Source organism: Parasteatoda tepidariorum, chromosome 9, assembly GCF_982258835.1.
Source record: "Parasteatoda tepidariorum strain Cologne lab strain chromosome 9, Ptep-v5.0, whole genome shotgun sequence".
NCBI classification, from domain to species: domain Eukaryota; kingdom Metazoa; phylum Arthropoda; class Arachnida; order Araneae; family Theridiidae; genus Parasteatoda; species Parasteatoda tepidariorum.
Window position 1 is genome coordinate 101,936,434 of NC_141763.1, and position 58,334 is coordinate 101,994,767.

At 30.9% G+C, this 58,334-nt stretch overlaps 1 protein-coding gene across 1 annotated transcript; it reads right to left on the minus strand.

Annotated features, from left to right (window-relative positions):
* Positions 1-8,432: 8,432 nt before the first annotated feature.
* Positions 8,433-50,067, minus strand: LOC107447165 (uncharacterized). The gene is made up of 6 exons (XM_087152517.1): positions 49,854-50,067; positions 24,281-24,468; positions 23,223-23,364; positions 16,275-16,408; positions 14,070-14,247; positions 8,433-9,128 (listed from the first exon to the last, which is right to left on the minus strand). The coding sequence occupies exons 1-6, from the start codon at positions 49,875-49,877 to the stop codon at positions 8,499-8,501; spliced, it is 1,296 nt and encodes a 431-aa protein (XP_087008643.1). The 5' UTR covers positions 49,878-50,067; the 3' UTR covers positions 8,433-8,498.
* Between the last annotated feature and the right edge of the window lie 8,267 nt (positions 50,068-58,334).

Here is a 58,334-nt window from a genome sequence, read left to right on the forward strand (position 1 = left end):
GCTCCATACTCTCTCTCTCTCTCTCTCTCTCTCTCGAGAGAGAGAGAGAGAGAGAAGATCGTTCGGGTTATGGCTTCCTGGTATATGATACCAATTCTCAGGTGATGTCAGTCTATTTATTTCAGATATTCTATTGTTCACGAACACTGACCACTGTTCTTTCCTCTTAATCCACGTTAACACAGTCGACGAATCTGTCCAAAAGTAGGTATCAATGTTTCCTTTTTAGAGTTTTAAAGCAGAGTCCATAGAATTAAACAGTCTAGCTCCAATCGTTGCTCCCCTCAATTCAAGACGAGGGATCGTTATTTTTTTCAGTGGAGTTATTCTTGACTTAGCTTGGAGTAGCTGGACATTTACAGAGCCATAAGGGGATTCATTTCTTAGGAATATACAGGCTGAATAAGCTGTTTTGCTTGCATCAACAAATGTATGGAAGCTGAGTTTAGATAAGTCAGTAACGCCCAACCATCTTGGGATCTTAATATCATTTATGTAATGTAAGTCTTTGAACCATGAATTGAATTTTTCCTTGATTTCTTCATTAACTTCCGAATCCCAATGATCTTTAGTCTTCCAGGTTGCTTGAAGTAAAAGCTTATTAAAACTGGAGCAAGAAATCCAATCGGATCAAATATTCGGCTTTTCAGTGAAAAAATTTTTCTCTTAGATAATTTTTCGGATTCTTCCAGTTTCAGTGAGTCAGAATCAATTTTTAATGAGTCTAAGTCTTTATCCCATACGTGGCCTAAGACTTGCGCTTCAGTAGCTGCAGACGGGCAATCTAATAGTTGGTTGTTTTCCCAAATTCTTAGGTCAAATTGGCCTTCTTTCATAATTTCTGTAGGTGACTTTATAAAAGTTTCTAATTCGGTTAAATCTTGTACACTCGTTACACAATTGTCTACATAAAAACTGTTTCGGTGTTTTTCTAACTGTTCTTCAGAATATTGTATTTTGAATGTCTCTTTGGACAGATGATGATGAATGACAGCCATCAATAAAAAAAAGGACTACTGGTTAGACCGAAAACAACTCGGCGATGTCTATAAGTCTTCAGTTCATTTTTTTTCCTTAATCAAAAGAAATTGTAAGTAATTCCTATCTCTTTCATTCAGAGAAATTTGCAGAAATGCTCTTCTAATCTCAGAAATCACACCAATTTCATGCAATCGAAATATCTAAAATGGATGGTATTATCTCAATAAAATTTACTCCAGTCTCTAAACAATCATTTAGTGATGGGAAGTTCGGATTCTTGGCTGAAGCGTCAAAGACGGGTCTGATTTTCAAAGAAGTTGTCATTGACTTTTCCTTAATAATTGGGCGATGTGGGAGGTAATGCGTATCTTTAATTGACAATTCTTGTGGAACTTTCTCAACCACTTCTTTCTTGTAAGTAGATTCTAATCTTTTGAGATACTAATCATAGTTATTCGGTAATAAAGCATGATCCCTTTTCCATGGTAAGCTTACTTCGTATCTTCCATTTGAAGTTTGATAAACTGCGTCTCGAAAATGAATCACAACTGCTTTTTGTGTATCTTCTCTAGCGATTTGTTCAATAGGGTCTCTAATACCAAGTAATTCTAAATCCCATAAAAATGAAACAGGTAATTCTTGAGAAGGCATATTTACAACTGTCATATTTAAATTATCATGGTTTTCTAAACTGAGGTACCTTCCCTATTAATGTCCATCCTAATTTAGTGTCCAAGGCGACAAATCCAGATTTTAATTGTTCTTGTTTACCCGTAAATAATTTACCAACAACATCAGCCCCTAAAAGAACTTCAATAGGGCCTGAATTCCCACAATCAGTTATAAATATTTTTTTGTCTCAATTCATGAATCCATGGCCCTTGTCTAATGCTAGAAATATTATTACAAGTTATTTCTTGATCCAATGCATCTAAATTACAACTATATTTACCATCAAGGCTATCGAGATATATTTTATAACATTTGTGCCGTTAAATTTCTATTTTCTTACCCCCAAATAATGAGGTCGAAAATCCTTCTTTCCTTAGAAAATCAAAACCTAACTCTTCCTCAGTAGATTTCATAATATGAGACTTGATCTAAAATAATTCTAGATTTACGCTGCGCTTTATTTCCCTTAATAATTACTATAAGAGTCTGTATAAGTACTTCTTTCGTTGCATGCACGTGCGAATGTAAGGTGCCAGTCTCTTTTTCTTTGCTTTCATTATTATCTTGTTTTATTTCAATCTGATCGATTACATTTTAAGTCAGGACACATAAATTTTAAATGTTTTCTTGAGCAAATGGGACATTTAATGCTTGATTTACAAGAAAAAGCCAGGTGCTCTTTCAATAAACAAATTTTACATAAACTCTTCCTTTTAATAACAGACTGTTTCTCTTCTAAAGGCATATAAAACGCTTTCTTTCAAAAACGAGTCTCGTGGTTTTTAAAGCAAAATAAACAAAGAATGTCATCATTTGAATTATGACTAATTAATTCAGCCGCAGACGATTTCCGATCTCTCAAATTTTGACTCGCCAGGGCCATCAAGTTCTTTCGTTTAAAGGGGGGATTAAATATTTTAATGGGATACCTGCAAGTGACGTAGTGTGGGTATCTGGATCCTGATTGGTTATTGAAACGTGGCTTTTGTTTACGCTAGCAGCTGTTCTTTTTATTCTACTTCGAGGAAGCAAAGCCTGTCAAGTACCAATTCTCTTAAGTAACGCAGCCTATAATCTTTCACAAATATTTCAATTCTACCACTTTATAATAACACAAAGACAGGCACGAAGCCATGTAGACAACAAACAAACTTATTATGCATCGAAGTTGCCAGGTACACAAAACAAAAATATATAACAGTTACAATTAAATACATGAACAAATAATAAATTAAAGTTAAGTAAAAGAAGTAGACTAGAAAGAATTATATTTCAACAAATTTGATTTGCTATCCGGCTCTCTATTTAATTATCTCAACGTTAATTACTATTTTAAGTTATGTAGAGAGACTTAGCTCAACTTTAATACTCCATATTGCTGATAAAGATTAGCTGGTGCTGACGTGATAGATCACATGCATGGGTATTGGTTGTCTTCTTCTTCTTGGAGTGCAAGTACCCAATTCTACTGAATTTTATTTTTTATTCCGCTTGTACTTCCACAATTTCCCTATCTTCCGATTTCAGCTTTTTCGACTGAATTAAATAGTGAAATTCATCAGCGTTCGTTAAATTAACATTTTCATGAATATTTCTAAATTGGTTCCAAAACGTTAACCAATCTTTAAAGTCTCCGCTGAATTTATATAATTCAACTTCGGGGAGCCGTTGACATAAAGCTTTCGGAGATTTATTGTTCGGTAATTCGCGGTTATTTTCGGAAGTAACAATTTCGTTTTCACACGAGTTCTTTTTGAAATTATCTACGAAACGTTTAGCTTTTAATTGAATTCTTAAAGCTTTTTCTCTGTATTCTTCAACGGAATTATATTCAGTTTCGAATTCTTTTTCCCCTCCAGGGGCACACTCTTGTGTGACGGGTACGGCGCACCCGGGGCCCCGAGCTGGACCTGAGCATTTTTCCATTTCTCTCTTGCGACGGTCCTGTTTTGAGTTTCTGACTTTCACTTTATAATTTCATTGACCTAGTGAGCGAATATTATTATATTTACTTTCAAATTCTGGATATCATTTGCAGAAAATTGGTTTCTAGACTTTTGATAAATATTTTTTTGTTACGTTGATGTAATTATTTATCTTGTTGCAGCACTGCCATTTTGTTGAGGTGTATATGGAGCTGATAATCTTTGAGTTATCCCATATTTCTTCAATATTTTCCTGACTGCTGCACTATCAAATCCCCCCCCCCCCCATTATCACTGATTATTTTTTTAATGTCATGGCCTAGATTTTTAGCATGTATTATAAAATCTTCAAGAACATCTTTTATTTCTGACTTTTGCTTCAAGAAAAAAGCATACCTAAATTTAGTGTAGTCATCCTTAAAGTCGCAAAGTATCTACATTTTCGGAATGATTCATCAAATGGATCACATATGTTTGTTGAGATAAATTCTCCTGTTTTTGTAGGTTTCTTCCTCGTGCCAAATTTTAAGCGATGAGCTTTTCCATAGACATAAGCTTCACATAGTTTTGTATCAGCCTTGACTTTGACATTTAATTCTCTTTCAATGATTGATTTTATATGTTGTTTATCGTGATGGCCAAATCTTTCATGATAAAGTTGAAGAATTAAATCATCACTTACAGTCATGTTCACATCAACTTGGGTTTTTGGAACTAAACTTTTCATAACTGCCTTGAAGAGACCTCCAACATTTCGTACACCATGTAGCACTACTTCACCATTAATCTTTAAATAACAATCTTTGAATGTAGATTCAAATACTCTGTTCTGGTTTCTATCTTGAGTTGCAAGAACAGAAAATAAGTTTTTGCTAATTTCTGGTACATACCAAACATTTTCTAAGTTTTTGATTTGATTCTTCACATTCACAGTTGTCATTATTTTAATGGTTCCTTTACCAGTGGCTGGTAAACTTTTTCCATTTGCTACTGTAATGCTATGAGGAATTTCAAAGTTTTGAAAAACAATAAAACAGCACTTGTTATTTGTTACATGTCTTGAAGCTCTATTATCAATGAACCAGTCTTCAGTACTTGTTTCAGCAGAAAATACTTCATCATCTACAGCCAAAAGTGTCATGTTTACAGCATTGTTATTATTACCTTTACTGATATTTGGATGTCTTGTTTTGGGAGGTCTTCCATCTGCTATCCATTTCTTGCATGATTTTACCCAATGCCTTCTTTGATGACAATAATTGCACTTACTTTTCTTGCTGGAAAATTACTTGTACTTTAGATCCGAGCTGGCTGCTAGAGCTTCTTGATCCTTAATCTCTGTAAATCTTGGATCTTTCTTTAATTCTCTTTCATGTGTGCATAGTTGTGTTGTTAATTCATTTAATGTTCGTTTTCCATCACTTAATAGTAACCAACTTGACTTGAAAGGGCGATAATTCAGAGGAAGTGTATCTAATATCTTACAAATTAACATTTCTGGAAGTCTATTTTCCTTTTTATTCTCAAGTCCACTATTTAAATCGTTCTACAAATTTTTTAATTTAGATAGATGATCTGACATGTCACCTTCACACCAGCTGAACTTGAAGAACTGTAAACATATATTGTGTAATTGATTGTCCGATGAATCTTCAAAAATCTGGTGCAATTCGAGCCAAACATCTCTTTTTGTAAAGTATCTTCAGTCATGGAGTTAGTTAGAACCATCATAGCACTGTTCTTTGCTTTCTTAAAATCTTTCAAGTCTTTCTTATATTTTCCCTTGATAGCTTCAGAATCACATTCGGTTCTTCAGGTTTCTCCAATCTTCCTTCTACGACATCCAAGGCATCTGTATAATGATTCAATACGAATTTTATTCTGTATTTCCACATGAGCCAGTCATTTTTGTCCGATAATGGCTTAACTGGGATCTTACCCTGTTCCATTTTTAGAATATAATACACAGTCCCGGAGTATCGAAAAAAAAAATGATTCACGTGTTCCGATCTAGTTAGGCCTATGGATTGCCGTTAGATTTTCATATCCACTTTGCACATTATCTTGGCGCATTGAACGCTCTGGTGCCCATAACCTGCTGTTATTTATGATTTAGTGGATAAATTAAGCTGCACAAATGATACATCTTGGTTAAATAATATATTAATCAAGGGAAAATAAAGGAATTACATACTACATACAGCGATACATTCGCTGATCTATCAAGCTAAACGACAACAAACCAATACTGTTGCCGAAGCACTCAGATAAACTATGTGTTGCCACTGAATATTAGTTACATTACAAAAATAATATATGCATGGGAAATATAATTATACACATAATAAATAATTCATGAAGTCGTTTCGGCTCATAAGAATCAGATAAATAATATTTTAGAATAATCATTTATCCAAAGATAATTTTTTTTGTGAAAAAAAAACCCTTAATATTTTGTTTTTATTTAAAAAGAGTTAAAATTTTTTGAATTGTGTGGTATACAAATTTTTACATCAATATAAAATTCGATTTTACTGAAACTATTCGACCAATTTGGTTCAAACTTTGCATTTTATTATATAAAATTACAAATTTTTAATATAAGAATTTTCATACCTTACAATTTAAAACATTTTATAACTGTGTGTAAAAATATTTAAATTCGCTTGAAAAATTCTCGGAATTTGGCGAGATATACAAAAAGTATAATTAACATTACGGTGTCTTAATTTTTGATAATTATCCTGACCAAACAATTGGGACCATATTTTCCAGATTGCTGCTACTCCTCATATTTTCGGGGTAAGGAACCTAAATCTACTAAAAAGAATGTATAATTTTTCAGAAAAAGTATGTTTTTGTGTCTGATTTCGTAATTTAAAATGTCGTCTGCACTAATTAATTAGTATATATGAAGTTACCTTACCCTGAAACATTAATGTTAACTCATGGCACCTGAAAAATCTGATCATTAGATCAAAAGTTGTTCAAGGTGTTTCGTTTTTCTTTTTCGCTCATTGTTAACCTATTTATTACAAAAGCCTTTATAATTTTTTCCCCATACGTCGCAGAACGATTTAGATTAACCTTTAATAATATTTTATTGTATCTATGGTGATATTATTTGTGATCTGGGTACCAATTTTATGAAGAAGGAATTATTTCCAATGTGGTTGGAGGGTGTAGGGTATTGACAAGTTGAAGAATTGATGTTGAAAACAGAAGGTGATGAATAGAATACTTGAGTTGGATCAGAATTAAATAAAAGGCTTTTATTTTATATATATATTTGCAGAGCTCGAGTTACAAAATATCATTCATAAGAATTTCAGCTTAATAAGTTTTGCATAGTAATATCTATTAAAATAGGTCAGGCCATGGGAGACAAATCCCCCACAACCTGCCTAATCAAAAGCCAAATTAAAAAAGTCCATGTAAATTGTTCCCAGCGGACACAGAAGCATTGGTAGGAGATCCAAAATTGGCGATTTATTAAAATATAGCATAGCCAAAACAAGGCCAACCAGCATATCAATATGGGTTTAAAATAACACCATGGCGATCTCAAGTCGCCAACAAATTTATGTGAATTATTATAACCATGCAACCGAAACATTTAGCCGTTGGAAAATTAGAATAAAAAGTTATAAATAGATTTTTGTTTTCGATTAAAGGCGACAGTGAATATATAAGTCTGCATTAGTAATGAAATAAAAAAAAGTATCCGTTACATTGATCTGGAAGAGAAGAAATAAATATTTTATGTTCATTTTAAAAGATTAAGTTTTTGATTTATTTTAAATATAATCCTTCTATTAATACAAATAAGCTTAAGTAATGAAAGATATTTTAAAAGATAGAAAATAAATATGTGTATGCCAATTGTGGCATCACAGTATCAGTGAAATTTTACACTTAACATAATGCAGTCCAACATTAACCTCGCTATAATAAACTCCGGATATAGTGAATACTCGGCTGTAGTGTACGTTTTTAGTGGTCTCATTCGAACTATTATTTAAGTAATATTATTTCAAACACTTAAGCTTAAGAAATAGGTAGTTTGTTTAATAGTGGGCTCAAATTTTATTTTTGCTGATATTTAAATAAATGTTACAAAATGTTTGGCCGGTGTGATATAAGTTCCAAAGTGTTATGAATTATAATTAAAAATGAAGAAACACTTCATAAAGAAGTGAGTTTAAAATAAGTCATTTCGCTGATAGCGAATGAATAATCCGAGTTGTTCTGATAACAAGCATATGGAAAAGCGAATCTGTTGCACTGAAATTTTTAACTGCAACTTTCTTAAAAAATGACGAAAATAAAAAAGATAAACATCTAAACAATTCCAAGAATGACGAAAATTGCTAAGATAAATGTCTAAAAAGAATAGATTATGAGGAGACAATCACTTCGTTATATGGAAAATATTTTAAGTGTTATTCAACATTACGATAAAAAATTTTGCTAAGATTTTCGAAACAAATTCGCTATAAGGAAACAATGTTGTGAAGGGACTATTTTAGTTATTTAACTTCTTATAAAGCAAATTATGTTCAATTGCAATTACTATTTCTAAAAACAGCACTGCAATAGGGTGAAAAATATTTTTTCATAGATCTTGGATACAGTGAACCACCGTTTAGAGTGGATTTATTGCCTGGTCCATATATAGCATGAAAATTTTCCGTTGCAAGTTTTTTTCGTCAAGTTATAAAAGGTTTAGAGCAACACCCAAATCAATCACACTATTGATTCCAGTTAATTCTAATTTACTTAAAATCTCGAGATGGTAGCCATAATCGAAGAGATCCATTCTTAAAAAAACTATAAATAAATAAGAGATGGAACTAAAATAAAAATACAATTTATATTCTGAGCTTTGTGTATTTATACAAAAGTCTATTTCGAAAAATTTCATTTTAGTTGAACGAATGTTTTGTCATCCAGCACTTGAAAGTTCGTATTTTTATAGTTTACCAAATCTTTATGTTTTAAATCTTGAACAACATAATTAAACAAGTTTCGTACAACATTCGATATAGGTTCTATTTGGCCAACCTTACAAATGACGTCATCAAAGTCCCACTGCCATTGTCCAGGTAGAATATGGGCATGCCTTGGTTTAAACCCGCTTTCCAATCTTTTTCTGTAGTCCTCCTGTTCCTCAGCCCTCATTATTTCTCGATTGGGAAGTTTGATTTCCCCTTTCAGAACTTTTAGAATAACTTTTACCTGATTGTCATAGATTGGAAAAGGCAGAATCATTTTTGTCACGGCCAGTATCGATAGAGAGGGAAAATCGATGTGAAATGTATGGAGGTAGAGAGGAGTAACTCTTTGATCATCGATGTGAACATTGCACGAAGGATCGAGGAATGGATATTGATATAAGTAACCAGTGCATAAGATGATAGCATCACATTTGTATCTTTTTCCACCAACGAAAGTGACGGATGTCTCATCAACAGATTCAATTCCTTTTTCTTGTTTCAGATTTTCAGGAAGGGGACTCGTCTTAAATGAATCATTGTGGCTCAGAATAACCTTAAAAATAGTAAGAATATGAACATTTTACAATCTATGATTGAACTATGTAACGAAAATGGTATATTTACATAATGTAATAAACAGTATTTTACACTCTTATATAATCGGTTTACCGTTTAACTGTAATATTGATAATCAAAAAGATAATATCGTGCAAATTTTTCTGCAATTTTAATAAAGTGTTAGATAGAATGTATTTTTGTTTTTGAAAAACTATAGTACTGTGTAATCAAGCTTTTAGCTTTCAAATGAAGAATAAGTTTCAACATAGCACACCAGTCTAAGTGTGTTAAAAAAACAAGAATTTAATTCGCTGGTTTGAGAGAACTGGTAATGTTTGTGATGACGTCGGTCGACAAACAAGTGTGAATACGCCTGAAAACACATGTTATGTTTCAAAGCAGCCCAAAGAAATCCATCATCGCAATAGGTGACAATTAACCGGGAGTCGCTATGACAAATTGTTGTTGAAGACCTGCATCTCTTCCAATATAAAATTGAAATCTAACAGCCATTAAACTCGATGGCTGTGGAACTGTGGTTGTGTTTCACCAACACTATTCTTGAGAGAATTGATTAACAGTAATTTGATGTGAATATGGTTTGGTTTAGCAACGAAGCCTTCTTTTATTTGGATGGCTTGTCAATAAGACAAATTGGCGCAGTTGGAGGACTAAGAATCCGCATTTCGCGATTGAGAGGTCTGACATTCAACGTGTAACTTAACTGAGTGATGTGCAGTGTCCAGTCACGGAATCATCGGTGTGATATTCGTAGAGAAGGCACGGCGACCACTGAAAGGTACCTGCAGGTTTTGGAAAATGATTTCATCCTCATTAATCAACGTGCCCCTGATTACGACAAGATGTGGTTCATGCAAGACGGAGCTCAACCCCATCGGACCTGGAGGAAGAGCACTTTAAAGACAGCACTCTGAGTTACTTACTAGGCTACCATATTCTCCGGATCTGATCACATGTGACTCATTTTCGTGAGGCTATATTTTAAAGACATTGTTTATAGAAATAACCCCAAAAACCATTGCTGACCTGAAAGTTGCCCTTCAGGAGGTTTTCGATGTTTCGACACCTCAGCGGGTTTGTAATTCGTTTGCGCCACATCCTAGCCAATGATGGCAGGCCATCGAATATGTCATAATCTAAATCCGAATATTTGTAGTGACGTTTGCTAGTTGAATGAAGTTTGTACACTCAGTAGCTTTCAATTAATTTATGTTTTATTTCATATAGTTCAATAATTATCACCCTGTATGAAGCAATTAAGAATACAAGATTAAAATTTCAAAGAAAAATTAATTTTATTTATAAAGTTTCATTATAAAGTTTTCTCAAGTAAAAGTCACAAGAAATTCAAGAAAAATACACGTAAATAGGAACATACTTACGAATATCTTGCAAAAATGAATAAAAATTTTCTCGTAAACAAAGGGTAGTAGAATATTTTTAAGGAGAATACGTTGTGCAAATCCAGTTTTCGGGCTATTCCCAGGTAACAGACAAATCAAATGCAAATCTTTACTTCAGTATGAACGCGCCTAAAAAATATATCCCCCTACTCTCTGTTAATGCTTTAATTTCGTATTGTGTAATCTGGCAGTGTACCAAAATATTTTAAAATCATTTTCGGAAGTTATTTTTTAAGTCCGTTCTCTTTTCTCGGAGCACCCAGAAAAATATAAACGAAATTTTCGTTTCAATTTTTTTGAGTGCTCTTCCCACTATTATATTTTGCTTTGACAATATTAGAAAGCACTCCTTTTTGCAGATATAATCGTGTGAGCTGATGAAGAGATTATATCTTTTGTTTTCTGCATTTTTCATAATTTTTTTCCTTCTCTTGTCATTAAACTTTATTATTTTCGACATTTTCTGAATATTTTAATTTATTTCATGAGTTCTGTATACTTGCAGCTTACGCGCAGTTAATAAGACCTATTAATTTCTTATCTTTTCTTTTCATCCTTTTCGTCTTTATTGTGCTATATATATATATATATATATATATATATATATATATATATATATATATATATATATATATATATATATATATATATATATATATATACATACAGTGGAACCCCTTTAAAAAGTTTTTCTGTTAGAGTTATCTTAGTGTCTGTTATTTTAGAAGTTATTTTCAAAAAACAAATTCCATAATGTTAAATTTACCTTTATATGAAGTTTTTTTTCCTGTTTAAGAAGTTTTCACTCCCTTCCAATTTTCATTATTGTTAAACTTTATATTTAAAATGTCTTATCTAGTTTTAACTGTCACAAAAAACAGGTATGTGAACTATGCAAAATTAACAAAGACCACTGACCTTACTCGCTCATCCATTACAAAAAAGGTGAAATATCAGGAACAGGTGTGAGCAAAGGAATGTGAACCCTTAGATAAAAAACTAAACTGATAAGAATGTGGGGAATAGCTTAGACATTGTGTCCACCTTAAATGAAAATCCAGAAGCCTGATGACTCAACTGCTGTCCCCACCCATTCAAAGACTGATGCGAAAGATACATCTAAACATTTAGCAGCATTTCGTGGAAATTTTTTTAGTTGAAGGTAAATTTTTATCTTATATATCATAGAAAAAAACATGATATTTGTTTAAAATGTGCTGTAAAGGCATTAAACGGAAAGCACTATCTATTGAAGATAAAGTAAGAATTTTAAAAGCTGTTGACAGCTATTCTCAATTAACAAGGGTTCAAATAGCGAAAAGTTTAAACCTTCCCCTTACAACGTTAAATGGCATTATTGCTAAGAAAGACATTATTTTAAACTCTTTTTGTTCCTGTTTTTCATTCCAGAAAACAAAAAAAGCGTAAAGAGGAAAATACGAAGATATTGAAGAAAAACTTATGAAATGGTTTAAACAAGCAAGATCCGCAAACATTCCTGTCAACGGGACTCTTCTTAGAGGAAAAGCATTAGAGATGGCTGAGAAATTGAACATTGATTTCACGCCTTCCAATGGATGGATTGACGAAAAAACGAGCTGAATTAGTTTATAAAACAATTAAAGGAGATTGTAAACAGCGTTGATTTACAAGAACTTATTTCAGGTTATCAACCAAAAGACATTTTTAACATGGATGAATGAGGACTGTTTTTCAATCTTTTACCCGATAAAACTTATGCCTTTAAAGGTGAACGCTGTCATGAAGGAAAAAATAGTAAAGAACCTTTGACAATTTAAGTTGGGGCCAGTCTGAATGGTATAGAAAAATTACCGATTTTAGTTATTGGTAAATCGAAAAGACCTCGATGCTTTCGAAATGATAATTTACTGCCTTGTGATTATGACAGTAATCAAAAATACTGGATGACAATTGAAATTTTTGAAGCTTTTTTTGAAAAAGTTAGTAAGATTCGGAATGAAAAACGAAACATCATAAATCTTCGTAGACAACTGCGCTGCTCATTCCAAAGAAAATAAGTACACTAACATCAGTTTTTACCACCAAACTCTATTTCTGTTTTACAACCGATGGAGTTATCAAGGTATTTAAGCAGCATTATAAAATGCGACTTGTGCTGGAAGGACTTGAAAATACAGGAGAGCTATGTTTTAGAAGCGATTGAGTTTATTGTATCAGCATTGGAATTAATAACACCATGTGTGATTGTTTTCAAAAAGCTGGATTCTCTGACGGACATACAACTGAAGAGTATGACTTTGAAGCTGAATGTCAGACGAAGAAACAAATGATTGGAAGTCGCTCCAAAATAATTTCGCTGCATCGTTTGAAGAATATGTATCGGTTGACGACGAAATTTTACCTTGTGATGTGCTTACATTTGAGGATATTTGTGACGTGACAAATGAAACTGAGGAAGATATTGCTTTTAGTTTTTCTGATACCAGAAAAGGTTTGGATACTTTCATTTACAGCGTTGAAAATGTGCCCCCAGAAATGTTACAATATTTACAACAGTTGGACAATTTTCATTTAAAGGTCGGGGAGAAAAAACAAAAACTACTTAACACGATATTTTCTCGCAAAAATCTCGTCATTGATAATAAAAATATTAATAACATTGTACAAAATAAAAAATAAGGTAGATAACTTTGATTTTATTTATTAGCAATTTTTTTCTAAATGAATAGTAAAATTAAATATTTATTTCATTATGCTGATTCTGCAATATAGGTTATACAATTTAAAAAATTTTCAGTTTTTAATTTGTGTTTTATAAACTTCACCGTTTAAGAAGTTATCCCGTTTAATTAAGTTATTTTTTTCCACTCCCTTGAAAATCTTTCTTAGCGGTTCCACTATATATATATGGTGAGCTATAGATCTAGCCTCACCTAACTTTATTTAAAGCTTTAAGTTTATTTAACACCGTTGGCAACGTTCGGTTGACAACTGCAGTTGTAATTTGGTTTTTCATTTTTTCAGCTTTACTTTTCATTCTCGGCCGTCAGATCAGATGGTTGTGTTCTTGTTTTAGTTAATAAATTTAGTTTATGTATGAATGATATTTATTTCTTTATGCATAACGCTCAATAGACCCTCGAAGACACGGGGGCCTAAATATATATTCTTTTTAGGTTTAGTTTTAAGCTCCCTTTAATTGTACTTTATCATTTTAGATGATACATATAAATTCTTTACTTGCCTTATAGATTTCATTTTGTGTCTTGTTTTTATTGTTTCTTTACATTTTATCTTCTGTATTTCATCACACTATTGTATTGATATATTTTGCTTTGGCTATATTAATACAATATTAGAAAGCACTCTTTTTTGCGGATATAATCGTGTGAGCTGATTAAGAGATGATATCTATTTCCCCCCAGATTTTTATTTGTATTTTTTTATAATGTTAATTTTTTTTTTATCTTTTCATTATTCTGTAATTTTTTCCATGTTTGGTATATATATTGCATATGCGAGAGCTATACCTCTTTTGCGTAACTTGAAGTTTCAATAGAAATGTCTATACCAGACGCTCCCGCTCCGAGTAGCACTACTTTCATGTCTTTGAAGTCAGATGGATTTCGATAGTCATGGCTGTGTGTCAGAACTCCTTTGAATTCCCTGAGTCCAGGAATCTCTGGGATATATGGAACAGAATAATGTCTGGAAGAAAAAAACTACGAGTCTAAAATATATCGAAACAAGTCTAAAGTTTTGGTTTTCAAAAACAGTTTCTTCTTTAAGCAACGATAAAGGTTTAAATTTATCCTACTTTAAGATATGGCTATTAATTTCCAGCATTGGTATTAGTAACTCCTGAAAAATATTTCGCGAATTTCATACTTATTTAATATGTTTCATGGTATTAAATGAATAATTCCAAGAAACTGAAGCGAGAAAGGCTTAATGATGAAGTAAGCGAAGATAGCTCCTTTGAGATACTAATATTTTATTAAACATATTTACATTTATATACAAGTTGGTTTGATTTACAAGAAGCATCATCACAGCAGGTGATGAGAGAAATACTGACAGGCTGTCATGTGCGAGCTGGTATTTATACAATTCTAAGAATATGACGTCAGAACTCTTATTTCAGTTCACTTCAAAAATAAGTAAAAACACAATTGATTAAAGACAAACAGATAACAATATGAAATAAACTTGATTTTACGATGAGCGGCGAACCTATCACCACAATGATTTAAAAACTTCACTTGCTTCAAAATTAAGAAAATAATAATAAAAGTAGACATGTTTAGAGAGGCAAATCTAACAAGATTCCTGGAAATCAAGATTTGTTTTATTCCAAGGGGTTGAAAGAATTCTGGTATTATCGAAATCGAATTTATGTATTTTTCATTGGCATCGTTACGATTTCTGTTACAAATTTCTTTTGTTTCCCTCATTCACATCAGACGAGTCTTGTAACTGGGTGCCTTTTTTCGAATGCGCCAAACAGGGTCTATTTTTATAACCATCTTCTTAATTTTGAAGCAAATGTGGATTTTCAATAATCTATTATATGTTTCAATATAACTTCTACTTGATGCAGTGTACTTCAATCGATCATCAGAATTTCAGAAACAATTTTTGAAATTTTATTTTGAAATGCTTTTTATTTTTGACATTCTCAAAGTTTTTGACATCTTTGATCCTTTATCAAATTTTTCAGTTTGAAAACAAAAATTCTGCAAGACATTTGCTCGAAAAGTATGGTGTGTGTATTGCCACAACCTCCGAAACAAAAAATATTTGCTGAACAAACAAGATGTCGACGTCATTCAGAAAAATTGTGATTTGCCAACTCTCCACACTTTCCCTCTCAATCTTGGAAAATCTTACCCCCCTCGACAGTTTTTTATCAACTGCTTCCTGAAACGTTGGGAGAAAGGCAAAATTTGCCGGAGAGGAGAAAAGTGTGTAGAGTGAGAATAATATATAACCTTGATACGCATGCATAATTCAGGATTGATTGATTGGATATAGGTTTTAACTACACAATAAAAAATGAAAACTAATGAATATTAATTAGGATGATGAATTGATGATCTTCCATAACCGAATGAATGATTACGTAGCTAAGCCTAACGTGACCCACGAAAGTCAACATATCTCAGTGGACATTAAAGGTCACATGAAACTCGCATTTATCAGAAGAAAAAATAACCCCATGAAGCGGATGTAAATACCGGTTTTTTTTTTTTAAAAAATGATAAATGGATTTTGAAAATGAATAAAGAAAGAACGGATCGCGATAAAAATGTATGGTTTGCGGCATTATGTTTAGGACATTTGGTTTATCATCCCACTAAAATGTAAATATTTTTTATTTACCCGTCATCAGGTGACGCTACATGGCAGAATTAACGAATTGATAACGAAATTTTTTTAAAAAAATAAGTGGAATAAAAACCAAAACAGCACCTGAATCGTATTTAATTGCACCATTTTTATACAGTTTTTTCTGTTCTGCAACGCCATCTAGTGACGGGAATTATAACTAGGTGTACCATTTTGTGGTAAGGAATCCCTTAATTTTCTCTGCATAATACCGCAAACCATACATTTTTAACAAGTTCCGTTCTTTCTTTTTTATTGATTTTCATAATACATCAGACATTTTTGGAACACCTGGTAAGTAATGTGATTAATCTGTTAAGTATAATAACAATAAGTGATTAACTTACCCATTGCAGACCATAACTGCATCATATACTTTTGTCTCCATTTCTTTGGTGACAGCATCTGAATAACTGACTGTCCATTCCACTCGCCCGTCTGAGTGCTTCAGCGGTTTTACATTTTCAACCATTTTATGAAACTATTTTTTTTTTTTAAAATAGAATTATGTTAACTTCAACTTCATATATTTATAGGATTTATTTTAAAAATGACTAGAATTTGTAAAATCTAAAGTTTGGTAATAAACATTATGTTAATGTCATTCAGGGTCATTCCATGTCAGTTCATCCAGCCATGGCACCCACCGTCTCAGATTTTGATGAAAATTTGTACACTTATAGAATTGTTTGTGCTGATTTCAAAAATATCAATTATATTTGAATCGGTTCTCTTTCAAAAGTTATAAGCATTTACATTTTTGCCAAAATGGCACATTTGCCGCGATTTTGATTCACACATCAAAGGCTATTATTGACTATAACTCACCTTATCTATGTCATAGAATAATAATTTTTTTTTATTTTGTTCAGAATTAAATAATCTGTCATTAAAACATATTTTTTTGCAAATAATTATCTTACGTGTTAAGTAAATGTGTCTGTTGTATTGTGCAGTATGTATTGCCAAATCTATTCTATCTGTTGAAACCCACTGTTTGTATGTTATTGGATCTTCCGGGTCAAAATCTGGAAATTTAGACGGAAGATAATCTTTAAGAACAGTAATATTGGGACATCTATGACATAAGCGTAGCATACATTTTATGTTATCTATACTACATACAAGTTTTTGCACAAGCTCTTGGTAGTGTTTTTCAATTTCAGCAGCTGCAATAAGTAGTTGCACATTTTGATGTATTGTGCACACACATACAGAGTGAGTTCCGGAACTACCAGCTAGGACACAATGTTTTAGACGTAGTTCTGCAAACTTCGAAAATCCAATTTTTTCATTGTGAGTTTGACACCAATGTACAATAGTTCTCGTAAATTACATAACATAAGCCTTTTTTGAACATGTATACTCCTTTTCATGCTTATTTTATCTTTTTGTCCTGGCATAAGGCGAAAATGTTCATCATCTTCATAGAAGTCTTGCACTGCCTGTATAGTCCCCTGAGGCGGCTTCTTTCCTGTTCTTATGTTTGGAACCGATAGTAGTCCTTTCTCTTTCAAAAGTTTTCTGGATTGTTGTACTTGATATTCTGTGACGTTAAAAAATTCTGCAACTCTCTTTCTTGGCCATGACAATGGAACAAGAGTCAACATTTGAATTTTTTCACTATGTGAAACAAGGGAAATTTTCTCTTTTATCAATTCCATCAATCTATCAAATTCTGCAGCCTTCTTTTTAAATATCTCATCTCCATCATCAGAATAGCTACTGTCGAGGATTTTCTCTTCTACTCATAGAGTAGTAGCAACTTTTTTTCTCAGAGCAACTTTAGCTTGACTTAATTTCTGCTTACCAGCTGAAACTTTCCGGTGAACAGAAACTGAGTGCAATTTCAATGGAGAAACTCCTACTGATGTTAAGCTCTCATTCAAACTTTCACGTTCTTCTTCTTTATCAACTACGACTGCTGAAAATTCTGTATCTTTTATCGAACAGCTAGGGTGGAGGTTTAATTCAGTTGTTTCTTTTTCAGCATCCAATGGTAGCTCTGCACCTTTTTTTCTGCAAGAAGAACACAATTTCTAGCCAGGAATTGCTGACATTCCCAATTTAGCTCTATATGTTTTGGCCTGATCTACACTTATGAGACGAAGGGAGACTTACTTGGTTTTATTGGGATGAGAATTAAATAAGTCACAACATTTTTTTTGGATATATTTCATACTGATACTCCTTATGTTAGAGGCATATAGTTGAACTTTCCTTAGAATCTAAGTTGCTTCTAAATGAAATAAGTTCTATATTCTCAGAAGAAAGTTCTAAAATCTTCTGTGAGTTTAAACTACACTTAAAATCTTTCAAAGTTAATCCAATACTACACAATACTTGGGTTTCCATAATAAAACTCTTTTTAATTTAAATACCAAATTGATACATTTAAAATTTTAGAAAACTTATGCTTAAAAGTTTCTGTTCTATTTTATTTCTATTCTGTTCTAAATGAATGGAAATACAATTCTATTGATTTGAAAGAAAATAAATTTTACATACACTCAATTCTGATTGGAACAAATGGAAATGTTCTGGCAGAAGATACATTCTGATTAGTCAAATTTTTTTTTGGTTTGTAGGGGTAAAGTGTGTCAATAGTTTTCAGTATTTTTTTTTTCTATTCAGAAGTTGTTGTTTTTTTTATAAAAGAAAATTGAATTTATATTATAATAAAAGTCTCACAGAATAAAAAAAGCCTGCAGATGTTAGTGATGAAATAAGAGCATACAAATTATCAGACAGTTGGTGATATAAAATCATTTCATTTCAATATAATTACAATAAATAAAGAAAAAAAATATTTTGAACTTTATCAGTGTTCCAAATGAAATCTTTTCAGAGTATATCATTATTACCATAACAATCATGCTGACAAGTAAAAGGATTAAATTAACTATAAATATTCATAATTTGGTCTTCAATTACATTTTAGAATCAAACAAAATGTTTGAATTAAATGACAATGACTTTCTCTTTGATATTATTCAACATCATAAATTGTGATTTTCACCTTCCATAAAGATCAAATTTAAGTTAATTTAAAAAAAATTTAAAGTCTCTTTATTATTTGATATTGCCCTCTACTCTTTCAGAAAAACTTTTATTTATATTTTTTTTAGACTCTGATCCTTCTCATTTACTATAGCTGTATGATTCTGAATATAATTTATTTATAAGAAAGGTGAAATTTTCAAATTTTTTCCTATCTTCTTTTTTTCTTTTCTTTTTTGAGGGGGGGGGGAGGGTTCAAAAAAAGGAAGAAAAAATTTATTTAATAAATAATTACTTTATTTTATATATTTTTCTACCATTCACATTCTTTTTATACTATTTTATTGTATTCCATTTACAATTAAGGACTATAAATCATCAAACTACCAGAACTTTTAATGCATAATAATTCATAAGAAAAATATTTTTTTTAAAAAAGTGTGTGAACGGCCTATCAAAATTTTTATATCAGATGTTAGTATGCACTTTCAACTATCTTTGTCTAAACTATTTTTGAAATTGAAGGGGGCGAGTTGCCAGATATAATCTCCTGAAGTTACTCAACTCCGCTGATCCAAAAACTGCATAACAGACACATTTACTTAACACGTAAGATAATTATTTGTAAAAAATAATGTTTAAATGACAGATTACTTAATTCTGAACAAAATATACAAAAAATTATTATTCTATGAAAAATATAAGGTGAGTTATAGTCAATAATAGCCTTCGATGTGTGAATCAAAATGGCGGCTAATGTGCCATTTTGGCAAAAATATAAATGCTTATAACTTTTAAACCCCTTAACCGCTTCAAATATAATTGATATTTTTGAAATCAGCATCAAAAATTCTATAATAGTACAAATTTTCATCAAAATCTGAGACGGTGGGTGCCATTTTTGAAAAATCCTGTATGATTTGACGTGGAATGACCCTTCAATTTTACAACACATTAATGCTAATTAATATATAGTTATTGTATGATTAATATATTGTTTATTCGTCGAAATCCACGAAAACAAAGTTTTATTCTCGCAAGTTCATAAAAGTCACAATCGTAATTTTTTTTTTTTTAAATATGAGCTCTTAATAAAATTATATAAGAAAAATTTAGATTTTATTTGATGACGTATTTGTGCTTGGGATTTTATACTAGAAAGAGAGTAAATCTAAAACTAGTTAACATTAGAAAGACTGAAACTTAGTATATACCTATATTGCACGAAAGCAGTAAAAAAGACTGCATTGTGAAAGAATAATGTGTAAAGAAATTTTTTTTAATTTTATTTTTAATATTATTTACAGTCATACAACAAGTTATTAATAAGTATTAACAATAAAAAAAATAACTTCACTTGGAAAAAAAATAATTTATTCATTATTTTTACATTTTAAGCAAATGAAAGTGGAAATCTTTTTATGTATACATTTTCCGCAAACATACTTTTGACATTTTTTACATATATTATTTGTTTTGTTATCGTGGCAAAGTCGTAGTTGACAAATTTTTCGTTATTAGAATATGTTGTATTTGATGATATTGCAGTTGATCTTTCTGAGTCTTCATGTTCTGATGAATTTTTCTGTCTTGCAGCTCTGTAATTGGTGGAAAGCTTTTCTGCTAATTGAAACAAGAACTGTTTTCGTAGTATTTGTATTCCTGTCGCTTCTTTGTAGGATCCAAGCATTTATAGCAGCCAAATCTAAAATATTGAAAAATATTTGGAGGGGCTATCTACGAGAACTAGATTTTACTGTATATTTTCTGGACTTTTGATCCGCCATATCAACTCCAAATTTTGTTTTATTATAAAATTGAATAGAGTTAGAACATCTACTCTTTTATTCGGTTTGCTTTTATATATTATAAGGACACAATTTTGAGATTTATATAGAGAGTGGAAAAACGAGGCATGTTATCCTTCGTTTGTTTGGCTGCTTTGGGTAGTTCTCTTTTATTTCCTCTAATAGTTCCAACTAGTGTTGTTTTTTTGGCCAATGTCGATGTTTTTTGGATAATGTCGTCGCGAGTGACATGATAGCTTCCCTTCCACAGCTTGCTTATGGCTCGACAAGTTTCAGAATAACGTGTTCACTGAGAAGCATTGACGGTGGTCGTTGTTCATCTTTCCCCAAGTAAGGAAAACCATTCAAAACGTACTTGCTACTAACATCTGAGGCAAGCCAGAATTTCATGCCAAATTTGTTGGGTTTATTAGGCATATACTGTATAAACTTGTACCTGGCTTTTGTCGGAAATAATTGCTCGTCAACAGTTGCAATGTGGCCTGGTTGATAGCAAGCTTGACTATTTTCAATGAACTTGTCCCATATTTCCGAAACCAAGGCTAATTTATTTGTTTGGAGGTGTCTACTTCTTTCGGTTCTTTTGTCAAAACGAATAAATCGTAGGATTTGCTTAAACTTATCTCTGGGCATAGTTCTTCTAAAAAATTCGGGACCCCACTTTGCTAACCATAAATAACTCAGTTTTAAATTTTTTGCCTCGTAGGCTCCCCGAGCATATAAAATCCAATAAATGCACGTATTTCCGGTTATGTTGTTGTCCAATCGTACCACAAAATTCGGCGGCCATCTTCTTCTGTAGTTTTTTGTATGTTCGATTATATAGTTATCTATTATCAACTAGAATGCACTGACAAGATTATCTGCCATAATGTTCCTTTTTGCGTAGCCTGTTGGTCCCTTCACACCCTTGAAAACACAAGTAGATGGTAACCTTCCAGGAATACCACCTTCGTCAAATTTTAATAACAAGTACTACTTTAGTTATTTTATTTTATAACCGTCGTTGAACAGCCGACCCAATTTTGGGTTTACGACAACTAATGTTCAACTCCGTAGCCTTGTAATTTTTAACCAATCCTGAAAAACAAGGAAACTCCTGGATCAGCACTCCCAGAGGTATGATTTCTCATGGGAAAACGGAGGACTTTGAGACACGACAGATTTAACGTGCATCAGTCACCATTTACACCAGGAGTCTTCGGCCGACGAGCATCGAGCCCACGACCCCCTGGACCTGATCCCAGTGCCCTACCAACCAGGCTATCCCGGCCCAACTTATCAAGTATATGCCCAAATCGACAATTTATAACGAACTTGTATGTTATTATGAGACAGTAATGAAAAAAAAATAATTTCCCAAGTAGTCAAAAAGACTGCTTTTGAGCAATACAGGCATAACACATATATTTTTAACCGGAAATGAAGGAGGGGGAGGCAACTACAATGATTAATAAACGCATTTATATGTTGTACAAAAAGTCACAAAATTCTAAGAAGATGTGTCATTATATACATCATTGTTTTTCTAATTGAAATTGAAAAGCAGTCAAAATGACTTCCTTAGGCAATCTAGTGTTAAGCGTGTACAGCTCTTTCAGTCTTATTAATAGCTATTAAATTACTAAGCCTAATGATGATACGAAGTAAAAAAAATCTTTTAGAAAATTACAATAAGGTGAACGCAGTATCTGAGCTGTCAATGCCTATTGCAAATGCAATAAGTTTGCATAAAACGTATTACGTATTGCTTAAACTTCCCAATACGTAAAATGTGTCGTTTGCTTAAAAATTTAGTTAAAAATTTTGCTTAAAATTTAGTTTGCTTAAAATTTTGGTTGTATACATTTTTTACATTGGTTTGTAAGATACTTGTAGTCTGATATACAGCACACACAGATATAACATAACACAGATGTAAACTTCGAGCTTTAACAACAATAAAGATTCAATTTAATGACTGTAAAAATTTTATAGGGCAAAGGAAGTAACATAAATTATTGCGCCAATGTATAACGAAATTTTTTTTTACTAAAAAAATAGTATCTAGATGTTTGTAAATAAGAATATAAAGTTTAAATAGGGCAGTTTAATCGATGATATCATTATCAAATAGCAGCAATGGAGAAGTTATATTGCTGTGTGAAAGATTTTTGGAAACTCAATTTAGTGTTTATGCATGTCAGTAACGTACGACACTATTTCTGTAACAAAATGCCTTTTTCCTATTTGTGAAATGTACGATTGTACAAAAAATGTAACGTATGCAAAGTCGATAGTTTTTTCCGTTATAAATATCTGACGCTGGTAGAAAAAAAGATTTTAGAGTTAATTTTATTTAAATAGAAAAGTATATTTTATAAGTAGTGAATATTTAGTGCATATTTAAAAAAAAATTATATTTAAAAAAAATCTGTTCGTTTAACCAATTTTTACAATCTATCAAACTGATAGCGAAAAAATACATTTTTAAATCGACTACTTTACCTTAATATGTTTATAAAGATCATAATGCTTGCAGTAATCCTTTAAATACTGCAATACTTCTGTATGATGAACAAAAGATTGACCATTACAGTGTGGAAATGGAAAATCTGGGAATGCCATGGTTTCTTTTGGTAAATTAGCTCTAAAAACAATAATAAAAAATAAATACAAACTCTGGGTATGTCACTATATAATCTGAATACATGAATTGAACTTTAAAACCACTGCAGAGCCATTTGTAATTGTTTTTCTGAGAACATATCAAGAATATCACTATTAAAAGCATTTTGAAATGGTGCCTTATATCAGAATCTGTTGTTCTAATATTTTAAAGTGTGCATTTCAATTATATCAAGTCCAAAAAGGTCAAGGAGAGACGATGTCCGGGAAAATCTCATCCGTGGTAAAATTAAAACATTCTAATATAATCTACACGCAATGCCCGTTATATTTTTTATAATATAACTGGCGTTGAACCACCGATCTAATTCTGAGTTTCCGAATATCTACGTTCAACTCCGCCGTCTTCCTTTTTTAAAATTTCGTAAAATTTATAAAAACTATTGAAAAAAGTTCAAAGATGAAAAAAGCATATTAACGAAGCTGGTAAAAATGAAGGTAGTATACGAGAGCTAAAATAAGGTTGAATTGAAGAGCTCAAATGCCAAAATTATTACCACTTAAGTTGCATCAGCTCATCTTGATTCGTTTCACTCAAATAAGAGCCGATTCCGTTGTAAACGATATAAGTTCCTCACGACCTTTCCATATTTTATCTTGTTTGGCTCCAGCGGTTTTCTTGTTTTTTTCTTTCTGTTTCAATCTCGGCTATCGGAGTTTTTCTAGATTTTGTGTTTTACCTTTACTTTTTTTTCATTTCTTGTTGGCAACTTAACATTTTATATTTCTTTTGTTTTTTCTCATTCACGTTTCACACATCTTGAGAATGGACATCTATTTTTAAACGCCTGAAACATGCCGACTATTATTTCTAGTCAGTGATTTTTTTTTTTTTTAAATCAAGTAAGAATTTTAGTAATAAAATTTTCTCCACTTACTTTAAGTTTTTGTACATGCTAGAGAAAACAGGTAAGCCGAACTCATCTAGACCCACTCTTTCAGAATATTTCCAGGTACCCCCGACATCCTCTTGTTGCTCAAAAATTTCAAAAACAAATCTGTCAGGCTCCGACAGCAAATGTCTGCCACAACATAGACCGGCACCTCCAGCTCCAATGACAGCTACCTAATGAAAGTAAATAATTTTTAATAATTCCGCGGATTGAAATAAACATTGATTAGAATGATACAGTTGACGCCACTCGCGGCTTTGGCTAAAGAAAAGATGAGCTCACTTCTTCTTTTTGTTGTGTTGCAGTCGGACATGTTGTAGAATGGCGTCATTCATCGTTTTATTAATAAACATTGTTAAATAGTTATCGTTTGTTAATTCTTAAATCTCCGTTTATAGAGTCCGCTTATCGACCCCCTCAACATGGTCAGTCGAGCCGGAGTTCAAACCTAATATAATTCGAAAATAATAATTTTGATCACTTTCGTTTCCGACATCGGTCATGACTTCGTTGTTGAACATTCATTTTCGATTTTATAAACATGACTGATACTTCAAAGAGTGAGGATATGAAAAGAATTTTAAAAAATTTAATCGTCGGCGTGATAGCTCTAAAAGCAAAATAGCTAGATTGGAAAACTCCGCTCTTTACTTTTTAAGAAATAAAATTTACATTGACATTCCATTCAATTAAATAAAATGATCAAAACACTAACTATCTTTTTTATTTAATCAAAAAAATATATTTAACTTAATTTTTTTTTAAACTAAGACTCTTTCAAAATAAATTTTTAGAATTAAAAAAAAATAGAAGTTTAATTTTTAAAGGGTTTAAATTTTAATAAAAAATATTCTTAAAATATCCTTAAGTCACGGTACAACTAAATACAACAATTTGGGGGGATTAAAAAATGTCTTAACAACCACAAGATTGTTAATTTTTTCGACAAAAATGCGCCCCATTTGCATTTTATTATTATTTCTTTTAATAAACATGGAATTATTATTAATATTTTATAATATTCTGAAATATACTTCACTTCACGCTTGTTCCTTATTATTTTTCTGCGTTTTAGAAATGAACGTAATGGTTACGTTATTTTGAGAAATGCTTCTATAAAGAAGTGTTTCACATTATTAATCCATTCGTTATGAGAGCCAGATTTAACCAGCATCCACGCGATAACCGGCCCAATCTGTTTCAAACTCTCTCTCTGCCACTGCTAATATTCCATTGACCTCCTATATTTGATTAATATCACTTACTGCGCTAACGGCACAACACAAAAAAATCATGTTTTGAGATAAGTGGATTTAAAGTTTTCATTGCTAAGGAAAATGCATAAGAAATGCTTTAGTTTGCTTAAACGAAGATTACCTTCAAGTTGAATTATGAGTTTTGCTAGTATTGCTGCTGAAAAGAATGCGTATTTTCATATTTAAACCTGTTCTTAGCCCAAAACGCATGTTTTTTGAGTTCTGCCACTATTGCAGCCCATGAGCGATATGTTTTGTAATGTATCACACTGATTTAGGCCGGGATAGCCCGGTTGGTAGGGCATTGGTCCCATGTCCAAAGAGGTCGTGGGGGTTCGATCCCCGACCGAAGACTTTTCGTGGAGTAAATGGTGATTCGTGTATGTTATATCTGTCGGATCACAAAGTTCTCCATGTTATCTTAACAAATTATACCTCTGGGGGTACTGAATTGGAGATTACGATCTGTGGATGAAAGGGTCCACCCTATAAACAAGTAATGAAGTGTGTGGCTGAAGTTCTATTCTCGGTCATAGATGGTGCCACTGAAAAGCAAGAAACGCAATCTATTGGAAAGCGACAACACTTAAACAACAACAACTTCAGAAACAACAACACTTAATTAAATTACTAACAATTCTTTGAATTATCCTAAATTGCATCTGCAAATTTAAATTGCAAGATCTCCAAATACATTGTTATGTAACATTTAAACAATAAAAATCGAACACCAGCTTTTCGACATGTAATGTGCAAACTGCGCAGCGTAGTGTACAATGAGCAAAAAAATAAATAAAAAATGGAACACCTTTAATAACTCAAAAAAGTAGCATATTTAAAATTCGATTTCTCAGGATCTATTTGACAGATTTTACCGAAATTCCGTATTTTGTCACGTAAAATTAAATTTTTTGAAATGATGTAAAAAGATTACCTTACAATTAAAACATTATTCGACTTTTATCAAATAATACAGTTATAAAATGCTAAATGTTGATAAAAAGTTATTTTTTGCATGAAATTATCTTTGGATGAATTTTATGATTGTGTGCAAAATTTTTTTCAATTAGCTTGAAAAGTTCTCGTGATATGGTACGAAATACGCAAAAAGTAAAATGAATGTAAACTTTGAACGCTATTCTGACCAAACTATGGGGGACTCTATTTCCCAAATAGCAGATACCCTACATTTTCGGGTTTAGAAATCCGAATCCGCCGGAAAAAGTTATTCAGAGAAGGTACGTTTTTATATCTGAATATCGTCTGTTCTATCTAATTAGCATACTTGAAGTTACCCCTGAGTCCTAGAAAGTGAAGATCCGATGATTAGATCAAAAGTTAGAGTGGTTCGTTTCTTTCTTCTTTTTTTTTTGTTCCTTTTTTTGCGCACAGTACCGTACCGCGTCACTTCAGCGGAGCGGATTGCCATAACGAAAGCTTTAATAGTTTTTGTTTATTTTTTAAATCGTTTAAAATGTTCAATTTTTGAAAAAATGGCCCATGTTAAAAATGAAAGAACTGGCCATTTTCCAGAATCAAAATTTCCTAATATTGTCCTATACTTGGAGTCAGTGATCGGAAAAACTACATTATTTTTGTAGTTTACTACAACTACTTCTTTTGAAGTTATACTTCTTATGCGACTTCCAACAAGGTTGTGTTAAACGTTTAACGCTACATTTTTATTGGCCGGGAAATCACGCGGTAGGATCCAGTTTTCCCTCATTCATTTCCATATTGTTTTGGTTCTCACTAGCATAAAAGTATTGTTTTTCTATAAATATTTTTTTAGTTTGATTAGATACACATCTATCTATTATATATAATTCTCTTACGTGGCTCCCAAATTTTGACTATATTTCTTTTCCGCCGGTGGCAACGTTTGCTTTGTTTTGAAAGCACCAAAGCATTCTGCCTTTTAATGATGTGTTTCTGATATAATATATATAATTCTGTTATGTGGCTCCCAAATTTTGGCTGAAGTACTTTGTACAACTAAATAAGATTCTTTTCACAACAGTTAAATATTTACTTTCTTTTCATAATTCATAGAGAAAACAGTCGGCAGAGAATTCTGTTAGGTTAAAAAACATTTCGCTAAAAAAATTAAGGAATTCTAAAAGAAATAAAAATAAACAACTTAAAAAAAATGCTGTTGCCAGCCATAGAATTTTTTGAAAGTTAACTTAGCAACATAAATCAAAATGACATAGAAGTGCAACTAGATCAAAATTATGATACCTGAGCGCTTGACGTAACAAATCCTTCAATTCTAAAAGTGTTGTATCACCAAGTGCCCAAATTAACAATTGTGTTCTTAAAGAAATTCTATAAAAAGTTTTAAATAAAAAACCTACTTCTACAACTGCTTCTTGAAGAACTTGGCTCATTGATTAAAAATATTGTTTTAATTTTACAGTACTAACTTTACTTCTACTTTCATTATTGCTATGACCCTCTTTCATTACATTTTGCAACTTCATGCAAAATTTGAGGACCTTAAGTTGTTTTGTGGTTGAATACTGACATTTAGAAATGTGTACATAAAAAAATAATATTTAGAGGTTAAGAGTTGCTTCAGAAAAATTTGAATTGTTGACATTGAACTTAACAATGGAAACAATCGTTTTTGTGAAAAATTGAATTGCATTGTTGACATCAAAACTAAAAATATTGTGTTTCAACTTAACAATACTACCTTAATTTATACTTTAGAATTGCCTCGGAGAAATTCGAATTGTTAGCAATGACTTAAACAAAAAGTTTTATTTTAACTGACAAATACTATATTATAATTTTAACTTTTTCTATGACTATACTCATTTTCTTACTCTTTTCTTTGTTTTTTATACATTTTATTTTTTTGTGTTAAAATAAAAATCTTATAGTTGTTCTGCTTCTGAACACTGATGAAAACACACAATGATGGGCTTCATCAACAATCAAGAATATATATATTTATTTTACAAATTCCATATTATTAAGGTGGCGGCCTTCAGAGAATTAAAAATACAAAATTATCTTCATCGAAGCCGATGCTTTATATCCGGCGTTCAGTGGCAGACTACTATTTCATATTGTTTTACAACACATGGCTTTAGCCCTCTGGTGGGAAAGACTTTAAAACAAAACTTACAACAGTGTTATGATGGTATGTTTAAGTTATTTTGTTAGTTATTTATGGGCACAATTTTATTTAATTCTTTTTGGGCACCGCGTTTTAATTTAAATAATCTCATTTTTTTTTAATCTATATTTTTTTTTACTTTAATCAACAACCCCATCTGATTTTCACTTACACCCCTATCCTTCAACACCTTCCATTATTCCTTCCTTCACCCCTACTTGAGGATGGATTCATTCACAGGTGTGAATAGTCAAAGCGATAGTAGCGCCACCCTTCGGTGCGGAGGAATACATGAGCGGGAGGAAAGAGCGGCAGTTCGATTTTAGGTATTCCCTGCTGCTGGCGACTGAGATCGAACGTGAACTGTGGAAGGATGCGGGGTGGCCGGCCACGCGCGCTTCTAGGATAAGTCCTTTACCTTTTTTTTTTTAATATATTTTATGTGCCCGTAATTTTTTTTATTGTTGTATAATTTTGGTATGACGTAACTAAAGAGAAATGATTATTTTTAAATAACCTGTCGAACTAAAATGTAAGTTATGTAGCAGTGAAGCAACTCATTTTTTAAATTGTAAATTTATTTGAATTATGATTAAGTTCTTTGAATAAAAATATTTAGTCTGGATTAATTATGCTGTTGGATGTGAATCCTTAAATTTAATTTGCTTTTATCTTCCAGATCACCAAGATTATTATTGCTGTAAATTTAAATGTGCTAATAGTTTTAAATTAACTTAAATTACTTTTACTTGTTATATCTGATAAATTTTGTTAGTTAAAGTTAAATGTTCTCACAACGCAATTATTTTTTTTGAAAAATCATTCTTGATTCCTTAAATCTACTTTTTTTTTCTCTATTCAAAAATAAGATATAACAAATTGGTGCCGTTGACCAGCGGCCACGTGTTAATGCTTAAGATTAAAAAATTAACTTGCTGGTCGTTAACTTTAAGTAATATGAAATTAATAATGCTAAATTTAATTGTGATTACCAAAAATAATTTTTAATAATATATAATATATATATGAATGATTGCTTAAATCTTGATTAAATTAATTTTTATTACTGCTACATGATCGCGTTATTATTGTCGAAGCACTACATCTGCGTATGCTTCATTTTTACTCTCTTGTTATTGTTAAGGATTATTGTATTTAATTGTATAATTGTGTTCATTTTATGAGAATTGAATAGAATCTTAACTCCTCATAATCTTAGTCAATCACGTGTACTTTTAGGTTTAGGGTTAAAAACAATATCCCAACTTGTTTTATATATTTTGTGTAGTAGGAATGTTTTTAGATTTTCATGAGATATTTGAGTTTTTACAAGAAAACATGGATTGCACGTGTTATAAATTGATAGGGTTAATTATTGAATGTAATAGATAAACGTCATCTGTAATATCAATCAGGATTTTATTTTATGTTTTATATAGTCACAAATATTAAAGCCTTTGATTTTATTTTAAGTTTATGTAAATTTTTGGCGCGTTTCAGGTGTAGGAAATTTCTTATAAATTTTATTAGTTAAGCCTTTTATCGAAAATGGCAGAACCTCGGTCAGACACTTCGTCTTCGGATCCTGCTGCAGCAAACAGAATTGATATTATTCCTGTGGTCAAAAGCCACACGATCTCAGAATTTTTACCCGTTATCCCTAATTTTGATGGGAATTCGAGCTTTTCCAGATTTTTCGACAAATTCAATTCCATTGCAGAATACTGCAACTGGGATGCAAATGATAAAATTTTAGCACTATCTTTACGCCTCACTGGCGAAGCACAAGAGTTTATAAACACACAACGAAATTTAAAACAAGCGAAAGATTTTGATTTAATAGTTAATTCTTTAAGGGATAGGTTTGAGACGAAGTCAAACATGGCTTCAAATATCACTAAACTTACACAGGCATACCAACTGCCGTGCGAAAATGCCAGGCAATTTTTTAGCCGCTTAGAAGGTATATCATACAACTGTGTACCGAATAATAATAGTACTGAATTTGAGGATTATCGACAACAACTCTTGTTGTCAGCTGCTAAACAGGGTCTGAGGGTGGAGTTACTGAGAGGAATTGCCTCAACAGCTTTAAACAGCTATAATGAATTTAAGAAGCATGCACTAACATTCGAAGAAAATTTTAAGGTTATTGAACCGCTAGAGCTAGCAGCTACTATACAAGCTAAAGCAGGAGAAAAATCAGATAACAAAATAGATAGTCTTACTGATAAAATTGAACAGCTTACTGTAAAATTAAATGATATGCAAATTCAACTAAATGCACAGAGCATTCATTCAAATAAAGAAAATTCACACAGGACGCGAAATGTTAATAATCATCTTCAGGCTCAGTCAAAGAAAAAATGCTTTAAGTGTAACAAATTAGGCCACATAGCTAAATATTGCCGAATTCCATTTTGTAACTTTTGTAACCGTAGCGGACATTCATTGGATAATTGTTTTAAAAAGAATAAAAGTTTAAACTAATTGGGGGAGAGACCGCTGCACCACCTGTCTCTGTTGGTATCCCCGATGTGGTGTTTAAAGATTATCAGAATTTAAATCAAGATATAAAAAGGAGTACACTTTCGGTTGAAAGCCCAGAGTTTGTTCCCAGCCTTAACAATTATAAAAACCTTCCCATTATAGGAGTAAATATTAAAAATTTAAATTATTTTGCTCTCTTAGACACTGGATCTACTGTAAATTTAATCTCCGAACACATTTTAGACGAATTAAGTTTGACTAGTAAACAAAAGAATTGTAGAGTGGAGGTACAGAATTTCAATGGAGGTCGTGTAAGCATAAACAAATCAATAAATTTGAGTTTCAAAATCGATACTAGTAGATTTTCGGCAGATTTTTTTGTCCTACCTAAACTTTCTAGAGATTATGATATGATATTGGGTTTTCCCTATTTAAGTAAAAATAAACTGATATTAGATTGTAAAAACAAAATTTTAAAAAATGATGAGCTTAATGTGAATCTAATGTATGCAAATTCTAATGATACCTGTAATGCTTGCAAGTCAGAGGAGGGAATTCCTTTTTATGCAAATAAGAAAATAATTGTACCCCCTTTCTCGCAGTTAGCAGTTCCTGTTCGTTCTAAAAACAAATTAATTAAACATACTGAACAAATACTTCTTTTGCCCAACAAAAATATAGACAATCTTTTAATTGCAAGGACTGTTTCCTTGGCTTCTGATAAACTATTTATAAATGTCATGAATGTAGGTGAAACCCCTATCCATATTAATAAAAACGCGTCTCTTGTTAAAATGGAATGTTTGTTTGTATCAAATAAAGAAAAATGTAATAGCATTGACACAGCTCAACTTGGAGAGGATTTTGAGTGTTGGGGTGGAAATTTTCAGCTTGATCATTTAGATGCTGAACAAAGGGATAGATTGTTGGAATTTTTAAAAGTTTACAAGGATGTTTTTGCTCACTCGGTCACAGATTTATCTGAGGGATGTGAAACGCTGTTACACAAAGTTGATTTGTCAGATGACATTCCTGTCAGGCAACGTCACTATAAAGTACCACACCATCTAAAACAAGAACTTGATAGACAAATTAATGAATTGCTTGATATTGGTATAATTAGCCCAAGTGATTCACCATATGCAGCCCCCGTGGTTTTAGTGAAGAAAAAAGATCAATCATACCGCTTATGCACCGATTTCAGGAAATTAAATTTAAAAACCTTACCCGATTCGTTTCCCATACCCTGCATTACTGATTTGGTGGATAATCTGGCTGACGCAACGTTATTTAGCTCATTAGATTTATGCAGTGGGTTTTTTCAAATGAAAATTCATCCTAGTGACAGATATAAGACCGCTTTTGCCACCGAGCACGGTCTCTACGAATGGAATAGGGTACCCTTTGGGTTAAAAAACTCCCCAAACAGCTTCCAACGATTAATGTCTTTAATTTTATCAGGTTTAAAACCCTTACAAATAGCCGTATATTTGGATGACATTATAATAGCCTCGAAAACTGAAGAAGAACATTACAATAAATTGCAACTAGTCTTTGAACGCCTTCGCCAGCACAAATTGAAACTAAAGCCGTCAAAGTGCTCATTTCTAAAAACAAAAATAAAATATTTAGGCTTCTTAGTAACCGAAGGTAAAGTTTTTCCTGATAAAGACAATATTAGTACAGTAGAAAAATTTAAAACTCCCAAAAACTCTGATCAGGTTAGGTCCTTCATTGGAGTTACCGGTTTTTACCGCAGATTTATAGAAAACTATGCAAAAATTGCATTGCCATTAACTAAACTAACTAAAAAGAATTGTAAATTTCAATGGACTCCGGAAACACAATCCGCGTTTGATAAATTAAAAACTGTTTTAACACAACAGCCTTGTTTAAGTTTGCCAAATTTCGAGAAACCATTTACAATATTTACTGACGCATCTAAATATGCGTTAGGCGCCGTTCTGTGTCAGGAAGATGAACATCAATTTTTCCATCCCGTCGCATATGCCAGTAGAAAACTTAAAAATCCCGAAATAAACTATTCGACAGTTGAGAAAGAGATGTTAGGTGTCGTTTTTGGTGTTACCCATTTTAAACAGTATTTATATGGAAAACATTTCACGGTATACTGTGACCAAGCTAGTTTGTCCTACGCTTTAAATGTAAAAGACCCTACATCTAGAATTGCGAGGTGGGTGATGACCTTACAACAGTTTGACTATAAAATTATTCACAAACCAGGAAAATCCAATCTGACCGCAGATTACTTATCTAGATATGTAGAAAATACTAATAATATTGTTAGCACTCAATTTTCCCCAGCATTGTTAGAAAGATTGAAGATCCATCAAAAACAAGATCCACATTGTATTAAAATTCTTAAATTAATAGAAACTGGTAGTAATATTTTGTCAGAGATGCCAGTAATTTACTTCCTTAAAGATGATACCCTATGTTGTACCCCTAAAAATGGAAAAAGTCAAAGCATTGATAAATTAGTTCTTCCCTTAACCTTAGTGACAGAAGTGTTAAATTTATGTCATAATTCACCCACTACTGCTCACCAGGGATTTACAAAAACCTTGAAACGAGTAAAATCGTCCTTTTATTGGCCCCAAATGTACAAACATATTTTGAACCATGTAAAAACTTGCAATTCTTGTATTGGAAAAAAAGCCCACAAACCTAACAGGTTAGCCCCTTTGCAGAGAATACCAGTTACAACTAAACCTATAGAATGTATAGCAATCGATGCTTTAGGCCCTCTCCCTACAACTTACTCGGGCAATAGATTTATCTTAGTAATGAGTGATTATTTCACCCGTTACCCGGAAGCATTTGCGACTTCCGATATAAAATCTGACACAGTGGCACGTAGTTTGGAAGAATTTATTTCTCGTCATGGTGTCCCATCTAAAATCATTTCCGATCGTGGATCCAGCTTTTTATCGAAGGCAATAGTTCAGGTATATGACTATCTAGGCATTAAAAAACATTCCACTACCAGCTACCACCCACAGAGTGATGGTGTAGTCGAGCGCTTAAATGGGACGCTAATTAATTCACTCAGCCACCTTGTCAATAAAACACATAATGACTGGGATAGACACTTACCTTTCGCCCTAATGGCTCATCGTAGTGCTATCCATTCTTCTACAGGCTATTCCCCAGCATCCTTACTGTATGGTCGTGAAATAGAACTTCCTAAGGATATCTTAACCAATGATGCGAAATTTACTTATGCTGACCACCATGAATATGCATATGATTTGTCACTAAGGTTGAAAAATTCATTTCAATGTGCCAAAGAAAGCTTAGAGCTGTCTGCTTCCAAACAAGAAAAAAGGCGGGACAAAATCAGCAAAATAAAGGATATCCAGGTGGGCGATATTGTATATGTGTACAGTCCGCAAAAAAAAAAAGATATCACCCTGAATAACTTTTGTTCTAATGATCGGATTTTCACGATCTAAGTGTCAATCTTAATGGTTCCCGGGGGTGACCTCAAATATGCTAATTAATTAGTGCTAACTATTAATTAAGTTACGAAATCAGGCACAAAAACGTACTTTCTCTGAATAAACATGTATTTTTTTTTACATATTTGGAATCCTGACCCTTAAAATAGGGGGGGTAGACAAAATTTCGAAGAAAATGGGTTGTAAATTAGGTCGCAATAGGGATTTATATATCTGGCGATGGTTTAAAAATATGCCAAATTACCTCGCCATAGAAGGGGAAATAATTTATAACAACCATAAAGAAACTGAATGAATGACAAGATGGGAAAAGATAGTGCTTCTCGTTGCTAAGCAACCAAAAGAATTTTTCCCGTTGCTTTCTGGGCTTTTTTTTTTTTTTTAAATCTCCTTTAAAAAGGAAATTTAAATAAATTAATAAATTATTTTTGATTCTCCAAGATTATAGAATGTTTGAATTTTTATCTGACATTATTTATTTTTGTAAAGCTGTTTTAATGTAATTTGTATGACAGTTTTGAATTAAAACCAAATTTTCATAAGTTATCATAAATTTAAGAAGAGTTGTAGGGTTAAATGCTTTTGCCCCGCACTTCGAGTTTCTTAGGAAAGGAAAAAAAAGTGATCAAGCAAAGGTGGACCTGAAAAAAGATAGCTATTCTGATGCATAATCGCAAAATTTTATAGAAATCACGGTATTTATTTTCGATAAATTTGTAAAACTTAATATATGTTATAAGGCATTTTAAAAGCATTTTGATAGATATATATATATATATATATATATATATATATATATATATATATATATATATATATATATATATATATATATCATAATAAATAAAAACAAAAAAAAACACGAAGAAAATTACGAAAAATAATAAGTTTTATTTATTGCGCATAAGCTGCAAGTAAATAGAACTCATAAAATAAGTAAATAAGTTCAAAATGTAGAAAAAACTTGGGAAAAATTACGGAACAATAAAAAAGGGGGGAAGAAAGATAATAATAAAAAATAAAACGGCAAGAAACCGGAAAAAAATTCTAAAAATATCCGGAAAATAAAAGATATAATCTTTTCATCAGCTTACACGATTATATCAGCAAAAAAATAGTACTTTCTATTATTGTATCAATATAGCCAAAGTAAAATATATCAATGCAATAGTTTGAGAAGCACTCAAAAAAATTTTACAAAAAAATTACAAACATAATGGAACACAATAAGTAAAAATATCAAGCGAAATCAGAAAATTAAGTATAAAGAAGAAACAGAATGAAACATGAAACGAAATCTATAAAGCGAGCTGCGAATTCAAATGAACTTATTACATGAACGTGAAATTTTTAAAGAATTATTTAAAATATTTTCGAAAAAGATTGCCACATTACAAAATATGAAACCAAAAGCGGAAATTGAGCTAAAAGCTTAAATAGAGGGGTTTTGTATTAAAGTGCGTTCTTACTGCAGTGTTTTGGTTATACCTATTTTATACAATGTGATTATAATGCTTTTTGAATTTATTATTCTGTTTTTATCGGAGAAAATAGTAACTTCGTTAAATCATGAAAATTCTTGGAATTAGACATGAAAAGTTATGAATTTGAAAATCTAAAATGTAAAAGATTATTAAGGAAAATAAAATATTTCATTTGAAATCTATTTTTTTATTCAACATTATTTCATTTTATGCTTTACAGAATATTAAAACGGTGCGGAGATCAAGGAAGTATGTAAATAGGAAAATATATTAAAATCCATATCTTAAGTTCAGAACCTTTTTTCATGGCACTTGTTAACCAAAATGCTGTAATGATATTGTCAGCATTTCAATTAAAAGAACTAATTCGTTCTGTTTAAAACTATCTCTATCACACGACTTTTTTTTTTCCGAATGTCGCATACCTCCCTTAACTATATCCGTACTTCTTCAACTACGATTAAAATAAAACTTTATTTTAAGGAGCAAGTCAAGAATTTGTACTTCTTAATATTTGCAAATGATATTAAGTAAACTTAGTTTGCAGTAAAAAGAGTTGATGTTATTTACACACTCCTTTCGTTAGTTCTTTAAAAAACATGATTAAACGAAAATTAGGTTTATAATACCCTTAATTAAACAAGAGTAACAATTGTTACAGTTTTTACAATAATTTTTCAACTCTGACACTCTTTTCATGAGATAACTTCTTTTGCCAACGATTTTGTCCCTTTTTTTTTGTTAGTTGAAACCAGCTTACGCATTCTTGTAATTTTTACATTTTATCTTTGAAATTTCAATCTCGAAAGACATGCATGAAGTGACGCCTAGTCCAAAGAATCTAAGTTAAATAGTTGTAAGGCCGATTATTACGAAAACAATTAACTACTCTGGTTCAATGAAACAATTACAGTAAAACTTGGGTAAGTTGACCACTTCATGTGCATTGTTTTAGTGGCCAACGTAGACAAGTGGTCAACTTATAGAAGGGGTGGGACATTGTTTACTTTTTCGTTTCCTACATGTTGCTATACATTAAAATTTTTTTTTTACTTGACTTAAAAATTTGATTTAGCAAATGGCCAAATGAATATCTCAAGAAATGTGTTTAAACCTAAACGAACTTCAATTTGTTACACAGAAATAATTTTAATATTTAACTAACTTTTTTTTAAAAATTATTTTGTTAGTTATGCATGTGAAGTGTTTAATAAAAATAATTTCTTAAAATATCAGAACACGAAAACATTGAAAACTTTAACAAAACAAAATTATTTTGACACTTTAAAATTTATTCTGTTATTACTACGCATACAAGCCTATTTGCTCACTATTGCAACTGTAAGAGCAACTTTTCAACTAACACACCTGTTTTCAATGAATGAATGAAAGAAATGGTCAAAAGCTGACTCCCTACAGTTTCCCCAGATGGTCAACTCACAAAAAGGTTTAGATTAGCTTTTTACACTATTTCACCAAACAAGTGAAATATTAACATACATTGCGAAATGACAGAAAATTTTCTGAATTTTTTTTTTCTGGTCAATTTATGAGGGTTTTAGAATAGAATTTCATAATACTCCTAGACAAAATTAACTTATTTCAGTGGTCAACATACAAGATAGACAGGTGGTCAAGTTACAAAGGTTTTGCTTCTTTATTATGTAGGAAAATTTCCGTTCTTGATAATTGAGGTCAACTTATTCAGGTGTAAAACTTACAAGTGTGGTCAACTTGGCAGGTTTCACTGTATAAATAAATCATTAATATTCTTGTTTTTTTATTACGAAATATTAGGAGAAATTTGTATACATAATTTCTTCAAAACGTGTGTTAAAACTATGATTATAAGTTATTTAAGAAGAAAAAAGTCAAATGGAGTAAAAGAACAATTTTTGAGATGATGATTCTAAAAATAGCACATTTTTCAAATCTTTTTGCAATTTTTTATTTTAGTAGTTGTTTAACAAAACAAGGCATATCGAACATTTTCCTGATATAGCAATATTTTTTTGAACTGTGCAAAAGTTGAGAAATTATACAAACAACTTTTAAAGAAAATATTTTCAACTTTTTAAGACAAAAGGGTAACTTAAAAGGGTTAGCGCACAAGATTAACTTTGAATGTTGAATTAAAATTGCATGCCCATAGTTTTTTGTTCATTTAAAAAACAAAACAATCTGTTAAATTTTTCCCCTGTGCGCACATACGCATTTACTTTTCATTACTCGAATAAATAAGAAGTAATAAAAAAAATAAAATTAATAATTTATCTTCATTTTTCGTAAACAATAGTATATTTGGTAAATAGTCAGCTGTTCTGCTTCGAATGATATTGAGTGTGATCAGTAGAATATTTTTAATTTCTTAACAAGATTTAATTCTCAGATAGCTGGCAATAATTTTAAGTTTTCTTTCAATAAGAACTTAGCAATAATTTAAAAAGTAATTTTATTTTAAAGAAAAACATAAATTAAAGTACTTAAACAATTGATTAGTATATTATTGGAAAAAAATATACATAATAGAATTTTAAAAAAAATTGCATTAAAATTCAATAAAAAAGTTAGAAAAATAATTCTGCGAAACACGCATAGACAGGTAATTTACAAATTTATTTTAAGATTAAGGCGATATATAAGATGTAAAGAAGTTTTAAAAAACTCTACTCTAAACTCAGCTGCACGACAGCCCATGGAGGGCCAAGGCCTACTATGCCCATCTCAGTTTTCTGGACCTAGGGCTCTGGGGTGCAGGAGCAGATGTTCCGGTCAGGTGGTCAGCCGAACGCGGAACCCCCAGTGTTTAGTTCCCAATCATGCTTGGTACTTATTTATCGACCCACTGAAGGGATGAAAGGCTGAGTCAGCCTTGCCCGGCCCGAGGAACGACAGGGCGAAGCGCTACCGCTCAGCCACCGGGGGAAGTTTTAAGATGATTAAAAATGTTGACTACGCATTCGTATTAATAATTATAAAATATATATTCAAGAAATTGATAAATATATTATTCCAAATCTATGCATACGTGTGTATATTATTGAAATTGTATCAGTTATTGAAAAAGAAAATCAAAAATTAAAAAATAATCACATTAAGTAAGCACAATCTGGTGCATAATCATATTCTATCAGAAGCACGCCTTTATAAAACTAGACATTCGTTGAATAAAGTGTTTTTTATTCAAAATGTTTTATTCATAATTTCTTTACTAAATTACAAATACATTATTAAATGACTAAAAAGAAACATCGTATTTTATAGTTTGAAAGAAATAAAAATAAGAAGATTAGCAAACGATTATTAGCGAAAAAAATATGAATGAAATTTTACACTACGCGCGCGAAGTCAAGTTCCTCGCAAGTTTATCACATTTTAATATTAATCGCTCCATTTAATCATTTTTTTATTGTCGCCAAATTATTTTTTTAAAAATAATTAATTTTAATTTTTTTCAGCTTCTAATAAATAAAAACAGTTGAAACTTTAGATTTTTCTATTGAAAAATATGTAGATTATTATGGTATAAAAAAATTCATACCTTATAATTCAAAATTTTTTCATCCTCAATTTAATTAAATAATAAAAAATAATTAATAATTATTAAAAATTATTTTTTTCATGAAATTATCTTTGGGTAAATGAGTTTTATGAGTGGGTGCAATTTTTTTTGAATTGCTTCATTAGTTTTGAAAATATGACTAAAAACGCAAAAAGCGAAATTAACATTAAGGGGTACGAACTTTGGATCGCTCTCCTGACCAAACTATGGGGACCACATTTCCCAGATTGCGGCTACCCCCTATATTTTGAAGGTTAGGAATCCAAATATGTAAAAAAAAATACATGTTTATTCAGAGAAAGTACGTTTTTGTGCCTGATTTCGTAACTTAATTAATAGTTAGCACTAATTAATTAGCATATTTGAGGTCACCCCCGGGAACCATTAAGATTGACACTTAGATCGTGAAAATCCGATCATTATAACAAAAGTTATTCAGGGTGATATCTTTTTTTTTTTGCCGACTGTACACTCCTCAACTGTCACAAGGGTTAACAAAAAAATTTGCTAAGCCCAATAAAGGTCCGTTTAGGGTTAAAAGTCAAAAATCACCTGTAAATTTTGAAATTGAGGATGTTTGTGACACCAATAGGACACAGGTGGTGCACGTAGATCGCTTAGCGAAAATACCAGAGAAAATTGTATTCCCTAACCTTTGTGATACAAATGCAAACAAACAAGACACTGATAATTCTAATAAAACGACAACTAATAGAAAAAACACCCATAACTATAATCTCAGACATAGAAAGTAAATGTGACTTTGTTTTTATATTTCTATGATATTTCTAACCTTTATATAAAATTTTATGTATGTTTTCAATGTATTATCGTCGCAAATATATCTAAGGATATTTTGTCAAGTTTTTATTCTGTGAGTGAAACTCACAAAAGTTATGATCAATTTTGACATGAATTGTATAAGTTTTTTTTTCTAAAATCCTTGGCAAGAGAGTAAATTATAAATTTCTTTTTGGTCATTTAGGTTTTTCAATGTTTTTGTGATTTTGAGAATTGAGTTGTTTGGGGATATAGATGGTAGGAAGTGCAACTATGGATTTATAATTACCTGCTAAAACGTTTCAACTAAATAGACTGTTAAGCGTATTTAACAATATGTAACTGTTGGACATTACCTGCTAAGACGTTTCAACTAAATAGACTGTTAAGCGTATTTAACAATATGTAACTGTTGGACATTTCACTGTGTTCAAAGTGTGTGTTTGGAAGTACAAAATGTCTCATCAGAGAAACAGAACTAAAATCACGTTAGTCTCCATAAGCAACGTACAGTCGGCAAAAAAAAAAAGATATCACCCTGAATAACTTTTGTTATAATGATCGGATTTTCACGATCTAAGTGTCAATCTTAATGGTTCCCGGGGGTGACCTCAAATATGCTAATTAATTAGTGCTAACTATTAATTAAGTTACGAAATCAGGCACAAAAACGTACTTTCTCTGAATAAACATGTATTTTTTTTTACATATTTGGATTCCTAACCTTCAAAATATAGGGGGTAGCCGCAATCTGGGAAATGTGGTCCCCATAGTTTGGTCAGGAGAGCGATCCAAAGTTCGTACCCCTTAATGTTAATTTCGCTTTTTGCGTTTTTAGTCATATTTTCAAAACTAATGAAGCAATTCAAAAAAAATTGCACCCACTCATAAAACTCATTTACCCAAAGATAATTTCATGAAAAAAATAATTTTTAATAATTATTAATTATTTTTTATTATTTAATTAAATTGAGGATGAAAAAATTTTGAATTATAAGGTATGAATTTTTTTATACCATAATAATCTACATATTTTTCAATAGAAAAATCTAAAGTTTCAACTGTTTTTATTTATTAGAAGCTGAAAAAAATTAAAATTAATTATTTTTAAAAAAATAATTTGGCGACAATAAAAAAATGATTAAATGGAGCGATTAATATTAAAATGTGATAAACTTGCGAGGAACTTGACTTCGCGCGCGTAGTGTAAAATTTCATTCATATTTTTTTCGCTAATAATCGTTTGCTAATCTTCTTATTTTTATTTCTTTCAAACTATAAAATACGATGTTTCTTTTTAGTCATTTAATAATGTATTTGTAATTTAGTAAAGAAATTATGAATAAAACATTTTGAATAAAAAACACTTTATTCAACGAATGTCTAGTTTTATAAAGGCGTGCTTCTGATAGAATATGATTATGCACCAGATTGTGCTTACTTAATGTGATTATTTTTTAATTTTTGATTTTCTTTTTCAATAACTGATACAATTTCAATAATATACACACGTATGCATAGATTTGGAATAATATATTTATCAATTTCTTGAATATATATTTTATAATTATTAATACGAATGCGTAGTCAACATTTTTAATCATCTTAAAACTTCCCCCGGTGGCTGAGCGGTAGCGCTTCGCCCTGTCGTTCCTCGGGCCGGGCAAGGCTGACTCAGCCTTTCATCCCTTCAGTGGGTCGATAAATAAGTACCAAGCATGATTGGGAACTAAACACTGGGGGTTCCGCGTTCGGCTGACCACCTGACCGGAACATCTGCTCCTGCACCCCAGAGCCCTAGGTCCAGAAAACTGAGATGGGCATAGTAGGCCTTGGCCCTCCATGGGCTGTCGTGCAGCTGAGTTTAGAGTAGAGTTTTTTAAAACTTCTTTACATCTTATATATCGCCTTAATCTTAAAATAAATTTGTAAATTACCTGTCTATGCGTGTTTCGCAGAATTATTTTTCTAACTTTTTTATTGAATTTTAATGCAATTTTTTTTAAAATTCTATTATGTATATTTTTTTCCAATAATATACTAATCAATTGTTTAAGTACTTTAATTTATGTTTTTCTTTAAAATAAAATTACTTTTTAAATTATTGCTAAGTTCTTATTGAAAGAAAACTTAAAATTATTGCCAGCTATCTGAGAATTAAATCTTGTTAAGAAATTAAAAATATTCTACTGATCACGCTCAATATCATTCGAAGCAGAACAGCTGACTATTTACCAAATATACTATTGTTTACGAAAAATGAAGATAAATTATTAATTTTATTTTTTTTATTACTTCTTATTTATTCGAGTAATGAAAAGTAAATGCGTATGTGCGCACAGGGGAAAAATTTAACAGATTGTTTTGTTTTTTAAATGAACAAAAAACTATGGGCATGCAATTTTAATTCAACATTCAAAGTTAATCTTGTGCGCTAACCCTTTTAAGTTACCCTTTTGTCTTAAAAAGTTGAAAATATTTTCTTTAAAAGTTGTTTGTATAATTTCTCAACTTTTGCACAGTTCAAAAAAATATTGCTATATCAGGAAAATGTTCGATATGCCTTGTTTTGTTAAACAACTACTAAAATAAAAAATTGCAAAAAGATTTGAAAAATGTGCTATTTTTAGAATCATCATCTCAAAAATTGTTCTTTTACTCCATTTGACTTTTTTCTTCTTAAATAACTTATAATCATAGTTTTAACACACGTTTTGAAGAAATTATGTATACAAATTTCTCCTAATATTTCGTAATAAAAAAACAAGAATATTAATGATTTATTTATACAGTGAAACCTGCCAAGTTGACCACACTTGTAAGTTTTACACCTGAATAAGTTGACCTCAATTATCAAGAACGGAAATTTTCCTACATAATAAAGAAGCAAAACCTTTGTAACTTGACCACCTGTCTATCTTGTATGTTGACCACTGAAATAAGTTAATTTTGTCTAGGAGTATTATGAAATTCTATTCTAAAACCCTCATAAATTGACCAGAAAAAAAAAATTCAGAAAATTTTCTGTCATTTCGCAATGTATGTTAATATTTCACTTGTTTGGTGAAATAGTGTAAAAAGCTAATCTAAACCTTTTTGTGAGTTGACCATCTGGGGAAACTGTAGGGAGTCAGCTTTTGACCATTTCTTTCATTCATTCATTGAAAACAGGTGTGTTAGTTGAAAAGTTGCTCTTACAGTTGCAATAGTGAGCAAATAGGCTTGTATGCGTAGTAATAACAGAATAAATTTTAAAGTGTCAAAATAATTTTGTTTTGTTAAAGTTTTCAATGTTTTCGTGTTCTGATATTTTAAGAAATTATTTTTATTAAACACTTCACATGCATAACTAACAAAATAATTTTTAAAAAAAAGTTAGTTAAATATTAAAATTATTTCTGTGTAACAAATTGAAGTTCGTTTAGGTTTAAACACATTTCTTGAGATATTCATTTGGCCATTTGCTAAATCAAATTTTTAAGTCAAGTAAAAAAAAAATTTTAATGTATAGCAACATGTAGGAAACGAAAAAGTAAACAATGTCCCACCCCTTCTATAAGTTGACCACTTGTCTACGTTGGCCACTAAAACAATGCACATGAAGTGGTCAACTTACCCAAGTTTTACTGTAATTGTTTCATTGAACCAGAGTAGTTAATTGTTTTCGTAATAATCGGCCTTACAACTATTTAACTTAGATTCTTTGGACTAGGCGTCACTTCATGCATGTCTTTCGAGATTGAAATTTCAAAGATAAAATGTAAAAATTACAAGAATGCGTAAGCTGGTTTCAACTAACAAAAAAAAAAGGGACAAAATCGTTGGCAAAAGAAGTTATCTCATGAAAAGAGTGTCAGAGTTGAAAAATTATTGTAAAAACTGTAACAATTGTTACTCTTGTTTAATTAAGGGTATTATAAACCTAATTTTCGTTTAATCATGTTTTTTAAAGAACTAACGAAAGGAGTGTGTAAATAACATCAACTCTTTTTACTGCAAACTAAGTTTACTTAATATCATTTGCAAATATTAAGAAGTACAAATTCTTGACTTGCTCCTTAAAATAAAGTTTTATTTTAATCGTAGTTGAAGAAGTACGGATATAGTTAAGGGAGGTATGCGACATTCGGAAAAAAAAAAGTCGTGTGATAGAGATAGTTTTAAACAGAACGAATTAGTTCTTTTAATTGAAATGCTGACAATATCATTACAGCATTTTGGTTAACAAGTGCCATGAAAAAAGGTTCTGAACTTAAGATATGGATTTTAATATATTTTCCTATTTACATACTTCCTTGATCTCCGCACCGTTTTAATATTCTGTAAAGCATAAAATGAAATAATGTTGAATAAAAAAATAGATTTCAAATGAAATATTTTATTTTCCTTAATAATCTTTTACATTTTAGATTTTCAAATTCATAACTTTTCATGTCTAATTCCAAGAATTTTCATGATTTAACGAAGTTACTATTTTCTCCGATAAAAACAGAATAATAAATTCAAAAAGCATTATAATCACATTGTATAAAATAGGTATAACCAAAACACTGCAGTAAGAACGCACTTTAATACAAAACCCCTCTATTTAAGCTTTTAGCTCAATTTCCGCTTTTGGTTTCATATTTTGTAATGTGGCAATCTTTTTCGAAAATATTTTAAATAATTCTTTAAAAATTTCACGTTCATGTAATAAGTTCATTTGAATTCGCAGCTCGCTTTATAGATTTCGTTTCATGTTTCATTCTGTTTCTTCTTTATACTTAATTTTCTGATTTCGCTTGATATTTTTACTTATTGTGTTCCATTATGTTTGTAATTTTTTTGTAAAATTTTTTTGAGTGCTTCTCAAACTATTGCATTGATATATTTTACTTTGGCTATATTGATACAATAATAGAAAGTACTATTTTTTTGCTGATATAATCGTGTAAGCTGATGAAAAGATTATATCTTTTATTTTCCGGATATTTTTAGAATTTTTTTCCGGTTTCTTGCCGTTTTATTTTTTATTATTATCTTTCTTCCCCCCTTTTTTATTGTTCCGTAATTTTTCCCAAGTTTTTTCTACATTTTGAACTTATTTACTTATTTTATGAGTTCTATTTACTTGCAGCTTATGCGCAATAAATAAAACTTATTATTTTTCGTAATTTTCTTCGTGTTTTTTTTTGTTTTTATTTATTATGATATATATATATATATATATATATATATATATATATATATATATATATATATATATATATATATATATATATATATATATATATATATATATATATATATATATCAAAATGCTTTTAAAATGCCTTATAACATATATTAAGTTTTACAAATTTATCGAAAATAAATACCGTGATTTCTATAAAATTTTGCGATTATGCATCAGAATAGCTATCTTTTTTCAGGTCCACCTTTGCTTGATCACTTTTTTTTCCTTTCCTAAGAAACTCGAAGTGCGGGGCAAAAGCATTTAACCCTACAACTCTTCTTAAATTTATGATAACTTATGAAAATTTGGTTTTAATTCAAAACTGTCATACAAATTACATTAAAACAGCTTTACAAAAATAAATAATGTCAGATAAAAATTCAAACATTCTATAATCTTGGAGAATCAAAAATAATTTATTAATTTATTTAAATTTCCTTTTTAAAGGAGATTTAAAAAAAAAAAAAAAGCCCAGAAAGCAACGGGAAAAATTCTTTTGGTTGCTTAGCAACGAGAAGCACTATCTTTTCCCATCTTGTCATTCATTCAGTTTCTTTATGGTTGTTATAAATTATTTCCCCTTCTATGGCGAGGTAATTTGGCATATTTTTAAACCATCGCCAGATATATAAATCCCTATTGCGACCTAATTTACAACCCATTTTCTTCGAAATTTTGTCTACCCCCCCTATTTTAAGGGTCAGGATTCCAAATATGTAAAAAAAAATACATGTTTATTCAGAGAAAGTACGTTTTTGTGCCTGATTTCGTAACTTAATTAATAGTTAGCACTAATTAATTAGCATATTTGAGGTCACCCCCGGGAACCATTAAGATTGACACTTAGATCGTGAAAATCCGATCATTAGAACAAAAGTTATTCAGGGTGATATCTTTTTTTTTTTGCGGACTGTACACTCCATAAGCAACGATGGTTACTACGCAAGAAACGTTACTGCCTGGGGCAGCAAAAGGGCCCTTTGCCGTTCCTGGTCGGTGGATGATTTTCTGCTACGTTATTTACTTTTCTCAACAACTGAAATTTAGAATAGTGTGATTAAGAAAAATATGTGAACTGTTTGCAATTTCAAATTAATATTGAAATGTACAGGTTTAGAATTTTCTACAGTGAAAAGTTTTCGGAGCTTCAGTATTCAAAAAAGTGTACAAAAACTAGACGTTAAGAACGTATCCAATGAGCGAGCATTGGATTGCGAAGCAATCCGAAATGAACTGTGAAAGCAGTTCCGGGGGTTGGTGAGCCCCAGCGAGCAGGGGGCGAAGTCTCCTAGTCTATATATATATTTCTCTTACAAGGCACCAAAAAAAAGCCTCATTGCAACTCCCCCAATGGCAATGTTAGAAAATCGACCAATGATTGCTAATAAAAATGTCACATGGCAAATGTCACATGAGGTGGCTCAACATATAGCGCTTTTAAAAACGGAAACAATAACCAGAGTTAGCATTATTAGGTTGTTCAATTTAGATTCATGCCCTAATAACATGATAATATTTAATTTAAACTCAATTAGGAATTAATTAGGCTGGCCTTCTCCATGACTATAAATAAGTCACAAGGTCAGACTTTTGAGAAAATCAGTTTAGTATTGACTAAACAAGTTTTTAGTTACGGACAACTTTATGTTGGCCTGTCAAGAGTTAAGTCATTTGACAGCCTTTCAGTAATTGCTCCAAGATGCCAAATCTATAATTGCGTTTTCAAAGAAATTCTAAATGCTTAGTGTTAATTTCTTAGAGCTTTGCAGAAAAAAATGTTTTTTGGAAGAAATTTAATTGAAACTTCTATTGGCAGTAGGCAAGGGAAACTGTCAAAATCAAAACTCCCCGATTAGAAATGCAGCATGGCGACCTCTACGTGGTATTTCTCGGGTAATGCTAGCAGCCATGCATTTTCATTTATTGTATGTAAAACATCCTTATTTTGTTCTAAAATGTTATGTACTTTATCACAAATGTTAATTAATATAGAAATTGATTTCAATAATGCTGATCACCAAACAATATTTCATTTGGCGATAAAACAAATTTTTGTGTTCTTGAAAATGAAAGACTTTTTGAGGGTTATTATCTCACAAGGAAAAGTTAGGGTTTAATGTTTATATTTTTAAATAATAAAATTTTTTTCTAAAACTTTCAGAATTTCTAGCATTAACTAATTTATTATACACATTTAGTTGAATTTAGGTGAGCAACTGCAATATTTGATAACTTATTTTGCTAATATGTTTCTCATTTAGCTAATGTTTTGATTTTTTCACCATGTACAATCTAAATAGCTAATATACTTTTTTAAAAGCCAATAAGAACATTGATAGAATTCTTCTACATAAGTACAATACTATGTCTTTGATGATAAAATACTATGTCTTTGATGATAATATACTATGTCTTTGCGCTAGAACATTGTGTTCATTGGCGAGCGAGCGCAGCGAGCCATGGTTCACGGCGTGAACTACATAGGATTGCGTAGCAATTCTCGGGGATTGGCGAGCGTTAGCGAGCAGGGGGCGGAGCCTCCTAGTATAATTTAATAGGGTAGTATTTTTTATTTTCAAATTTAGTGGATAACAATTGTAAAAACAATCCCACGGACAATGCGACGGATCTAAGGCTATGTCAAGGTACGTCTCTTGTGAATATCAGTTGATTGTTAGGTTTTCTCTTTTGAAATTACATTATGACGCATTCACATACATTATTAATACATATACATTTTCCATGGCGAGACGATGAGGCAACTACAAGCACTGGTTCAAGAGGTCCACGAGGGAAAAATGCACAATATTACCGTGATTACAGAGCACGGAAGCGAGCGGAGCAGGAAAAAGAGTCGTTGAATAGAACTAGTGATCCTTCTACTACTGCTGATTCTTCTACAATTAAGGTCGCAGGTTGCGAAGTTTAACTTCTTCCGCGCGGAGGGACTCCACGCACTATTTTTTTTTAAATGTAGTGACTACAAACTAATTTGGAATTGTAGTAACTATTTCATTACTTTAAAGAGACGAACTTGCATTAAATGTAATAGAATAATAATGACAAAATATTTATTCATGTGTACACGAGCCAGTTAGTTATTCTCAATTTTTTTTCTTCATTTAACCTTCCACTTTTTATGCCTTTCTCAACAGTGAAAATAGTATATTTTATCAAATACTTGACATTTTTTAATTGTTTAATGCTCTTTATATTTCCTCACAGAAATGAAGTACATTGAAAATACGTTCCCCTTCTTCGAAATAACATGTCGGTGTTTCATGAGTGTGCATTCGCGTGTGTAAGTGTGATTAATTATCACAGTGGGTAGTTTAAATATACGTGATTTTTAAATACTTAATTTCTGTTGTTAACGCTCAGCTGCAGTCATATAGGGTTTATTTTCATTGCATCCATTGACGGACCCGCGAAATTCGAAAAATGATTTACGTTAGAATTGTGTTTCTTTCCTTGCCAGAAATCGCTACGAACTACTGTTTATATATATATATATATATATATATATATATATATATATATATATATATATATATATATATATATATATATATATATATATATATATATATATATATATATATATATATAAGTTCAAAATGAAGAATAAAACAAAAAAATTATAGACATATGAAAAAAAAAGGGGGGGGGGAATAATAAGTAAAAAATAACAAACAACAGATTATATAATAAATATAACAATAAAAAAAAAAAAAAAGAGGATGAAATTTTATTTAAAAAACCGGAAAAATAAGATATAATCTTTTCTTCAGCCCACACGATTATATCCGCAAAACAGAGTGCTTTCTGATATTGTATCAATAAAGCCAAAGCAAAATATATTAATACAATAGTGTGAGGAGCACTCAAATATATATATATATATATATATATATATATATATATATATATATATATATATATATATATATATATATATATATATATATATATTATACTACACAACAAACTACGGATAAAAGTAGCGACTACAGTAGTTTCACCGCTTGGAGCTTATTTTGAGAATACATTGAGGTCTTTAAAATATAAAAGTTCTCTTGAAATTTAATCTCGAACTACAAGCAATTATTTTTATCAACCTAAAAAGATCAAATAATGAGTTAATGAAATAACTAATACTTACTTTTAAGATGGACTTTGATTCCATATTTCCCAGCAAAATTAAAGTAGTCAAATATATAGGAGAATACCGACGTTTACCACTGTTTTATTACTTTAGAATAGGATTGTTTCTTTTTTAACGAGAGGAAAACTTTTTATACACTTATTTTATCGTTTTTTGTTTTGTGTATTCAGGCTTTAAATAGCTAGAAGTGACTCACTGGTTTAGAAGTGATAAGAAAATGTGTTGGACAATACGACTATTTTGATAAATTCCGTGACGCGTTTTAATATTTGATTTCTTTTATTAAACTTTAACCAACGCATACAAAGTACAAAAATCAAACATGCCATTATTTTAAATCACACATAACTTACGATTTTTTGTGTAGCCTTTTTAAAAAAAAACTACTATCTTAACTTAAATCTATTGACAAAGTAGGCAAAACCGTTATTTAATATAAATTTAAATAAAAACCACATTTAAAAAAATTACGCTTAAAAGTTTATTTTTTAAACAAAATTATTTTTGCCGTAAAATTATTTTAACCGTAAATAACCAATATTAGTATTAATCTTATACTAATCAATCGACAAATAGACTACGAATAAAAGAAAGTATACTTTTTTATTTATTTCAGACAAACTGATGTAACTTAAAAAAAGTGATATAATATTTCAATAGAAAAATAGGGTAAATATTATTGTTTGCACTCGCGGCAAGAAAGTGACCACATTTTCATTGAGACAAAGCGGGACAAATGGGATAAAATGAGAATTACAATTTAGTTATATATATTTTATTGTATACATTCATATACATGTACAAAAATGTATTTATTATTAATTATTGGTAACTATAAAAATATTTGTAAAAAATAATAATTTGAACATCATGATTTTTAATCAAAATAAATTTTTTATTTAAAAAAAATTATGATTTTCTTTCACGGTCATATTTTTGATCTGAGTGAATACTTAGCAATAGATTCGGATCATTTATTAAAATGTCGTGAAATATTTCACATGACTTGCTCAAATTATATTTTACACTTAAAATAGATTTTTAAAGTTTTAATGTTCAACTGCGTTTTTTCAGTTGTCCATATTTTATTAATACTAGAAAAAACACGTTCTGTTGCTACTCCTGGAAGGGAGAGCGCGAATTCTACAATTTTTCCACCATGTGAGACCAAAAATTCAGCATTGCATTTATCACATCGTATCATGTAGTCTATTTTAGTTTTCTTTAATAAATTGAAATTCGCTGCTTAGCTCTTCATTAAATTTGCACTCTCTTTTTTTTACTCATCTTTTATTCTGTGGGTAAATACTAGAAATGAATAAAAAATTTACTACAAAGGCTAAAAAAAGAGTATTAAATTTTGCCTTATTGACCGTTACGTTGTGGCGACTATTGCTCTACCACTATCTTCGTCTATCAAATAATGAGTCAAACCGAACGTCAAATTGAAAACAACAAACTGCACTGTCTGCACTTATCTGAATTAAGCCGAGACGTAACGACAATGATCGAACACCACCGAGTAAATCTAACTCGGTACATTGCCTAATTTAGTTTACTCTGCATGCATTTTACATGCTTTTTTTAATGTATTTTTTATTTCTTTACATTCACCATAATATTTAATAAATAATAGGTAATATATTTTTACAGTACATTTAAAATAAGAACTGCAGATATTTTCTAAAAAGCGGGACATTTTTAAAAATCGGCAGGACGCGGGACAGTCCACTAAAAAGCGGGACTGTCCCGCCAAAATCGGGACGTGTGGTCACTTTAGGCAAGGCAGATGTTAAATGTTCACAAACAGCCTAGTTGCATTTGTATTTTTTCATTCTGCATTTCTTAGATAGACAGTTCAAATTAATAACCCATTAATTATCTAATATTTCGGTTGTCTTTATGAAATTATTCTAAGTGACATGCAGATAAAAAAATATTATTTTTCGAATAACAATATCTTGAATACATTATCAAAAGAACCTGCATTTAGGAAAAATTGGATTAATATTTCCCATCACGCTTTTCAAACTAAATTCGTTAATAAAGAAATATGTTAAATAAAAATAGCTAAACTGGTTAGTAAAGAAATATGTTTCCCTGGTAACCAGTGGCGGACTAATGCTAAAGCAGGTCCTAGGCAACATTGTAATTCCGGGCCTATTTTTCAGTCATGACACATACTTTGCTTTTGGTAGTTTCGTTTTACAGCATATACAAGTAGTTTGTAGTTCTATTTACAAAATTAAATAAACAAATATACCCAGATTGATTAGTTTAGTTATTAATAGAGTTATTTAATAACTCTTTTTCTATATAAAGTAATAATAAACTATTTAATTTTTGTTGGCCTAATGTGTATCTTAATTTTTTTATTATTCTGGCTATTACTGAGAATGATCTTTCACCGCTTGCATTGCTTATTGGAAGGGTTAAATAAATTCTCAGAATTATGTTTAAATTAGGGAAGGTTGCAATAATATTATTTTCCTGAATAAATGACCACATGGATGCAGGCGAAATAATATTTCCTTTACTTTTAAAAGTCTTAATTGTAATATTTCATTTTTCAGTTCTGCTAGGTTTAAATCTTGTTCATAACATTTTAATCCCTCTATTGAAGAGTCACTAACATCACTATCATGAAAAATTGTTTTGAATTTATTGCTAATAGTTTTTTTTAAAATGTTGCTAATTAAAGAATCGCATACAACAAAAAAATATTAACTTTAAAATGTTCTTTGCCACTGAATCTTATTTCATGTTCTGTAATTTCATCATGAAATAGTTTTCGCACTTTCTGCCGTTTTATATCATTAGTATATGCAATATTTTAAACTTTTTCTGCTTCTTTTTCTAAATTGTCAAAATCATCTCTAACAGTTTGTATGAAATCTATCAATGAATCATATATTAAAACTGCTGTATTTAGAGATTCGTCTTTTTGTTCAAGAATCTATTCTCTCTAAAATCTTTTCCCATATAATAAGTAACAGTACATACTCAAATGTTTCCAGTTATTTATGTAAATCGGCTGCTTCGGAACTTGTTAATGATTTTTCATCTTTGTTTGAAGAAAAATAACGTAAACAATGTTTAATTTCTTCATAATTTTCCTTTAAGGATTTCACAGCATCGGAATGAGCAGACCACCTGGTGTCACAAATAGGTTTAATACTCAAGTGTTTGCTCTTTCAAAATTTTTGTAATGCATTCAACCTGTGAGTAGAACTTGAAAAAAATACGTATAATTCCTGAACGATATTGAAAAAAGTGGTCATTTCCATGTAACTTTCGGCAGCAGCATTTCCAATTAAATTTAATGAATGATTTGCGCATGGTATAAATAGGCAGAAAAATATGTTGTTTTATTCTGGATTGGAGTCCCTTATATTTACTTGACATATTAAACGCATTATCATAACTCTGTCCCCGACAGTTAGTGATGTCTGTGCACGATTGTACACAATGCGCTGGTTCATTGAATACTAGAAGTTTAACAAACAATACTTTATTTAACAATTGTAAATAATCAAACCAAAATCATTGCACTATTGCAATGACTGGCTCAAACAAGAGTTCAAGAGCAACTGACTAGTTCGAAACAATTACAACAGATGGCGTTTCACTTAAGACCAAACAATGTCTAAATCTATGTTATTTAAAAATTCTAAAATAACTTTCTCCAAGTTTTCACCTGTATGAGAAAATATAGGTAGAAATCCCAAAAATCTTTCTTTTATACCACTTGGAAGAACATAGCTAATAATGACGGTCAGCTGATCTACGTGAGATATATCAGGTGTTGAATTAATAATTAGAGAGTAAAATTTGACTTCCTTTATTTCGTTCACTATTGTGAGTTGTCAATCTTTGGATATAATAGAAATAAATTCATCACATATTGTTGACCACAAATATTTTATAAGTACCGGTGTCGCAGTTTGCATATTTTATCATGTGTTCCCGCATAAATGGATCGAACTCTGATAAATATTCCAAAGCACCTACTATATAATTACCATTATTTTCACTAAAAAACACTTCATTTTTACCACGAAACGCTAAGGAGTATGAAGAAATAAATTTGATTGTCGCTACTACACGTTTAAGTACTTCCCTCCAATATTTATTTTCATTTATAATTTGTTTTTCCAGTTTAGTGTCCGCTAATTTTAGATCTTGTTATAATAATTAGAATGGAGTTAATGTGGTCACAGGAGTTTTCATGCTCTGACAATTTTTTATATACATTTTTTCAATCATTCGTCCCTTTTGACATTAGCTTTGTTTGCTTGGAAAATAATTTACAGACGTACCAGTACAATAAGTTGTTGGTTTCAGTATAAGCCAACAATCTTTTTTAACTTTTTCCCCGCTATTAATTGTTCTGACGAAGGAGGCAATAGTTAATTTTCTTGTGATTTGTTTTGACCCTTCATTGCATCGAATGGAAGACGATTCCAAAGATCCATTTATTGATTTTGGTGTATTTTTATATAATACTCTCGAATGGCGTCTGTTAAGTATTCTGGCTATAATGCAATATCGTTTACAAAACTCTTAGTTTCAGCATTACTTTGAGATGATTTTAATTTATATTTTCTCCTTTTGTTTCATCTTCACAAACGGAATTGCTTGGTTTTTCCTGCTGGTCTTTTTGCAGAATAGTTTCGAACACAAATGATGTTTCTATAGTTTGAGCAGGTGAATTTTGTGAAAATGATTACGATTGTTGTAATTGTTCTCCATATACGATTAAAAATTTGTCCAACGATCTTTTCATTTGTTTTGCCACTTTATCTCGATCTGCGTTTCGTTTTCTTTTTTCACTTTCACTTAAATGTTTATAGGAACTCATTTTAAAGACCTAGTACTAAAAAGAAAGAAGAAAATGATCTTCAATTAAATTTATTTTTACTCAATATCACAATTACAAACAATATCACAATTTGTGGTATTTTAATTAAATAATGTAATACTTTTATAAAAACTTACATTTTTATTTTAGGAATTTCAGAAAATATTAAGAATCAACAATCTATTTGCAATCAAGTCTAGGTTCTTAAGTCATAATTGCACAATTTTCAATCACAATTCACGTGCAATACGTTCAGGAGACACTGATTTTAAGTAGCTACGTTTGACTTTTTAAACACGTGCATAGTAAAGGCTCCATTGTGCGATCGTACTTACACACATGGATACTCGCGGGCGTGGATGCATAAGCACGGGAACACTCATCCACACATGTCGACTTTATCAATCAATGATTAGGCATAATTTGGATACGTTTCAGCAATAATTATGAATATCACGTTTTTCTGTTAAATAAAAATTAATTATAAAAATTAAAAACCTAATTTTCGCGCCCCAAAAATTACGGGCCCTATGCACGTACCTATGCCTTAGTCCGCCCCTGCTGGTAATGATTTTGAACGTTCATAACAGTTCTTTTAGCTTTCGTTTTAACATAAAACATAATGTGGTTTGCTTGTTTAATTTTTGCTTATGTATATATTTCAAAAACTGATTTAAACTAGATATAGCTCCAGGAGTGTGAATTCAGCTGTCAAATATAAAAATTTAGAATATTAACAAAAAAATTTCATTTGAAATATTTTTAAAATGTAGTCTTTTATCGGTAAAAATGCTCACAATTGGGTACTTGCATTTCAAGAAGACCTCCCATACCCACACATGTGACCTATGACTTCAGTGCCAGGTAATCTTTATCAGCAAACTGAGCTTCTCCACATAAGTTAAAATGTTAATTAACGATAAGTTAATTAAATACACAGCCGTACCGCACATCGAATTAATAGAAATATAATTTTTTTCTCGTCTATTTCTTTTACTTATTATTTGTTTATGTATTTTATTGTAACCGTGATATATTTATGTTTTGTGTACCTGGCAACTTTGATGCTTAATTAGTATGTTTTACATGGCTTCGTTCCAGTCTTTGTGTTAAGTCTCAGTGTAATTATGCAGTGAAAGAATTGAAATCTTTGTGTAAGAATTTAGAATGTGTCACTTAAGAGAATGGATACTTGATGGGCTTAGCTTACTCGAAATAGAATGGAAAGAACAGTCGTTAACGTAAACAAATGCCACGCTTATGTAACCAATCAGGATGGAGATACCCAGACTACGTCCCTTACAGGTATCCCATTGTTTTTATATGCTTTATTATCTATAAAGTCGGAGTTTCGTCAAAAAAAGTTCAATCATTTAGGATTCCATGGCTAAAACAAATTCGGAGTCGCTATTCTATTAGACAACTGTTTAATTATCTGGGGTTAAAAAAATGTCTGTTTTCAGTTTACAACAAAATTAAATTTTCTCTCTGAGACTGAATGGCCATAAATATTAAAGATTTTTTTCCCCTTTCATGTAGCTTGCCGCATTTATTACAAAACAACTTCTCATATAGGTACTCAAAGTGCTAAATCTCTCTACTAACATGTAGCGTTCAAATAGCGTCACATGTTATGTAAATCCATCTTTAGGTCTCATACTTAGACTTGCAATTTTTGAGGTTTTACATGAAAATTCTTTAACTCATAATTATAGAACTATTAGAAGGATTCCTTTTAAAGGATTAAATCAACTTGAAAATTTTAAATAATTTTTGTTATCCAATTTTTAAAAAGTAAAATAAATTTAAAAAAAAAATCAGCTGATATGGCCAAACATTGGAGTATAACACTTGTGGAAAGGAGGTTCGATATTCGAATCTGGGGTTTGCCAAAGCATTTTTCAGTTTGTAAATATCATTACAAAATTAAATTTAATTTTGATATGAAAATTTTCAATTTATTCATATCAAAATGTAATTCTCATGCTGACTTCACTTTAGTTGTAAGGGAAGGTGCTTAGTCTTCCAACAGTATTGAATTTTGGAGTAAAATTGACGACACTATAACATTTAATATTTACAAGTTAATATATAGTTATAAATATAATTGATTCCACTTAATAAATACATAATTGATGAGGGAAAATATTTACATCCATTGTTTCTTTAATATCCAAATAAAGAGAACGTCAGTATTGTAATTAAAAGTTGCGCTGTCCTAGCAACGTGCTGTTTTCATTTATACGAAATAAGACTTTGATGCCTGTGATTTGCGCATCACACACTTACCTGGTCTACTGAAAAATTATCAATCAGTCAACACTTCATTTTAAAGAAAAATAGTGTAAAAACTGATAATCATATACAACCATAAAGTTACGTCCATTGGCTGAACGCTAATAGTGATAAAATAGTGCAAAAAGTGATATAGTTCAACCTCTGGCTTGGCCATTTCAGTAATGACAAGTTTACTAAAAGCATTGTTTTAGAAATTGAGGACATTAAAGCTAAAAGCATAATCGTTTTAGTAGTCAATTGATAAACATTTTGATACATGATCAAAGCATAAAAACAAATTTCCAGTAAGCTTTTAAATTTTCAGTTGAGAACAGAAAATAAAACTACTTAGTAGATTTAGATTTACTTCTTACAACAATGAGCGCCATTTTTGAAACAATTTCGCAAGAAACGAGACGATTTCAAGGTACATTCGGCAAATTATTTTCTTCTATCATTTTCTACATATATGTCAGGAATTTCGAAATCAGCCCATCCTTCCTAATGGAAGGATATTCAGTCATATTCAAGATCCTTGCAGAGTTTGTGGGAGCAGTTTTCTGTTTAAGTTATGGCTTGATGGAAATGGACTTTGCCTACATTTTTTTAGGACTTCTGGGAATTATATCAGGACTTTTTGGAAAGAGCCGCTTATTTTGCAGTAAAGAGATCCCACCTAAGAGTTTGCACTTAAAATGTTTGACATGCATAGCCAATGTGTTGTCCATATTATTTGTTTTTATATGTTCCTTTGGATTTCACAGCATTGTAACGAGAGCTGGATTCCTGACGTGTTCATCGACATTTGCCACCTGCGTCCTCCCGATGATGTCTCTCTCTAAAAGCTTCAAGGCTAAGAATGCTTTTGTCTTTTCGTTTGTGTGTGACTGTATTGCGGTGTGGATTTTTTGGTGGCATTGCGCACATCTGCCTCTGAAGTACTTCCTTATAGCGCCTGCTGTTGTCAGTTTAATCTTCGCAGTCATTCAATTTGCTTTAGAGAAAAAACGCGAAGATCATCCATCGTAATAAAATGTAAAATCACGAATACTTACAATTTTGTTTGAAAATAATACTCTTTAGAAAGTTCAAATTAACTCTCAAAAAAATATTAATTCAATTTTTTGGAAAATCAATAAATTTTTAATTTTTCAGCATTACCGTTTTATTTTTAGAAATGTATATGTCCGATCCGATGAAAAGAAATCCGATAATATACAATGAAAATCATTAAATTTACTCGGAATATTTGGTTCTTTTCATCGTTTCCTGGCCACCAAAATATGCGATTCTTATGGTTAAGTGACCATTCTGGATCCTGATATCACCGGAGTATTACT

Coding starts and splice junctions, on each gene's coding strand:
- LOC107447165 (XM_087152517.1), bottom strand. CDS start 49,877: ATGGAATCAAAGTCCATCTTAAAA. Junction 24,469..49,853: donor AATCAAAGTCCATCTTAAAA/GTAAGTATTAGT, acceptor TACTTTCATTAG/GTAGCTGTCATTGGAGCTGG. Junction 9,129..14,069: donor CTTCAAGTTACGCAAAAGAG/GTATAGCTCTCG, acceptor ACTATTTTTAAG/GTTATTCTGAGCCACAATGA.